The 50,732-nt window shown below is 45.8% G+C and overlaps 2 protein-coding genes across 3 annotated transcripts; one reads left to right on the top strand and one right to left on the bottom strand.

The window, feature by feature from the left end:
• Positions 1-11,415: 11,415 nt before the first annotated feature.
• Positions 11,416-30,087, top strand: DDX17 (DEAD-box helicase 17). Of its 2 annotated transcripts, none has more exons than XM_059936973.1 (13): positions 11,416-11,708; positions 15,549-15,699; positions 16,389-16,488; positions 17,107-17,240; positions 17,546-17,611; positions 19,046-19,187; positions 19,566-19,726; positions 19,828-20,000; positions 20,345-20,455; positions 20,588-20,649; positions 21,898-21,957; positions 25,942-26,178; positions 27,013-30,087. In XM_059936973.1, the coding sequence occupies exons 1-13, from the start codon at positions 11,659-11,661 to the stop codon at positions 27,516-27,518; spliced, it is 1,953 nt and encodes a 650-aa protein (XP_059792956.1). In that variant the 5' UTR covers positions 11,416-11,658; the 3' UTR covers positions 27,519-30,087. The 2 variants fall into 2 exon arrangements, with proteins under 2 accessions (XP_059792956.1, XP_059792955.1); XM_059936972.1 differs by having other exon boundaries at positions 25,942-26,184.
• Positions 30,085-41,537, bottom strand: KDELR3 (KDEL endoplasmic reticulum protein retention receptor 3). Its single transcript, XM_059936974.1, has 5 exons — positions 41,257-41,537; positions 36,289-36,389; positions 32,831-32,989; positions 31,736-31,988; positions 30,085-30,870 (listed from the first exon to the last, which is right to left on the bottom strand). Exons 1-5 carry the CDS (start codon positions 41,345-41,347, stop codon positions 30,830-30,832), a joined length of 645 nt encoding a protein of 214 aa, XP_059792957.1. The 5' UTR covers positions 41,348-41,537; the 3' UTR covers positions 30,085-30,829.
• Between the last annotated feature and the right edge of the window lie 9,195 nt (positions 41,538-50,732).

The raw sequence follows: 50,732 nt of genomic DNA, 5'->3' as shown, positions 1-50,732 counted from the left end.
AAATAAATAAATATTTTTTTAAGAAAAGAAAAGAACAGAGAACAAACAAGGACAGAAAGCCAGGAGATCAGAATAGGGTGGTCAAGCCAAAAATAGGGAATACAATAGACTTGACTCAGAGAAGGGATATCTTTCATGGAGAGGAGAGGGATTGGGACCTTAGACACCAAGTTGCAGCCAGTCAAGTCTCCTTCACCTGACTCAGGGTTGTTGGATGTTTATCATTTTTTTTGGTTGCACAATTTCCATTTATCCATCATAATAACACCCTGGTTTTCTTGTAAAGAGTCACCTCTCCCCAGTTCATGTAGTCTACCCTGAGACACTGGATACTGAGCGACAGTCACAAGGATGAGAGCATGGGTTAGAGGCCACTGATACATGCAATGACAGCAAGGGCAGTAGGGCCAGCAGCAGTGTTATTGACCTGAACAAGCTGTTCCTGCTGTTAGACGGCTGACTAAACCGTCTGACTCCTAAACCGCAGAGTTGCTTAGACTCCTGTCCATTCCTATAGTGGTTCTCCAGCCTCCTGCCTTCAATGACTCCTAATGTCCTTCTGATAAATTTCTCTTTGCTTCAGTAGCCAGAGTTGGATTCTATTACTTGCAATCTAGAACTCCACCCAAGGTGACACCCAAATGCTGCTTCAGGGGACCAGAAAAAAGGAAGCCAGGAAGGGCTTACTTAACAGTCAGGTGGATGATTCCTTATTATTCGTATACTTTTCTACACCAGTCTTCAATATTTTATTTATTTTTTTATGTTTGTTTGTTTATTTATTTATTTTTGGCCACACTGGGTCTCCACTGCTGCACGCGTACTTTCTCTAGTTGTGGCGAGCGGGGGCTACTCTTCGTTGCGGTGTGCAGCCTTCTCACTGTGGTGTCTTCTCTTGTTGCAGAGCACGGGCTATAGGGGCGTGGGCTTTAGTAGTTGTGGCACGTGGGCTCAGTAGTTGTGGCACGTGGGCTCAGTAGTTGTGGCTCGCGGGCTCTAGAGCTCAGGCTCAGTAGTAGTTGTGGCGCACGGGCTTAGTTGCTCCTCTGCATGTGGGATCTTCCCAGACTAGGGCTCGAACCCATGTCCTCTGCATTGGCAGGAGGATTCTTAAGCACTGCACCACCAGGGAAGTCCCTACCAGTCTTCAATATTTTAAAAGGAAAGTTGTGGAAGAGACTATTAGTCAGAATTTTTCTTGGCTGAACCCAAAGTAATAGTGTCTTAAAATCGAGGTTTGGGCTTCCCTGGTGGCGCAGTGGTTGAGAGTCTGCCTGCCAATGCAGGGGACGCAGGTTCGAGCCCTGGTCTGGGAGGATCCCACATGCCGCGGAGCAACTGGGCCCGTGAGCCACAATTGCTGAGCCTGCGCGTCTGGAGCCTGTGGTCCACAACAAGAGAGGCCGCGATAGTGAGAGGCCCGCGCATCGCGATGAAGAGTGGCCCCCGCTTGCCGCAACTGGAGAAAGCCCTCTCACAGAAACGAAGACCGAACACAGCCATAAATAAATAAATAAATAAATTTAAAAAAAAAAAATCGAGGTTTGTTTCTATCTCATAGACAAGAAATCTGAAGCCAGGCAGTCCAGAGCTATTACAGTGGCTCTACTTTGTCATCAGGACTCCAGGCTTTTGTCTTTCTGCTTCCATCCTGCTCTTGGCTTCCATTCTCAAGGTCAGCTCATGGCCTAAGATGTTACTGGAACTATGGTCAGAGAAATCAAGTTGGGCGAATGAAGGTGAAAGGCAGAAGGGCAGAAAAAGGTTCTTTCCAGCTGAGTCAGCTCCTATGAAGCGCCCCCCCCAACACACACACACACACACACACGCACACACACACACACACAACACTTCTGCTTACAACTCATTGGCCTGAACTCAGTCATATGGCCATATCTATATATAAAAAAGTAGGGAAATACTGTCTTTTGTTCTAGGCAGTGATATGCCCAGCTGAAATTCGTAGTTCTGTAATTAATGAGGAAAGGGAGATTGGCTGTTGGGTAAGCAACTAGCAGTTTCTACCACAAAATCTTCTTTTACTTTCTCAGCAATGACAAATTTCTTGAATGTCTATCACAGTAAGTCCCCTACATACAAACCTTGAAGTTGTGAACCTTCAAAGATGCGAACGTGCATTCGTATATCTAATCACGTAAGTTAGTTCACGTGTCTGGTGTACGTTGTCACATACGTGCATCCTCTACAAGTGGTTGTGCTTTTGTGTACTTTGTATAGAGTACAATAGTACAGTATCTTTATTTCAAGCCCAGGATGTCTGGAAGCAAGTGTATAAGCAGCGGTGAGGTAGCTGGTACTGCTAAGAAGTGCCAGGAATTGGAGGCCCAGAGAAAGGATGAAGAGAGACGAGAGGAAGAAGAAGTAGCTGCAGAACCAAAGAGAGTCACGATGCAGGAAATGGCAAGGGGATTTTCTTTATTTGAGGAGGTACTGTTAGTTTTTGAGGCACAGGACCTGAATGTAGAATGGTACATGAAGGTTGCAGCAGCTGTTCAGAATACAATCCAGTGCTACCGTGTCATCTATGACGAGAAAAGAAAGAGCTACTACCCAGACATCACTGGATCATTTTTTCAAGAGGGTAGATAGAACTGAATCCAGTAAAGAACCAGAACTTGTGCCATCAATGTCAGGCGTGAGTGAAATGGCAGCTTGCCCTCCATCTCCTATTGCTGACGATCCTTCAGCTCTACCATCTTTCACCTCCTCTCCCTCCTCCAGTCAGTAACTCTTCTTGCCTGTTCACTTGACGCCAGTCCCTGTATGCCAGCTGTTGTACTGTACTACTGTACTTTTCAAAGTACTGTACTGTAAGATTAAAACTTTTCTTTATTTTTTGTGTTTGTTTTTAATGTATTATTTGTGTGAAAAGTATTATAAACCTATTACAGTGCAGTACTATATAGTCGATTGTGTTAGTTGGGTACCTAGGCTAACTTTGTTGGACTTATAAACAAGTTGGACCTACGAACACTCTCTCGGAACTGAACTCATTCGTATGTAGGGGACTTACTGTATATACTATGCAGAGCATTTCAGGAGTTTTGTACTTGTACCAGCAAAGTTGGTTGAGGAGTATATCAGTTAGAATGCCCTCAGCTGCAAGTAACAGAAAACCCAACTCAAAGCAACCTAAACAATGAGGAAATATGCCATCTCATATAATAAAAAGTCCAGGGACTTCCCTGGTGGTCCAGTGGTTAAGAATCAACCCTCCAATGCAGGGGACGTGAGTTCGATCCCTGGTAGGGGAACTAAGATCCCATATGCCCCAGGGCAACTAAGCCTGTGCACTCTAGAGCCGGCACGCTACAACTAGAGAGAAGCCCGCGTGCCGTAACAGAGAGCCCGCGCACCACAGCGAAAGATTCCACACACCGCAACTAAGACCCAATGCAGCCAAAGTAAATAAATAAATTTTTTTTTAAATTAAAAAAGTCCATAAGTCAACCAACTCCTTAGTTAGTTAATTCAGCAACTCTATAATATTATCAAGGGCCCGGGTTCTTTCTTTTCTCTCCACTTTCCCATCATCGTCGTGCTGGTTTGGGTCTCTAAAAGCTCCCCTTATGGTCAAAAGATGACTATAGCAGTTCTACCTTCACATCCTAACTTGATCACATCTAGAAGAAGGACAAGGCATTCTTTTAGAAGCAAGGAAACGGCTCACTCATACAGCTGCATTCAGTTCATTGGTTGGCTGGAGGGTCTAAGATGGCCTCGCCCATATACCTAGGGTCTTGGTGGGGATGGTTGAAAGGGTGAGACTTCTCTCTGTCATCATTCAGTAGTCTAGCCTGAGCTTCTTTACATGGCAGCTGGGTTCCAATAGGGCAAGTGCTTATCAAGCCTCTACTTGCATTATGCTTGTTAGTGTCTCATTGGCCAAAGCAAGTCACACAAGAAACCCGGAGTCTTTGTGGGAGGGGACTACACCGGGGCTTGAATACCAGATGTGTTTTCTTGGAGGTCATCAGTATAACAGTTTTCTCCAAGGTACTGTGTTGCGCCCTTTGGGGTGGGGAGAGTTTGTCTTCAAGAGCTTACAATATGGTAAGGGACATGAGACACAAACTCTTGTAAAGTTAAATAGAAACACATGATTTAAATATTTAAATAACATTTTAAAGACTATGTAAGTTTGAAGGCAGGCACAGAGAGGGGTTTCAGCCTGGAAAAGCTAGTTGGATTTTTTTCCCAGGAGATTTCATATGGTGGTGAATGTTCCATGCCTCAGGGTCAGGTCTTCAATCTTCATCTTCAATATGTTAGTGCCCCAATACTGGTTAATTTCTAGAGAGATGTCTCAGTCTGACTAAGCACACAATCTGCCAGGGAGAGTATACCAGGATGCCAGTGACACCGAAGAATAGAATATAATGTCAAGCAGACCAGATGTGAAGATTGACCTGAACAACCAACCCATTGCCTCAGTGAGCAAGTTCATGTGAAGCTAAAGGTGCTTGATGAACACGGAATCAGAATAAGGCTGCTTGGATATAAAACTTGAATTATTCATGGGTTCTGGCGGCTCATTACATTCATCCTCATTCATTCATATGTGTATTTTAAATGTATTATGAAGTATTTAAGATAAAAAGGCATACAAAATAATACAATTAATATTCATAAAATAAAACATTATCAATACAATTAAAGACCCCTAAATATCCTATAGGATTGACTCTCTTTCCTCCCCCACAGAATTATTCACTTTTCTGAATTTGTTGTCAAATACTTTTATGCATTTCTTTATTCTTACCGTATATATATATATATATATATACGGTGTCTATATATATACCGTATACTGTATACCGTATATATATATATATACGTGTATATATATATATATATATATATATATATATATATATATATATCCCTAAGTAATAAAACATATTGCCTTTCATTCAACCAATATTGAGACACCAGTTAGGTGCCAAGTACAACAGATATAGTAATGATTAATCAAGACAGTCCCTGAAACGTGGAGTTACGGGGAAAATCACCCAAATAACTACAAACATGGTTAAGTGCTGCAAAGCAAAAGTGCAGGAAGCTGTGAAAGTACCCACTGAGGGAGCCGCCTTTTCTGGGGTTAACCTGACCTGGTATGGAGCAGGTACAAAGGCCTGTCCGGCACCTTGGACATTCACATTGTCTTGACAGGCAACCTCTACCTTGGGTAGCTCTTGAATGGCTGCATTGCCAACCTCCCCTCCACTCCCTTTCCCAAGTAGTTTCACCCCTTCTTGGCAGAGAGCAAAAGGCCTGTGCTGAACACGACAGTCCCAATTCAATTCACAAGTACTACCCAGGGAGTCAGTTCCCTCACTTCCCAATCTGAGAACTGGTCTTTGCAGCGATTCCAATGGGTAGAGGAGGTAAAGCCATGGGAATCTGCTTACACTGACTTATTTACTCTGAGCAGGAGCCATTTTGAGGGGAAACAACAGGTCTGCATCAACCCCATAAATTCTCAAACATACATGTCTAGAATCACATATGTATACAAAAGCAAAAGTCCCTTCTTTTGACTCCACCTGATTTCCATCCAGTACCTATAGAACCAACTCCAGATCAGGTAGGGGTGTGTGTGTGTGTGTGTGTGTGTGTGTTGTGTGTGTGTTATGGCTTGGTGTCCTTGTTGGCACAGTCCTTCATCAGAGATAACCCTAATGCTAGTTGGTTTTCCTACAAGTGTGTGCAAACAATAGTTTGCCTTTGTGATCAAAATTATGTAAATACCAGAGCTTCCCTTCTCATTATATAATATCTTAGAGATGCTAGTTGGTGTTTAACTAACCTATTGATGTTTTCACTGTCTTTGTCCTTATGTTCTAATTTTTGGTGCCAGTTTGTTTTTCTTCACATTATTAAGTCTACGTATTTCTAGAATACAATTGACTGTAACATAATTACATACTTTGGGGTCACCTCTCCTCCTTTCCATTTTATTTCTTAGCAGGATGTTGCCAACTTTCCTCTCTGACTCTCGACTCAGCTCCATATCAGATCAACACCTCTATATCTGCCTGGGGAACACAGAGGAACCTATTAAAAAACATGAACACAGCTAACTCTTGCTCAGCTACTAAGGAGTTTGGTCTCTATTTTAGCATATACCTACTCCCTCCCCTCCAGCCTATGAGAACTGACTTTTGGGGCTGCCCAGTGTACATTCTTCCATATCAAGGCACAAGATTTCCACTGAGGAACACCCTCACTTCAGGGTGGTCTTGGTGGGATGTGAACCAGGTGTCAGTCTCCCCAGAGAAGCTGACACCATGTCCTATACAGTGGGGGCAGGCACTGAACCCTCTTCCAGGCTGAGTCCCCGGAGTCTCCAGCTAACCTGTATAGCTTCTACCAGAGGCCCCATGCCCTAGGGTTTGTCTCCATGGCTTTCCAAAGCCCTTTCCAAACCAAGGAAATAAGTTCAGAGAGGCCCAGAGACCTACAGATGATGCACAGCCCCTGGGGAGCTCTGGGCACACAATAAACCTTTTCCCTGGTCACCCAGTAGGGAGGGAGAGAGGGCAGGACGTTCATTGCACACCCTCTGGGTCCTAAAATACAACCGGGCAAGTATTAGCCCTGCTCCTCCAGTGCTGTCTCCTGGGCCCTAAGGCTGTGGGTGAGTTTTAGTTAATGAGCTGGGCCAATTCCTTAATTCATACTAGGTAGTGGCTGACCCCTTCCTCCTGATGAGGACCACACACCCCCTCCCTCCCCTGTATCTCTCTGCCTCCTTCTCAAGAAACGGCACTGTCAGGACTTCCCTGGTGGTGCAGTGGTTAAGAATCTGCCTGCCAATGCAAGGGACAGGGGTTCGAGCCCTGATCCAGGAAGATCCCACATGCCACGGAGCAACTAAACCCGTGTGCCACAACTACTAAGCCTGTGCTCTAGAGTCCATGTGCCACAACTACTGAAGCCCGCACGCTTAGAGTCCGTGCTCCGCAACAAGAGAATGCACCGCGATGAGAAGCCCGCGCACCGCAAGGAAGAGTAGCCTCCGTTCGACGCAACTAGAGAAAGCCCGCACGCAGCAACGAAGACCCAACGCAGCCAAAAATAAATAAATTTATTTTTTTTAAAAAAATGAAACTGTCACATCACTCTTTGAAATGCATCCCAATGGAATTTAAATACCATTTGATACCAACATCATCCTTTAAAAAAACATGAATAAGGGACTTCCCTGGTGGTCCAGTGGTTAAGACTCCACTCTCCCACTTTGGGGGCATGGGTTCGATCCCTGGTTGAGGAACTGGGATCCCGCATGCCATGTGGCAAAAAAAAAAAACCCAAAAAACCATGAATAAGCTCTTCAAGAGTTGAACATTTTATATGGTTCCTTTTCCTCTTTGAACTCTTATTTTCTTTCCAGAATTTTAACTTATATTTTTACATCAAATGTCTTATTCATCACTTAATTTTATTTCTCTGTGTATTAAAATTTCTTCTGGATTAAGTTATTGCAATTATTAGAACAAAATTAAGCAAAGCAATTTAAATATATTACAACTCTTAATAACTATTAAACAGAAAGTAAAATTTTTAATGGAAATGCATATTTTAATAAGATAGAAAGAGACTAAGGGGGGGCTTCCATGGTGGCGCAGTGGCTAAGAATCCGCCTGCCAATGCAGGGGACGCGGGTTCGAGCCCTGGTCCAGGAAGATCCCACATGCTGCAGAGCAACTAAGCCCGTGCACTACAACTACTGAGCCTGCGCTCTAAAGCCCGCAAGCCACAACTACTGAGCCTGTGTGCCACAACTACTGAAGCCCACGCACCTAGAGCCCGTGCTCCACAGCAAGAGAAGTCACCGCAATGAGAAACCTGTGCATCACAACAAGGAGTAGCCCCCACTCGCCGCAACCAGAGAAGAGCCCGTGTGTAGCAACGAAGACCCAACGCAGCCAAAAAATAAATTAAATAATTTTTTAAAAAAATAGAGACTAAGAAAAAGCAAATCCTGTATCCATAGAAAAATATTACTTTTGGCAATTTTTTTCTCCCTTTCTATAGCCATTAAGTGCTGAGAAACTTTGATCACATAATTTAGTAGGTGGGAATGGAAAGAGTTTTGTTATGGTAATGTCCCTCAATTCTTTGATCTTCTTCCAAGTTATATGGCAAAAATCCAGTAATCTATCTTAAGAAGTTATTTTTAAGGATCTATCAGCTGAAAATTCCACGTGGTCCTCCTTCCATTTTGTTGAAAACTAAGAACCAGAATTCTCATGATTTGCAAAAGGATATGTTACCAAGTCGTTAGAATCATTTACTTTTTTCACATCAATATTAGCATTTCTAATTGTCCTTCTATTTGTCGCCTCTGAGATTTTTGCATCCATGGCAAAGTCCATAGTAAGATTTTGAGTAGAAGAGAAATATTCTTGTTGTTTGTAATGTGGGAGGGTGCAATTATGGACATATTTCTCAGTCATATCAATTTTCGAAAGGAATATATATGAAATTTCAATGTGGAAACAGACTTCCTGAAAACTCTGTTCCATTGTGTCCCTTTTATGTCATAGTTTGAAGGCAACTGCTTTAGGTGACCTTGTTGACTTAATGACCTCAATATTCTCAACCCCTTGTATCTAAAGTACAATTGACTCTTTTTTTTTTTTTTAATTTTTATTTATTATTTATTTATTATGTTTATTTTTGGCTGTGTTGGGTCTTCGTTTCTGTGTGAGGGCTTTCTCCAGTTGCGGCGAGTGGGGGCCACTCTTCATCGCGGTGCGCGGGCCTCTCACTATCGTGGCCTCTCTTGTTGCAGAGCAGAGGCTCCAGACGCTCAGGCTCAGTAGTTGTGGCTCACGGGCCCAGTTGCTCCGCGACATGTGGGATCTTCCCAGACCAGGGCTCGAACCCGTGTCCCCTGCATTGGCAGGCAGATTCTCAACCACTGCGCCACCAGGGAAGCCCACAATTGACTCTTGAACAACACAGGGGTTAGGGGTGTCCTACCTCCACGCAGTTGAAAAGAGGCCTATAATTTTACAGTTGCCCTTAAATCTGACATTCCACATCCATGTATTCAACCAACCTCAGATCTTATAGTACTTATTTAGTGAAAGACATCGTGGTATAAGTGGACCTGGGCATTTCAAACCCCCGTTCTTCAAGGGTCAACTGTACAATAAGCCAAACTATCAAAGAACCAACGTGGGTCATACCAAGATAGAAAGCAGAGGCATTATATTTCACATTTGGGTAAGTTTAATGACTATGCAATCACAGAGTTGTGAACCAGTCACAACAACTCCTTCAGGGCTTATACAGCCTAAAACATAGTAGGAATTTAATTGTTGGCCAATTCCTACAAAATTCATCCTTGACTCTTGTTTCTTTCATATCCCACTCATCAAGAAATCGTGGGCTAGATTTTCAATCAGACCATTTCTCCTTTACCCACTGCTATTAACCTCACCAAGCACTATCATTTCTTGCCTGGATTACTGCACTGGCTTCTTAATTAATCTGCCTGCTTCTGTCCTAGCTCACTCTAAATTTATTCTCTAGACTGCAGTGATAGGGGTCCTTTTATTATGTCACTCTGCTTAGAACCTTTCAGAGATTTCCATTTTACTGGAAGGAAAAGATAAAGTCCTTAAAGTGGCCTACAACTCCTTCAAACTCCGTAATCTTGCCCTCTCCTGTCTTTTCTCCTTGCTACTCCAGTTACATTCTGCCTCAGGGCCTTTGTACTTACTCTTTCCTCTGTGTTAGCAAGCCTAGCTCCCTCACTTTAGGTCTCTGCTCAAATGTCACTTGATCAGGAAGGTCTTCCTAGGACATCCTATGTAAAATACTATGTCACAAGTATACTACCTTCCCCAACAGGCACACATACACTATCCCTTTTCTATGCTTCTAATTTTTATTTAAGTTAGCAACTGCCTGACATTTATTGTCTATCTCCCCACTAGAGTGTAAAATCCACAGGCGCAGGGACTCAGTTGTTCACTGCTGTGCCGCAGTGCCCAGCACAGTGCTTGGACCATTAGGTCTTCAACACTTGTCCAATGAATCCATGATTGTCCATCTTGTCTATGGTCTAAGACATCTGCACGACCCGTCACGAAACTCCTTTCATTATGCTACTTTTCTAATAACTTGGGAAGCACTCAGAATAGAGATGGAGACATCACTCAGCCCCTACAATGAGGAACCTCAAATCTCCTCCCCCTTCACCCATCTGTAAAAATAAGAGACGATCAGCGAGCTGCTCTGCAAGGGCCCTAGCAGCTGACAATTCTGTGACGCTGCCTGGCCAAGCTTATGAGACTTTAAAGTGCAGCTAGAGAGAGAAGGAAGCAGGTAGAGAGAAGGAAGTCATCTTAGAAGGAATTGAGAGAGGAAGGCAGCCTAGCCTGGTTAAAAACATGTACTTATGCCTTCACCTTTTCAGGGTCTCAAGACCACCGCTTTTAAACCTTTTCGTCTCGGGAGGGCACTAGGGACCTGCCACAGGCCTCCTGAGGCAGCGCCATTTAATGGCGGCCAAGGGGCTTCAGCGTCTACCTTAAGAGGGTCTCCACCCACATTTCCGTTCTTTGTTAGCTAACTGTGCTCAGTCGGGGACAGTGTAAATATTATGTTCAGAAAATGCACTCCAGTGTGAACCAAGCATAGCAAAGAGTGATCTAACTCAGCTGGGACGTCGGCGCCTGACCAACTCCCCTAAGAACCGACAAGGGACATCCATCATGGCCGCCGGCGACAGAGCAGCGAGAGGCAACTGATAGGAAATGGCGCCGGGGCGCGCGGCAGACTCACAAGGCCCAGGGCGGCGGGGCCAGATGGCTGGCAAGACCATCTTGGACAGCCAGCCAGAGACCCTGAAGACACTCCTGGGCGTCTGGCACCTGGAGACCCTGAAACTTGACGCCTTCAATATGGAGGACAGTTATTGTCTCTGCAAAGCAACTTACACAAGCAGGCCCGGGTTCCGTCCCGTGTCGGAACCCGGCAAAATCCTCTATTCTCTAAACAGAATGCGTTACGCACACTGCGCATCTTCGCAATAGTGGGCCGGCTAACGACGCAAAGAATGTTACGTCGCTCTCCCCCTCCCCTCCCTACCCCTAGTTCTGGTTCAGGTGGTGCGAGAACTCTACGCCCGATCCGTACTTTGTTTTTCTGCTACCGACCGCAAAGTGCGCCCGCCTCCGCAACTGACGTAAAATGCTTCCAAGAATACCCGTAGTACTCCGCGAAGCCCGCGGGCTATTCCGAGACGCTGTTTACGTATCGTCTCCGGCGTACGTAGCGTTAAGCTGGAGCAGTCTCAGCGCCGACCGCCATTTTGTGCAGTCGCTGGGAAGGAAGGAGACGCCTAAACCGCGGCAGTGCCGGGTTTGAGCGTAGCCAAACCTACCCACTGTTTCTGTAACCCCGATTCTCTGTGTTTTGCTCCCGTCTCCGACGAGAGAGGCGGCGACGGTGGCGTCTGCGACGGGAGACAGCGCGTCGGAGCGAGAAAGCGCCGCGCCTGCCGCCGCCCCAACAGCGGAGGCGCCGCCGCCATCGGTCGTCACTAGACCGGAGCCGCAGGCCCTCCCGAGCCCGGCCATCCGTGCCCCGCTCCCAGATCTCTATCCATTTGGGACCATGCGCGGAGGCGGCTTTGGGGACCGGGACCGGGATCGTGACCGTGGAGGGTAAGGGGGGAGGAGGAGAGGAAAGGCCTTGTGTGCACGCGGGGCGGGGAGGAGGTTGCTTCCTGAGGAGACCGCAGTCTGCGGTCGGGCGGAAGACTTTAGAGCTGACTGCGAGCGTAGGAGCGACGCTCCCGACTGTGGGAGGCGAGGCGACCCGGGACGTAATACCGGTTTAGAGCGCGGGCCTCTGGGTGGGCCTGGGCCCCCGGGTCACTGGTGACCCGGCATGGGGGGCGGCGGCGGCTTGGCGACGCCCCAGCCCCTGCTTGCGGACGGTCGTCGTGGCGCGGCGCGGCGCGGCCCGGCCTCAGCCCCGCGGGGAGCAGGAGGGGAGGCCTGGCTGCCGCCGCCAACTCAGCCCGGGCCTCCTTCGTTTCCCGGTTTTCGAGCCCGGCCGATTTGAGCAAGTCATTTGATCTCTCCAGGCCTAGTGTTCATCCGTGAAACTCGGATGTTCTTGCTGAGAGAAGAGGATGAGGTCTCCGAGTTCAGCCTCGGAAAATCTTTTACGCGAAATGGCTTCCCTGTTCATGGAACTGGAAACCTGGCTTGAAACTAGAGACTAAGAGGCTGACTGGTAGTCTTTAAAATATTTAAAAATTACCTTTAGTCGTATTTTAAAATAATTCGATGGAAGCACATTGGAATGCAAAGCGATGGGATTACTTGCCCTTTAAATGGTCGTTTGGGGGGAGGGAGTTTTGGGTTTGGTTGTTATTATAGGGTTGTTTTTTTTTTTAATGTTTCAGTCTTTTTTTTCCCCTTTTTTCCTTTTCTAATTGGACTGAAGCATTAACTTCTCGGCCTAGCTTGAAAATTTTTGATGTTGTAATGCCACGGTTATTGGGTTGGAAGTTAACAGGATTAAACCTGGAGTCCTCCCAGATACTGAGATTCAAGTCTTAATGTGTCCCCGCCTACACCGTTAAAGGAAAAAGTTGCTTTAGAGATCCGTGTTGACTTATGCTGTTTACTTTTTTGTAATAAAAGTTTTATCTATGGATAAAAAGTTGATGTGACGCCACTTCTTAATATATATATATGAGTGTGTGTGACCTTGGGCAAGATCCTGAATCTTTGTGAGCCGATTTTCTCATCTGAAAATGGGGATAGTAATTGCCTTTGCATTGTTCTCCAGAATTGAGATACTGTGTATAATTGTCTCTCTGTTGTAGGCATTCTGTTAATGCTGTTTTCTCAAACATTTTTGTCTTGTGGTTCAGATACACAAGTACCAGACCTTCTAGTCACAAGCTCCTCAATTATCTCTTAATTTACTAACTAAAAAGGATTGCTTTGACTTATACCTTGTTATAAGGAAAATATTTGATTTTAGCATTAAATTCAGAGGGCTGTAAGTGGAATGTTTGCTTAGTGTTTCACAGTATAGCTAAATTTAGAAGTGAATTTCAGTGCAACCACTTAGGAAAAAGAACTTAATGTTACCTAGTAAAATGAAGATGACCCAGAATTCCTCTCTTAAGCTTTATACCCTAGACTCTTAGGCCTACAGAAACCCTGTACACATACCCCGGTATCCATGTTTATAACAGTGTTGTTCATGACAGTATTAGGAGCAGCTCAAACGTCTGGATAAATTCGTACAATAGACTGCAGTACAGCAGTGAAAAAGAAAAACTTGCATCAACATGGATGATTCACAAATATAATGTTAAGTAAAACAAGTTAAATGCTAGAAGAATAACATAAGGACACTAACAAATATGGCAAGACCAATAAACAACGCAGTGGTTAAAATTCGAGGTACTAGTTATGATGGGGATTGTAAACTTGAAGTAGGCACATGGAGGCTACCAAGGTACTGATAATGGTTGTTTTTTTTACCGTGGGTGTTTGGTTTAATATCTTACTGTATATATGCTTTAATAATAAAAGTTCCTTATTTGAAAAGAGGAAACAGTGAATTACTGATCCATTCTTAGTTTACCCCACCCATATTGACTCTTGAGTATCAGATGACATTAAAAAAAAGACTTTAGAAATAATTCATTTCAAACAAAGTGGCACTCTTTAATAAGGTCTATGCCCTAATTCTACCTTTACTATGAAATTTCCTGTGTTATTTGAATTGCTGCTGTTTGTTCTGAACTGAACAGCTGAAATGGATTATTGTTTTGAAAGGGGAATGAGTGAGGTAGTGTACATACACGGACAGTACAAATGTGCATTGTACATTTAAACTATCTTGATTTTGCATGTTAATGTACAAATCTTCGAAACTGGTATTTATTGCAAAGCCAAATTAAACTTAATACTCGGTAAAAACATTAAATGAGCAGCATGGTATGCAGGGGGTTAGGATATGTGCATCTTTAAATGGTGGCACAAATATACTCAAATTCTACAAGAGAAAAGGCTCAAGTTCTATTCTAGGTCATTATTTTAAGGTCTGGGTAGCACTGGAATGCAACAGCAGCAGCATTGAAATGGCATCTTCTAGGAATCACATAAATTTATATAATTAGGCAGCCAATCTCTGAAATTCGGTCTTGGGTCATTTTTATTCTTTGCAAGACTGACAATCTAATGACTTGGCTTTATTTGTAGAGTACCTTATTTAAAATTGTGTTAGTTGCTTCACTTGCAAGTGAGGGGGGAGGGGTCAATCCATGTAGTTTTAGGTCTGTTCAGTCTTAAGCCTGAGGGCATATTGAAGGTGTCATAGATACTGATCAACAGTAGTATAAATGGAATCAGCCAAGTTCTGCCCTTTGAATGTAAATATTTAATAGTCCCAGTAAAATTTCCAACCATCAATCTGTGTGTGTATTTAGAGAAATGTATAGCTGGGTCTTTAAGCCAAAGAATTTTAAGAGCACTTTGAATTCCAGGAAATTGAGGCCCTTTAGGATAGTTAGTACATGTTTAAGTGGAACCACTTGCAAGATGATATTAGGAATGAGAGTGGAAAAGAATTAAATTCAGTGTATTTTCAGGAGTAAGGAAATGGGATGAAAACATACTGTATATTATTTGTCCACCAGACAACGCCCTGCACTTTAATAGGTTGAAATACAGAAATGAAGACCATCTTAGTGTTGGGATACTTCTAGGAAAAGTAGAACGTATCACGTTCGGCTAATGGCCATATTTGTATTCCAGTTGAACTTGTCTGTTGTGAAAGACAGATAAAGCAAAAAGATTGATTTTTAAATAGAGATTTACAGACCTTAAATAAGCCTTATTAATGGTTCTTCTAGCAAATTTATAGTTAATAGTACTATTTGCCTGTGAACAGAAAGGAGAAAGAAGATAAAGGTGGAGATAAAGTGGAAGGAAAGATCATAAATTTTTGCCCTGGCTATTCATGAGCATAAACTAAAGGTGAAGACTAGCCTACCAGTCTTTTAGGGGTCCTAGTAGTTTTCCTTAGCAGATTAGCAGGCAAAAGGAGTGCTCATCACAGTATAAAGGGGTAAGGGGTTCAAGAAGCCGTTCCAAGTATGGAGCCACTTGAACTGTTTTTCTTCCTGTCCACAATTTTGCCCTAATTTAAACTTTTATGTCCTCACTTACCTACATGTCAGAATATTACATAAGAGTAGAGACTTCTATTCACTTTAGTATCTCTAGCACCACTTAAAACAGTACGTGGTACGTAGTTGGTACCCAGTAACTATTTGTTGAATGAATACAATTAGGCCAGCTTGTACTGAGTGTTTACTATGCCAGATACTGTTTTAAGCACTTTACATGTAAATATTTTTTTGGAGGGGGGCTGGTAGTATCTTAAGAGTCCCATCTTTTTACATGTTTTTATGGCACCTAAGGTATTTTGCTTTAAAAACACTAAAAAGCTAAAAATGTTGGTGTTTCTAGATTTGGAGCAAGAGGTGGTGGTGGCCTTCCCCCAAAGAAGTTTGGTAATCCTGGGGAACGTTTACGTAAAAAGAAGTGGGATTTGAGTGAGCTCCCCAAGTTTGAGAAGAATTTTTATGTTGAACATCCAGAAGTGGCAAGGCTGACTCCGGTAAGTTTGGGGGGTTTCATTTATTTACTTTTTTTTCATATACAGTAATGAAGCAAGTAGGTACGTTAGCCAGAGTATACTCATATACAGCCGTTGCTGTTATATGTTTTAGTCTAGTGTGGTGACACTTTCCTTGGTTCTTGTTAGGATTGCTGATACAAGAGAAACCAGTAATACCTAATGTATTACTTGGTTCTCATTTGTTGGTTATATTTTCCAACCAATTTGTTACGTGATTTTTAGCTGTATATGAGGTGTCATGTCTTTCCATCTATGAAGTAAATTAAAAATTTAAACATGGGCTTTTACTCCTGTTTGTATTTTTAACCTCATGATTATTTTGGACTCTACGCATGACATGGTAACTTGTTCAGAAGAAAGTGTAAGGAAAGAGCACTTGGTCCTAAGTTCCACATTTTCTCCCTCTTCCTACTTCTGGCCTTGGGCAATTTATTAATCTTTCTGAGTAACTGTTTTCTCATGTGGAAAATGAACGGTTGCTAACCTGCTTCATTGACTCAGAGTTGGATGAAGCTGAACACATATGAAAGCACTATAAGAAGTGTTATACATATTTTCCATTGTAATTGTGGATTTGATGATAATTGTTCTGCTGTATTGGAACATAAAGTTTTGCAAGTTTAGAATAACTTGTTTACTGATTTGTCTTACTTTGTTGTCTTACATAGTATGAGGTTGATGAACTACGCCGAAAGAAAGAGATTACAGTAAGAGGAGGCGATGTTTGTCCTAAACCTGTGTTTGCCTTCCATCATGCTAACTTCCCACGTAAGTGTTTTTCAATCCAGTATCTTAATTGTTAATTTAGCTTGAACGGTCAGTGTGGTCATAGGTTATTTAAAGGTTTTGACCCAGGCTCAGGATTTTGTTGAAAAGACAAGTAGAAACCTTTCACAAAGGTTTTTGGAGGTTTTTGTTTGTGTGTGTGTTTGTGGTTTTTGGTTTTTGTTTTATTCTTAATGCTCATGTGTTCTCTGCTTAGAACTTTTTAGGGTTTTTTGCTTTTTTTCCCCATCTTTCCCTGGGGTTTTGCCTCTACCTTTTAGAAAACAGCAAAATGAAATTGCTTTCTAGCTGGTTAAAATTTGAATTAGATAAACAATAAGTGACTACCATGTACCATGGTAGTCATTACCATGTTAAATACTTCAGAGCAGAGGTTTTCAAGTTTTCGAGGATAAGGGTAGATGGCTGTGGCAGTAGCCTTCTTGAGAAGTAGTAATTATAATTAGCAGATCAAAGATTCAGTACTGAAGAAAAAAACAATACTAGGAGAGATGTAAAGCTGGGTAAATCTTGCCTTCAGTGAGCTTAACAGTTTTTTAAATTTCTTTTGGCTGTGGGTCCTTAGTTTTCCTTAAAGTAGTAATATCGATTTTCATACAGAATACGTAATGGATGTGTTGATGGATCAGCACTTCACAGAACCAACTCCAATTCAGTGCCAGGGATTTCCCTTGGCTCTTAGTGGCCGGGATATGGTGGGCATTGCTCAGACTGGCTCTGGGAAGACATTGGCGGTATGTACCAGCAAGGGAAGATTTTTAATATTGTGGTAACTTATTTTGCTATTGTAAATACACCATATGTTCTCAATTCTTGAAATTCTAATTCAGATAGGGATAATATTTCAGCTTTTTTAGCTATCTGAAATATGTGGAAGTATTTTATGTTCAAATATACATTGCACATATGTGTAACAGTTGTGAGTTCTGTTTTCCCTTTCCTAGTTACTTAGGCATTATCAATTACTGTGATAATTTAGAACAATTAATATAATGGCTTAGTTTTGGTATAACACTGTCCTTCTTTCCCCCCACCCCAGTATTTGCTGCCTGCTATTGTTCATATTAACCACCAGCCTTACTTGGAAAGAGGAGATGGCCCAATTGTAAGTGTGTTTCAGTTTGTTTACACTTCTAAGAATGACTACAACTTAATGATTATTGTGTTTCAGGCACTGTGCTTTACATATGTTCTCAGATTTCATTCTCAACCCTACCTTCCATATCTGGAAGAGAGAGTATGTCTATCTGACTGATAAATTTTAGACACAATGCAATTAAATGACTTGCCCAGGGTCATATAGGAATTAAATGGCTGCGCTTGAATTTGAACCACTCTTACTTTTAACCATTATGCCCATTACCTTCAAATAGAGGCATTTACTCTGCATTAAATTCAAGTGCGATTCTTAATTGCTCATTGATGCTATGAGGGATAAAAAAGTATGAAGTGAGATCCTTGCCCTGTGTCTGAGTCGGGTTTGGGATGTGTATTCTTTATGGTTAAGTGATGCGTCTGTAAATGTTTATAGAGCAGCATGATTTTCTTCTTTGGTCATTTTCATTTATGCTATTTACTGTAAGATTTCAGTAGTGGTCTTCAAACATTTTGAATGTACATTCTTAACTTTTTTTTTAATAGAGCTTGCACTCACTGTATATGTTTATGAATCCGTTATTATAGTATGTCTCAGTGTATTCACAACAAGAAATAATTCATTACCTTTCATTAACGTAATATGTAATGTATTCCATATGGCTAATAGAGTTAGCTTTATTGTCATTAGTTAATGTCTAATGGATCAGTACACCGAGTGAGAGTCATTGTTAACGGTATATATGATACCTGTTTCAAAGTGTCTTAATTTTGTATTTTTTGGCCAACTTCTTTCACGTTGTGTATAAGTCATCCTTGTTTTTGCCTAATGTGCCTGGCTAAGAGCTTAAACTAGATGTCAGAAAAGTGTCAGCTTTGCTCATTTCCTGTTCATCTGTTTCTAATTTTTTTTTTCTTTAATTGGGATACAGTTGATTTACAATGCTGTGTTAGTTTCTACTGTACAGCAAAGTGGAGTTCCCTGTGCTATACAGCAGTTTCTCATTAGTTATCTATTTTATACATTTTAGTGTATATAAGTCAATCCCAATCTCCCAATTTGTTTCTAATATTTAATCCATGGTTTTGCAGGAATATTTTATAGCTACTTACTCATTTTGTGAGTTGTTTAGTTAAAACTAGGTAACAGTCTGTAAATCTACTTATTACATAGCACACATAACGGTAATGAATCATGTGTCAAAAGTCAACCATCATACCACATGCCTAGTATTAGTTCTCATAATTTTTGCCACACTCCAATGCACTGTCTTATACCCCCTGCCTTCCCAACTCCCCACCCCATCACATACTTTGAAAGTACCAAATTACACAATAGAGAATTGTGTTTCTCACAATAGAGAAATAACCTTTTTGTACTTTTTTTTTCCTCCTTAAACTTGGGATAGGTGTCTCAAGTGATTTGTTTGTTTGTTTGTTTTAGTGTCTAGTTCTGGCTCCTACCAGAGAGCTTGCCCAGCAGGTACAGCAGGTGGCTGATGACTATGGCAAATGTTCTAGATTGAAGAGCACTTGCATTTATGGAGGTGCTCCTAAAGGTCCCCAGATTCGAGACTTGGAGAGAGGTAATTTAAAAAATTAGTGTTTTAAGAATTACTAGTTTCTCTCATTTTTACCAATTTCTGTAAATGAAATTGAAGAAGAAAATAGTGGATTCTGGTGGGGGCGGAGATCAGTATTTTAGCAGCTTAGAAATTCTCAAATATGGTTAAAATGCTATTTTAGGGAAGTTCAGTGTGACTGGAGACTTAAACTTTGTCGAGGTTTGGATGATTATACATCAATTTTTGTTACATCATGCTTTTCCAGGCACTGTGTTAAAATTTAGTTCGTGCTCTGCAGCACTGAGTACAACCACCAGAGTTGGTGCTTCTTAGTTTGCTGAGGCTTGAACAGTGTATAAAGAATTCTTAGTTGGATAGATCTTTGGTTTTGTTTTACAGGTGTCGAGATCTGTATAGCTACTCCTGGACGCCTGATAGATTTCCTGGAGTCAGGAAAGACAAATCTTCGCCGATGTACTTACCTTGTACTGGATGAGGCTGACAGAATGCTTGATATGGGCTTTGAACCCCAGATTCGTAAAATTGTTGACCAAATCAGGGTGTGTAAAGCTGATAATTCGTTGTCTTATACCCTTTGCCTGTAGTAGTTACTTAATCTAAAAGAAAGCCTTTCCTTTCCTTTCCTTTCCTTTCCGGATAGCCTGATAGGCAGACATTAATGTGGAGTGCAACCTGGCCAAAAGAAGTAAGACAGCTTGCAGAGGATTTCCTTCGTGATTACACCCAGATTAACGTAGGCAATCTGGAGTTGAGTGCCAACCACAACATCCTCCAGATTGTGGACGTCTGCATGGAAAGTGAAAAAGACCACAAGTATGAAAGATTTCACTGTTTTGATGATGCTGATAAACCTTTCCTAATAATCCTCCAAAACTAAAGTGTTATAGAAGCCAGTATTTTTTAGGCTTGGAAACATTAAAAGCATTGCTAGCTTTCCAACAGTCCATTCTTTATATTATTCATCAGAGCTTGTGGTTAAAGGCAAGGATTCTGGATCCTTGGATTTGAATCCCAGTTCTGATAATTACCAGCTGTAGAGAAAGTAATTTGAAAAGAAAGTACTAAAGCTTTGGAGGGTTGATAATGCAAACATAGCTTCTGCGTGATGTGTAGGGGGGTCTTCTCTGGATGACTGAATTGTTTGGTCTTGTTCTCAGGTTGATCCAACTCATGGAGGAAATAATGGCTGAAAAGGAAAATAAGACAATAATATTTGTAGAGACGAAAAGACGCTGTGATGACCTCACTCGAAGGATGCGCAGAGATGGGTGAGTGCAGCACTGAGGTAATTAATTTGCCTCAGATTTTATAGTTCAGTAGGAATTTCTAAATTGGTGTTGTGAATGTTGTATAATACTTCAACAATGCCTAACATGTACTTTGCTCTTTTCTTCTGACAGTTGGCCAGCTATGTGTATCCATGGAGACAAGAGTCAACCAGAAAGAGATTGGGTACTTAATGGTGAGTTCAAAACTAAGCATTGTCCTTATACTCTGTTTCAGGGATTGGCAAACTTTCTGTAAAGAGCCAGGTAGTAAATATTTTCGGCTTTGCAGACTGTATAGTGCTTTGTGTCACAACTGTTCAACTCTGCTGTTGTAGCACAAAAATGGCCATAGATATTATGTAAAGAGACAGCCTGACTGTGTTCCAACAAAACTTTATTTGCAAAAATAGGCATTGTACCAGATTTGACCCAAAGACCAGTGTTTGCCTAGCTCTGCTCTAGTTAATTGAATACTGGGGGCATTTTTGTCATCTCCACCATACTTCAAGGTCATTAATTCTGGCTCTTTACACCACTTTTTCACCACTTAGACCACCCTTTCTTTATCTAATGAGTTCTTGTCTTTATAGATATGTACACCAGCCCGGAAGCTCCCCACATCCCATACTTGTGGGATTTTAATGGAGGCTTCATCACGTTAACTCAGTCTCCCTCTCCTCTCTCCTCTCCTCTCCTCTCCGGGAGTGGGGTTCAAAGTGCCAAGCTTCTCTGATCATGGCTTGGTCTTTCTGGTGAACAAGCTCCATCCAGGAGCTATTCTGGAGCCCATCAAGTGTCTTTTCACTAGAACAAAGATTCCTATCTTGTTCTTGTTCTTGTTGTTGTTCTTGTTTAGGAACTCTTGTTCAGGGACCAGGGTCAAAGACTTAAGTATTAGAATAAAAGATTCTCCTAGCATCCCTGTTTTACAAGGGTTTTAGGAGCTCTGTGCCAGGAACTGAGAGCAGAGACCAGTATATATATTCTGTTATTTCACAGGGCAAAGTTAATGGTTTCTCCTTTCATTCCACATCTTTTAAACTTCCTCCCTTTCCATACCCCCTCCCCCACTCCCACTTTTGGTTTTGTTTTATTTGGGAGACAACTTTGCTGTCATAATTTAAGGGAAGAAAATTTCCAGCTCATGTTAATTTTGTTACACATTGCCATACAATTTTAAAGGTACTTCATTATTAGAGGTAAATTTTTTGATCTGTTGCTCCTCTGCTATAAAGGTGAGTATAATAAATATTTTCAAAAGAATTACTATTATCTTTAAATTTAAAAGAGCTTGGCGTGTTCTTACACCATTACTTGAAGTTTTAATATGATAGGGTAAGAAGGCCAGATAGCTGGGAATGTTTATTTGGTCATTTTTTAAGATATATCACGATGTAACCTTAATTTTATAACTTGGCTTTCGTGGTATTCTTGTTTTTCAGAGTTCCGTTCTGGAAAGGCTCCCATTCTCATTGCCACAGATGTAGCCTCCCGTGGGCTAGGTTTGTATAGATAGGTGTCTCTGTCAATGGTATCTGTATCTTTTGGTTAAAAGATTTGCTTGTCTTTTCACATTAGAGTTGCATATACATGTGTTTAGTTAAATATTTAAAAGAGAAGAATTACATACAAAGTACGTGATTCCCCTCCCCCCCATGATTTTTTTTTTAACCTTGGTGGGTTTTTTTGTTTGTTTTTGGGGTTTTTTTTCCTTTTATTTTCAAAGTCTCTTCCTGCTCCTAACAAACAGGCTTTGGTCTGCAGCAAGGCCTAGGCATGACTATTTAAACCGTTAGAGGGAGAGGAGACATTCATTTGCACAGCTCAACTTCTTCCTGGTTTTATTCTATATTCTGGGTGAATAAAATGAGCCCAATTGAACCTAGCTATTAGAAGCTAGTTTCTTCAGTTATTTTTTTCCCTCTACCAATCTATCTGCGGATGTCCAGTTCCATAAATGCTAATATATTCTTGGGATTTAGTAAATCTATAGATATGATATCTTTCAGCAATTAAATCTGCGTTGCCCAATTTAATTTACTGAAGTAAAACTATCATGAGCACTCGGTTATCCCCTCCTCCCACCCATACTCATATCATCGATGCGCTGTCTTCCAATTTAAGAACTTAATTTGAAGCTGATGTTCTGGAGTTTTCAATCCATTACGAGTTAAGGTATACAGAGATATTTTGTGCCCATTATTCTGAGCAAAACAGGTGTAACTCAAAACTTATATTTTAAAAAATGATAGAGTATTTCTGTCACAAAGATATTTTTAAATTATTGACAGATAACTAATTTCTTGCCCAGGAAGGCGAGAAGCACCATATTCCCTTATGATATTCAACATAAAGAGAGCAAGTATTCAAACTGGAATACAAAAGTAATGAAGGCTTTTTAAACATTGCACTCATCATTCCCTCCTTCAGAGGTGGTGACTTGCAGCCATGACTGAAAAATTGTCTCTGCCCTCTGAGGTCATGTCTGGATCTGTGCGGTTAGAACTTGGACCTGTTGGGAGAAGAGGCTGAGGCCTGAAAGCAGTTTACATAAAAGCTTTCAGTGATGGTGGTTTTTAAACAGGCTTGCTATGTGCTGGTAGCTTCTTTGTGCATCTTGCCTAGACAATTTAAAATATTTGTTCCATGTCCCCCTGCATTTCTAAACCAAATCAATTGGCTGCCATTAGAATAACTTAGACTCTTCGTCCCACCCCCACTCATCCAAGAGAGGGGAGAGGGAAGGTATCTGAGTCTGTTTCTTGTTACTCAACATCAGTGCTTGTTTTGGGCCCCTTTGTTTGCTGCCTTGTAAAAATATCAAAAGGAAGGGGAAAACCCACCAAAATGGCAGAATGCTGACCAAGGTCCTACAAGATCCTGGAAAGTGAAGGCTTCTACCTCATTAGACAGGGGTGCAATTTTCAGCTGAGTCACCAGGCCTTTTTTCACTTCCTGTCGAGCGATGGCCTCTTAAATGTTCCCTTCAGGTAAGTTCTTCGATTCCCATAATTTTATAATAGTCATCCTCCGGAAACCACTATTTATTCCCTTTCCAGTGGGATATTTTTTATTTTTCCTTTTTTTGTTTAAACTACACACTGTTAAACTAAAAGTATTGAATTTATTTTGTTTTGTTTTTTAACAGAAGCTTTGATAGCAGCTGCAGATCACTCAGTACATGGCCGAGGCAAATCTACATTGGCCCGAAGCAGCTCTAGATGAGCCTATTGGCTAGTCTCAGCCCCTCCCAATTAGTGATTGGAGATTCAGGCCATGTCATAGGGCTTGTCAGACAAAAAGTTCTTACCCTGGGCAGCTGGCCAAAACATTAACTTTTTGATTTCTTACCCTGCAACAGCATCTTCTCTAAAGACACCAAGGTAATATTGTGACAGTGCACAAATAACATCAGGGCAGGCTAGACTAGACTGGAGAGAAACAAGTTCTGCGCTTGCTCTTATGTGCCCTCAGCCAGCTATATCTGTGCACACACAAGCCACCTTTCTAGTATGAAGAACTTGCACCACGTCTGCCCCCTATTGAACCCTTCCAGAAGTATTCCCAAGTGTTGATAGCTGAACTGTTGACTCCAGTCCCCAGTGCTTTCTGCTAGGAAAGCACACATCTGTGCATCCAGCGCAATGATTCAACCTGCTCTGCTGCCTGTGGTCATACACAGGGGGAGTGAGTAAGGAGCATTATCCTAGCCCTGAAGATGTGGTCATGGAGCATAATTCCCCATTCCCCCCGTCTCACATCCATCCTGGCCCTGTAAATTTTTGTTTTCCCTTTGTTACGTCAACGACCCTAGCCGGAGACTCACGCTGCCCCCTGTGATAAGTGCCTTCTCGTCTTTCTGGTGTGATTTCAGGACTTTAGGGGTCAGTAAAGACTGAGGAGCCTTTATTGTAATAAGAAACAGACATAATGCCCCTTTCTTCACAGGCCCTTTAACAACAGCTGAATTTTTTTTTTTTTTTTAAATCATCTCCCCTTTCCCCCTGAAATTAATCCAGTCTGGGCAATAGATGCAGTCTGACCCTTTGGATGTAACTTACATTTTTTTTTATTAATTATTTTTTTCTACAATCACCCCAATTATCCTTGGGGGAGGCGTTGGAGGACCTGAAATTTTTACCCGAACCCAGGTTCTCCGGCGCTTGGCAACCAAATGGGGCTACAGAGAAGCATCTAAGCCAGTTCACAGAGCGAGCGTGTGTGGGGACTTCTCACTGCCACGGACCCTTGATGCATGCTCCCCGCGCTCCAGTGGTCCCGTGTCAGAAGGCGGAGTTTTCGAAAGGAGGCCGCCAAAAATAAAAGGCAAAGAGACGGGATCGGCTGCAGCGGTTTCCCAAAGGAGGAGGGAGTGTGCATCGGTCTGGTAACAAACAGAGAATGTTTTTTAATTATTTATATCACAAAAATCTGTGTTTTATCTAGGATATTTTCTGAATATTCTTTGTAAAATGCAGATTTTTTCCACAAAACATTAGGATTCTTTGTTATATTCTTAAATTTGTTTGTTTAAGTAGGTAAAAATATACATTTAGCTGAAAGCATTACACTAACATTTACATACTTTAAGCTTTAGGAGGTTATTCAATCCAATTCCCAGCAGTGGACAGAACATTAAACTCGTGTCTCAAGGTTTCATGGTTTTTCCCACACTCTTTGGCTGTTTAATTTTCCAGGTTACATAGACAATCTTTGATAATTGAAGCAAGGACTGAGTTGAAGTAACCTTGAGTTGAGAAAAAAACCTCATTTGGCAGAGCTGGGCTTGGTAGTACAGTGAAATTTTAGTGTAATGTGCTCTTGTGGTAATTGAAAGAGGAAAGGTAATTTGGATATTTCTGCAAAGGAAAATAAGTGTGTATTTAACTTTGGCTCTGATCAGTTTTGTTTTTTATTTTAATATAAGCAAAAAAAATTTAACCTAAATATCTTAAGTCTCCATGAAAATGTAGTAATAAAGTATATGAAGTTTTTGTTTTTTTGTTTTTTTTTTTCTTTTCATTTTGCTCTGTGACTGGTTTAAAGGTAAGTTTGTTATATTACTGGTAGATTTTGCCAGGCTTCTCCCAACAGAGTAGAAGTGATTTGGCCTTGTAGCTTAAGGATGGTATCACCTTCTACATTTCCAGTTTTGAAAAGGATGGAACTGGAATTTGGTACAACTCCTGTCAGTATATTGGTTAAGATACAGAAGAGGCAGGAGCTTGGATGGTTGAATGAGATTTCCTTAGGATTTTACAGCTGATAGAGATGCCGCTTCCTCTGCATGTCCCAAGCATCATTAATCCTCTTTTACTCTGTTGGGATGAGTCTTTTTTTGTTCCTGTTCAGAGTGGTTACTAACTTAATCTTCTCTCCTCTTGCTGTCATCTGCATTCGTGCTTCCCACCTGTTGTTGGCATGTCCTTTACCTTCTCTTTCCCTGCCACATCAACCTACACACTGACTCATCGTTGGCTTTGAAGATGTGGAAGATGTCAAGTTTGTGATCAACTATGACTATCCAAACAGCTCAGAGGATTATGTGCACCGTATTGGCCGAACAGCCCGTAGCACCAACAAGGGCACCGCCTACACCTTCTTCACCCCAGGGAACCTAAAGCAGGCCAGAGAGTTGATCAAAGTGCTGGAAGAGGCTAATCAGGCTATCAATCCAAAACTGATGCAGCTGGTGGACCACAGAGGAGGCGGCGGAGGAGGGGGTAAGGGTAAGTCCTGGAGTTTTCCAGGTACTGCCAAGGTATCTTTTTTGTGTGTTCATTGTGCCTTGTTTTTTTAAGCCAGTGAAGGTTAATGTATGTTGCTTAATAATTTTTCATAATCTCTTCTAAGTAAGACAATATGAAGTTTGGGAGCCTGTCATAGCCTTAGTAGTATGTTAGGTTTTCGGTTTTCCATATGGAGAAATCAGTAATTTTATACCATTTCATGGTAGTAGAGACAGGCGTAGTTACTGGATCTGAATTTGACAGTTGCAAAATATAGTAGGATCTGGGTTTCCTGCCTACAAGTTTGATAGGATGTTTTCCCCCCACTTACTGTATGTTGGAGCTTTACATCAGAATTCCCTTCGAGGGTTTTAAAATGCAGTTTTTTTTTTTTAAGTGGGTTTGGAATTGAACTAGAAACCTGAACTTTTTCCCTAAAACTTGTGAGATGATTCTGATGCAGTTAGGTCTGCAAAGCAACATTTGAGAACCAGTGTGCACTGGTAGAGGATCCCTTCGTGGTCGTATGAACTTAGCTGCATGCCTTTTTTTGTTTTTTACACCTTCCTTACCATTTTTCTTACATTTTTAAGAGTGTGTTTCTTGGTAATCCTCAAATAAAGAAAGGGCCTAAGAGGTGAGAAGTTGAATATCCTTTAATAATGTTTACCGTTCTTTTGAGTATAAAGTGCTGATTTGGAAGCTGGCCTAGCGCTTAATTAAAGATCAAGAAAGAATATTGAATACTTTTGTACTGAGTAGCATTTTTACATGTGGTTATGTTTGGATCATATATGTAGCATTGAAAATTCCTTGTGTCCTCATCAGGAGGTCGTTCTCGATACCGGACTACTTCTTCAGCCAACAATCCCAATCTGATGTATCAGGATGAGTGTGACCGGAGGCTTCGAGGGGTCAAAGATGGTGGCCGGAGAGACTCTGCAAGCTATCGGGATCGTGGTGAAACCGATAGAGCCGGTTATGCTAACGGTAGTGGCTATGGAAGTCCAAATTCTGCCTTTGGAGCACAAGCAGGCCAATACACCTATGGTCAAGGCACCTATGGGGCAGCTGCTTATGGCACCAGTGGTTACACAGCCCAAGAATATGGTGCTGGCACTTACGGGGCCAGTAGCACCACCTCAACTGGGAGAAGTTCACAGAGCTCTAGCCAGCAGTTTAGTGGGATGGGCCGGTCTGGGCAGCAGCCACAGCCACTGATGTCACAACAGTTTGCACAGCCTCCGGGAGCTACCAATATGATAGGTTACATGGGGCAGACTGCGTACCAGTACCCACCCCCTCCTCCTCCCCCTCCTCCTTCACGTAAATGAAGCCACTCAGGTGGTAGTGACTCGTGCAGACTTAACTACATTTAAAGGAACGCTATCTTTTCCTTTTTTTCTTCTTCCCTTTTTCTTTCTTTTTCTTTTTTAATTTTTTTCCCCAACCATTGTGATTTGTCTTTCATGCAGATTAGTTAGAATTCACTGCCAGGTTTTTTCTGCCTGCCAAAATGATCCAGTCTGTAATAACAGATTTTGTAAAAGTATATATATATGTATAGCCGACTGGAAGAGATTTTTTTTCCCTCCAACTTCTTGCATGTTGAGGATGTTTGAGCTATTTTTCATCTTAAAAAGTAAGGTGTTAGGCCCTTTTGTGGGAGCCCATTTTTTGTTGTCCTGAGTTGGGGTAGGGGGGAGGGTAGAGGGTTGAATTCTGCAGAAGAAGACGGCATCTGTGCTTTAAATTGCTCTTGTTACTGGAATAGAAAACCAAGAGGGAGTTCCCTGCACATTTTCTGTAATGCTTTTTAATGTTTTTTCAAGCTGGAACAGGGTTCCTCAGGCCTGATGAGTTTTTAAGACAGTGCTTTGCCATTGTCATTTTGGCTGATTGCTTGTTAAGTGCATTTGACAGTATTTTTAAAAATTCCTAATTGGCTTTGTCTCCCTTACACTCTGCCTTCCCCCTTCCCAATTACTGAAAAATAACCATTTTAGTTGTCAGGTTAGAAATTAAATTGCTGAGTCTTGAGTTTTTTTAAGTGTATCCTTTAAATTAAAAACCCCAAATGTTTATTGTAATGGTTAAATGTAGCATCTCAGCATCTGGGTGGAAGCTGCCTATTTTTCTTCCCCATATTACCAGGGACCATCTGTGAAATTCATTTTCCAACCAGACAGCTGCTGTGAGCAGAATGAACATAAATGCTCACTGGAAATTTATGAACCAGTTAAATATGCATTCACCTGCAGAGTGAGAACCACGTTTAATTATAAACAGTATACTCCGTGGGCAGATTTTCTTTTTAAACTCAGTATTTGTAGAGCTAGAGTAAAAGCAACCCTTTGCCAGCTACTCAGCCCTTTTGGCCAAGTTATCTTGAAGGGTCTTAAGGGTTTATTAAGAACTCTTACTCTCTTCATACTCCCGTTCTCTGCAGTGCTTTGTAACAGCTTTTGGGTGCAGATTTTCCTCAGCATCCTTTTGCACTCAGCTTTTTACAGGTAGGTAGTGCTTAAGAAAAGTTACAGAGGACTAAAGTCCAAGTCCTTTTACTTTTCCTCCACCTGAAAGGTAGGTGAGATTGTCCCCTTCATAGTAATACCAACTGTTTTACTGAGACTTCATATAGCAGATGGGCCTGGAAAGAATTTTCTGCTCTTGTGTTCACTGTAACAGGACAGGGAGATCAGACAGCCTCAGAAATCTTTTCGTATCTAGTGTGGGACTTAATTTTTTAATACTGTTATCGATATTGTTCATTCACAGTGTAGTTAAAGGGGGGAGCCTCCACTGCATTCTTTGGCTTAGGCCTGAGAGTGCTTGCTGGTTTGTAAGATCAAAATATCTAAATACTTGAGGTTTTTGTTTTTGTTTTCCTCGTAAAATTCTTCAGGGAGAGAGAAGGGATTGTTTCTGAGGGGTACTGAAAGTGTGGTTGAATGTGCGACATACAGGTAGGTTGTCAGCATAAGCTGAAATGTATGCGTGTGAGAACTTTGACATCTCCCCCCACCCCCCCCACTTCCTTCTTTCTTAACTTCTTTTTCTCCTCTTTATAGAAGTTGAGGCTGAGGGAGGATGGTAGGCACAGGAAAAACATGGCAACACCACTCTGTGCTTTCAAACCAAAGTGTCTCCCCCCTCCAAAAAAGTTCGTCTAAGCACTGATTAGTCCATTGTAGGCATTTTTTTCTACACCAAAATTCTGATTTTTTTTTTTTTTTTTTTACACAAAGGTGCCACCACAGGGGGTGTCCTACTCTCTTGCAAGTCTTGAAAGCATCCCTTTGCGGGAAAGGTCTCTGGGCAAGCAAGCAGTATTTGGTCTGCTGCTTGCTTTCCTTTTTCCACCAGGGATGTTGTAATCATAAAGTCAAAATAACGGCATATCCCAAAACTCAAAAGCTGTTGTGACCTGAGCACAGCTGAAATCTAGTAGTTTTTCCTGTATAGCTCCAGAGTTAAGTCTTCTGCCTCTATGTCTGCCACTCATAATTCAGGTTCTGCCTTTGCTTCAGAACGTGAGCAGAAGAATCCTCATTTGATGCTAATTATTGTAGTCATGATTGAAACTCATTTAGGGAAAGGATTTCTATATTAAGCTGTGGGGCTGCTTCTCCCCAGTCCCTCCCTAACAATTCATTGTGTGGACTTCTCTCATCTAAAAGGTTGGTGGCTTTTGCTTGGGATCAGTGCTCTCTCTATTTATGTCCTTGCTGGTTTCTGAACACATTCCTGTTGCGTTAAGACTTGAAAGATTTGTAGATGTATGATGTTCAGGCACAGGATGCTAAGAGCTTAAGAGCTTATGTTACTATTCTTAGTTTGTAAATTGTCCTTTTGATACCATCTTGTTTCTTTTGTAGGTATAAATAAAACACTTGACAATAAGGTGTGAGATTTTTATTGCTTAAAAAATTCTGACTACAGGCCAATGACAGTCTCTTAAGAGTTTTATTTGCTTCAAGACCATGTTGGTTGACTAACACCTTAGTTAGCGCCTAAAAATGTGAAAGGGGGGGTGGGATTAATTGTTCTTAGTGCGAAAATTTGAGTCACGAAGCAACAAGACAGTACCTAGTAGGTAAAGCCTGGGGTATTTGTTTCCTCATAACATTTCCCACCTGTCATATCACCTTTGTATCTTGACTCCCTAAACTTGATGGTCTCCTACCTGGAAAGTGAAAATTAATCACAACAGTACACTCCTAATACTTGGGACTGTCTGTGATCTGCATTTGGGGCTTTTGCCTTATACACAGCAGGGTATATTTCCAGATTGGGATTGGCTGTTCCTTAGCATGAGTCTCACACTAGGGCCTTAGAGAGCAATAGTTGACTTGATCCATTCATGGGTTAAACACCTAAGGTTTTTATGATGGTCCAGTTGACACTGTGAGGATACCATACTTATGTAATTGGCCCAAGTTTTAATTACCTCTATAATTTAAGGGAGATACTGATGAGAAGGTCTTCTAGATAGAATGATCAGCGCTTTGCTGAATTCCACACTAAGCATTTTTCTGAATTCAGTTTTAACATTTGGTCTCAGTCATGTAAAAGTCACCCAGGAGAACACTTCAAATAGTTTGCTTCATGTCCATGTTAAGGTGTAGAACATCTCTGAGGACCTTCAAATTGGCATTGGAAGACTTAACTTCTTTCCTTTAAGGACTAGAAGAAAATGAAATTAGAATCTACCATGAAAGGACTCCTTTTTAACTTTGTGCATAATCTTAGTATCTAATGCCTATTTCACAGTATGTATTCAGATGTTAGAGCCAAGGGGAAACATCACTGCAGGTTAACTACAGGTTCACTGACCCCATGTTGGACCCTGATGCCACCACCCCCTCTTTTGGCAGGCCATGAATCTAGCAGTTGTCCTCAATTTATTTCACATCTCACACCCAGTGCATTGACAGTTCCTATCAACTCCACTCTCGAGAAATGTCCCCATCTCTTTCCACTGATGACCACCTCCTGGACAATTCCAACTGCTCCATAACCTCCCTGCTTTGGCTGATTTTTATCCTACGCAGCAGCTGGTGGATTGGTTTTCAGATGACCCCAATTGCTGCCGTTTGTGGTTAGAATGCAGTGTGAATGCCTTACCCTGACTTAACTGAGGCCCTAGGTGATTAATCTTGGTTGACCTGCCATATCTAGGTTTACAGTTGACTGTACTAGCCTTTTTGTCCTTTATCATACCAAGCTGGTTCCTGCCTTGGGGCTTACACTTAAGCTGTTCTCTCTGGAATGTATTTGTCCTATATTTTCCTAACCCAAGTATTTTGTCAAATGTTATCTCATAGCTGTCTTCCCTGTACACTACTTAGTACCTAAAATATCCTACTGGTCTGTATTATTTTTTCATGGCACTTAACAGAGTTTCCTGAAGACATTTGTCTTCCCATGTTAGAATGTAAGCACCATGAGGGGCGCACAGACCTGCCTCTGTTCACTTCCGTAGCCCCTCAAACACTGACTCGATTGGTAACTGAGGCAGTGCCAGCAACACGGTTCTCACAGCACCTACCTTTGGTCACATACAAGTAGAAGAAGTCACAGTAGAAGATGGTTTGTACTACCCCAGACACCACTGCAATTTGGTCATAGAAATTCTCAGTCTGGTACCGCCTGATCCAGTTAGCCAAGTAGAGGGCCCGGTATAGCCCAAGAAAGAACAGGTAATGAGTAGTAATGGTCTCAGCCTCTCCAGTCTTGCTGATCATGAAGAGCTGGGGCAGGATGGCCACTGATTCCAGGTAGATAGAGAAAGTCCAGAGGATCTGAGCCAAAGAGATAAGTAGCCAGAGGAGGCTGATCAAGAAGGGGCCATCTTTAGAATTTAGTTACTAAAATAATGTTTATTGGAGAGAATACAGTGAAGCAAAAGAGAATTTTTTTTAAGATGAACTAGTTCACCATTTATTCAGGTCTTATTTATTTGCCGCTCCGCGTGGCTTGCAGAACCTCAGTTCCCCAACCAGGGATTGCACCCGGGCCACGGCAGTGAAAGCCCAAATCCTAACCATTAGTCCACCAGGGAACTCCCAGAATCATGTTCTTGAAATTTTTAAATATGTTCATCAGTGTATCATTCCACCCCTTTCTTTGTACATAAAAAATATTTTTAAGAGATTCAAGCGTACTGCTTTTTTCACAAGCATGAACGTTGCTATAGAACAATTTTTAATTGTTGCAGAATTCTGTCATACAAACTTGCTTTAATTGAGGCTGTGGTTTCTCAAAATGGAATCGATGAACACCAGCATCAGAATCTCAGATGCTTGTTGCCCCAAAGATTCTTGGGTCAGAGGCCAGACCTGAGCTGAAATCTGGGTCTGGACTGTGCTCTAATATCCACTAATCACCAGTTGGACAGAGGGTCTTAGTCTTAAGTGGTGCTGTGATGCCTGCTTTGTTTATGAACACGACTATTTAGATGTGCCCATTTTCAAGAGGAGCACTGTCAAGAGCTTATTGGCAATTTCTAAACTTATAACAATACAAGAGTAATGGCCATGGTTGTGGCAGAAAGGTAGCCCAGACGTTACCAAGGGTCCAGAGGTAAGGACTTCAGGGAGTGTGTTTACCTTTGGGAATTAGTACTCTGGGTCCCTTCCCTTACCTCCAGAGGAGTGAAACTGTAGTTTTCAAGGAAGGAGAGGCCAATGACTGGGACCAGAAGAAACTCCAGGCGGAATGTGTCATTCTCACTGTCAAATGTTTTCCGGAATTTCCCATAGATCATGTACACTGTGACATAGGCACAGAGGAGAAAAACCACCTAAAAAGGGAGAGAGACACATGGGAATCGATAAAGTCATTTCCCAACCTATTTGCTGGGCTTCAAAGCCACCCTGAGTTGGGACCTACCAAACCCAAGGGCTAGTGTTCTGCCTTAAGGTGGAAAAGGTGAAGTGTGCTTGCACATTTCTCTTGGGCCAATGAACCTAGAATCTGAAGCTAATGACCTTTTTGTTAAGTAACTCCATGCTTCTAACTGGGACTGATAGTGCTACCATGAAGACTCAAAGGTGCCCAGGCGTCCTCTCACTGTGGAATGTTAGGCAAAAAAACCTAGAATTGGTCTTTGTCGGGGGACTTAGTGGCATTCCATGGCTCTTTTATTATTTTTTTAATTTATTTTATTTATTTTTGGCTGCGTTGGGTCTTCGTTGCTGCGCGCGGGCTTTCTCTAGTTGTGGCGAGTGGGGGCTACCTCTCGTTGCAGTGGCTTCTCTTGTTGCGGAGCACAGGCTCTAGGTGTGCAGGCTTCAGGAGTTGTGGTTCGAGGGCTCTAGATCGCAGGCTCAGTAGTTGTGGTGCACCGGCTTAGTTGCTCCACGGCATGTGGGATCTTCCCGGACCAGGGCTCGAACCCGTGTCCCCTGCATTGGCAGGCAGATTCTTAACCACTGCGCCACCAGGGAAGCCCCCAGGGCTCTTTTAAAGCCTCAACTTCCTGGATCTGCATCAGTGACTTGAGAGCATTCTTCCACAAAGACTTGAATCAGTTGACCATCAATCCTTCAGAAAAGTGCTCTTTTTCTAACTACAGTAGCTGTCCTCCAGCATATAATAGTCTTATGATCTGGCCTCTAACGCAGGCCAGAGGCTCTCAAACTTGAATGTGCATCAAAATCATATAGATGGCTGCCCCTTCCCCTGCCCCCAGAGTTTCTGACTTAGTAGGTTTGAGCGAGCCTGAGAATTTTGCGTTTCTAGCAAGTTTGTATGTGATACTGCTCTGCTGGTCCAGGACACTAGCCTAGAAAACTAATGTTTGCACTTCAAAGCTCAGGTTATTTCCTCAGTCTTTTCTCACCAGAACGAGGCACACATGCTCTGTGTCACCATACCCCCATGTAAAAATACTCATTGCTGCTTGTGAGCACATGTTCTGCAAATGTCTGTGCACCAGTCTGTCTCCCCTGGGAGAGGAGAGTCCATAAGCAGGTCCAAGCCCTGTCCACCTCTGAATCTAACTCAGGGCCCAGCACAAAACAAATGCTGGAATGAGTGAATGAATCAATGAAATGGAGATCACTTCTTCATTTCACAAATTTGGAAACTGGCCTCTTTGAGGATCCGAGACCTCATTCAGCCATGGCAAGGGCTGGGTTTACAGTCCCTGCCAGGACTGCCCAAGTCAGACCCTTGGGCAGAGAAATAAACTAAGCAGCTGGTGTTTGCTACTTCTGTGTTGGATTTAAGGAGACAGCGATTTCAGGACCTCAGACTTAAGTTCACACTGAGTTCAACACCGCACAAGTAACAGCATCCTCCATTCCACCAATCCCAGAAACAATATGCCCAGAATCCCAAAGGGACATCCCTGATATGGAGAAAGAGAACTCACTTTCGGTTAAATATCTTCTGGGTGCTAGGTACATTACACAGATTATCTCGTGTCATCTTCACAATAGCCCTGCAAGATAGGTAGGATTCCTCCCATGTAGCTTTTTTTCCTTAAAAACAGGACTCCTATTAGACAATGTGCCCAACTAAAAACTAATTTCCCAGGCTCTCTGCAGATAAGGATGGTCAGTGACATGTAGATGGAAGTCACTGGAAAGCTCTTTAAAAAGGGCTTACCCAGCTGACAGGCAACCTATTGCTCTTTCTCCCCTTCCTCCTCCTTCCCGTCCTGAATGTGATGTGATGGTAGGAGCTCTAGCACCTATTTTGTGACCCTGAGGCAAACCTGAGGCTAGATATCACATTCAGGACTAGCTATATCATTTGCAGGGCTTCTTGTTAAAAAATAAGTATTTCAAAATGGCAACAGCAAAGCATTAAACCAAGCATAGGGCCCATCTGAGCAACTGCACAGGTAACAAACCCAAGTGCTGGTTACACTAAAGCTGGCAGAGCAGAAAGTTAAAAGGAGATGCCATCCCAGCCCTAGACTATGCACTTCCAGATTTTGTGTTATGAATGAGATAAAAATAAATCCTTACCTTATTAAAATAACTCAAGTCTCTGTTACCAGCATCCAAACCATTACATCCCACTTTATTGACTCTGAAACCTGGGCTCCTTCCACTAAACTGTGTTGGATGGTTGGTTAAAATCTCAGAAAATGTCTCATCCCAACCAAACCTCACAGCTATGGCCCAGGGCTGAGAGATGCTCAGTTTCTCCGTCTATAAAACAGGACCAAGCTTCAAAGCAACAGCTTCCCATGGCAAAACCGAATCCAAACTGTTCACCTGGATCATCTGCCCTCACCCAGCCCTCTATCGGCACCCCTGCCACCAACAGGTAGCCCTCGCCTGCTGAGCTCCCACCGTGCCTGCCTTCTGTCTGTCCTTTGAATACACCAAGCTTGTTCCTGTCTTGGGGGTCTTTGCATCAGCTATTCCATCTGCTTAGAATGCTCTTCCTCTGAGCTTCATTCCTTGTGTCACTCAGATCTCAGCTTACACGTCACCTCTTTGGAGAGGCCCTTCCTGATGACACTCCCTAAATAGCTCCCTAGTCGTTCTCTATCACGTAACCCTGTTTTTAAAACTTCTTTCGTTATAATTGAAGGAAACATCGTCCTATTTTACTTATTTGCATAGCCTTATCCCTAACCAGTTTTTCTTACTTGTTTTATTATCTGTCTCCCCGGTTAGAATGTAGGTTCTGTGAGTATAGGCGCCTCGTATATCTCCTTCAGGTACCTAGCTCACAGTAGGTGCTCAATAAATAATTGTCAGATAAATGGACGAATAAGTTCTCTGAAAGCTCAGGGTACCGTGTTTGATTTTTTGCTTATTTTTTAACCATTGTAATAGCTAACCTTTACTGAGTTTTTAATATATGACAGCTATTGTGTATTTACATTTATTACCTCGTTTAACTTTCACAACAAAATCCTCTGAGGTAAGTACACCTATTCTTCATTTGGTAGAGGAGGAAACCAAGGTGTACAGAGGTCAGAAGACTTGCCCAAGCCCAGGTGCCACAGCTGCTAACAGCAAAGCCAGGATTCAAATCCAGGTCTGCCTGGTTCCACAGCCCAAGTCCCCAAGTATACTGTCTCACCGTCTGGGGGGTGCTTGGCAGCCCCCCACCATGGCTGCCCATCCCCCTTACCTTCATTACTGTGTTGTAGATGGAGATGAAGTTGGTGAACAGGTCCAGGTACCTGGTGGTGAAGACGAGAGCGAAAAGGATCTGGCTCTTCCCAGAGATGCCTGTAGCCGGATGGGGACAGGAGACAATAAGAACACAGACGGCCAGGCTCACACACACTCGAGAAGCCCAGAGCCTGAGTTGGAAAGGCCTCCAGAGTGTCCACTTCATAATGACACCCTGTCCAAGACACTATCACCCTCAGAGGGCCAGGAAACACCCCTTCCCATTGGGTCACTTGAGTCTATTCCTCTCTTTAGGCTGTAATCTGTCACCCAGTCTCCAAATCAAGACATGAACACTGAGTTCCCAGGGCCCCTGTGCGTGCCTGCCTTGGTTCCTGCTCTGGGGAGGGCGTGGGGATGGGGGGAGTCAGGCTTGCAGGGGGTAGTGTCAAGGCTCCTCTTTGCTCTACCCCCAGGGTTCCACTGACAATCCCCAGAGCTCCATCTTTTGGAGAACAACTCACCGACTCTACAAGGTGCTGATTCACCAGGGAGACCACAGCAGGTGGAGGAAGGCACAGGGCCAGGGGAGCATTCTATTTTATTTTTCCAAATTTTAAAGATTAAAAAAGCTTTTTTTTCTAGTTATAAAAGTTATGACTATTTTTACTCATTGTAAAACAAAAACCAGATAATACATAGAGATGTAAATTAAAAAGTAACAATCGGGCTTCCCTGGTGGCGCAGTGGTTGAGAGTCTGCCTGCCAATGCAGGGAACACGGGTTCGAGCCCTGGTCTGGGAAGATCCCACGTGCCGCGGAGCAGCTGGGCCCGTGAGCCACAATTACTGAGCCTGCGCGTCTGGAGCCTGTGCTCCGCAACAAGAGAGGCCGCGATAGTGAGAGGCCCGCGCACCGCGATGAAGAGTGGTCCCCGCTTGCCACAACTAGAGAAAGCCCTCGCAAAGAAACAAAGACCCAACACAGCCATAAATAAATAAATAAACAAATACTTTAAAAAAAAAAAAAAGTAACAATCACCTGAATCCCAAAATCTGAGTGTGCGATCTTCCAGATCTTTGTTGGTCTTCCAGATCTTTGCACACATACACACGACACATATGTGCACACATATGACATATATGGACGCATCAAGTTGACAAAACTGGGTTCGTACTTTCCATGCTATTTCCTCATCTGCTTTGGTCTCTTTAAACTTTTTATTTTGAAACAATTTTAGATTTCCAGAAGAGTTGTAAAGACAGTACAGAGAGTCCTACCCTTCACCCAGCTTCCCCTAATGGTAACACCGTGCATAATCACGGAACATTTGCCAAAACTAAGAAACTGACATTGGTATAGCACTATTGACTGAACTCCAGACTTTATTCAGGTTTCACGTTTTCCCACTGATGCCCTTTTTCTGTTCCAGGATCTAATCCAGGAATCAAGGCTACATTTAGCCATCATGCTCCTTAGTCAACTTTTGCCCACTTTTGATACATCGTGGAGGTGGTTCCTGGGTAAAAGCAAGCAGCTGCCCTGCCTCCCATTTCTCTTGCCCCATTAAGCCCACAGCAGTCTGGATACTTCACCAAACCACTCCCATGGTCCCTGATGCCCACGTTTCTGCATCCAAACGTCAACTCTATCTCACCCACCCAACTCCTCAAGAGCCAGCTGAGCACTCCGTCTATCCCAACCACACCTTTCTCCAGGTTTCTGTGACTGTCCACACTGCCGGCTTCTCACCTCCTCTGGCCACTCCTGTCCTTCTCAACACCTAATCCTCAGAGGGCTACCTCTCTTCTCCCTCTGTCCCTTTGCCATCCCATCCCACACACAAGGGACCCTCTGGCTCCAGACTCTCCTTGGATCTCTGACCTATATATTCCTGCCTGACTAAATCCACCGTCTCCCCTTGAACCCCCTCCTTCTCCTGTCTTCTGTCCTTCTTCTGCCACCATCATCCCCTTTGTGCTCAAGGTAGAAAACCAAGAGCCATCCTTGAGCCTCTCTCACCTTTGTCCCCTCACCCCTGGATTTTATTCTAACTATGATGGATCTACTGGGGAGTTTGACACCAAGAAGTGACATTACCGGATTCAGGGTTTGATTCCTTTGTACGCCTGATCTGTGCCTTTTCTAATTATTCCTCTGGTGAGGGACATTTTGGGGAGAGGGGACAATTCTAATGACTGAGGATGAACACCGCTGAAGCCCCTAATATTCTGGAGAGGGCTGGGTCCACTTGCCAGCTTTCCTACCAGCATGGCAACCCTGAGCCTCATACTCCTCATCTGTAAAATGGGGCAGGACTGGGGCTTCCCTGGTGGCGCAGTGGTTGAGAATCTGCCTGCCAATGCAGGGGACACAGGTTCGAGCCCTGGTCTGGGAAGATCCCACATGCCGCGGAGCAACTAAGCCCGTGCGCCACAACTACTGAGCCTGCACGTCTGGAGCCTGTGCCCCGCAACAAGAGAGGCCGTGACAGTGAAAGGCCCGCGCACCGCGATGAAGAGTGATCCTCGCCTGCCGCAACTGGAGAAAGCCCTCGCACAGAAACAAAGACCCAACACAGCCAAAAATAAATAAATAAATTTAAAAATTAAAAAATAATAAAATGGGGCAGGACTGATGTGAGAACTAAATAGGATTCAATGAGAACCCGAGTGCCTCCCTGGGGGTCTGACAGTGGGGCTGGCTGTGGGTGAAGGAGCCCCCTGGGGGAGGGGGTCGGAGTCCAGGAGGCAATACTGGTCCAGCTCGGAGCTATGCCTTTCGTTATGCCATATCCCTGAGCCCTCACTGAGGTCTGGCCAGGGGGGTCCTCAGCCCCATTCAGCAGGGTCCAGGAGGTGGCTCTAGTGGGGGATGCTTGGCTACCCCCTCACTCGGCCTTTCCCCACTTCTCCCCTCTTTCCATCCCCAGCCTGCCAGGCCCCTGGGCTTCACTCACATTTTCCTTAGCTCTTTGGGAGCCCTGGAGGTCTTGAGCACAATGTTTTTTTCACACTGTTTTGAAAGCAGTGAATAATTTCCACCAAAGCAAGCTGCGCATGGAGACCCCAGGACACAGAGGAGACCAGGAGCCAGTACCTGGCCAGAGTCCCTCAGGGGACCCACTGGCCAGGTACAGACCTCCTGCCATTTGACAGATGGGAAAACTGAGGCCCAAGGTTACACAGTGAGTCTGTGGCAGAGCAAGAATGAAGCTCCAGTCTCCTGCCTTCGGGGCTGGGTCACAGGGGTGTCACACCAGGCCCTGCTCCTCGGGGCTGACGGGCTGGCATCCAGGAACCTCACCCCCTCCGTTCTCAACCAGGCCTGTGCTGATTCCTCTCTGCACACACACAGGCCCCACTGCTCACCTGCCCTTTCCTTTTCCCATAGCACTTCGCTTCCCTGACAAACCGTATCATTTACTCGGTTGCTACCACTGTAGCTGGTTGGCGGTCTCCCACTGATAGAGTCAGCTCCACCAGGCCAGGATCTCTGCCTGTTGCCCGGTTATATCCCAGGTGCCTGGTACAATGCCTGGCAGAGTGGGATGGGGAACAGAGCCCCCTCCTGGTCACGGCTGCTCACCCCGTCCAGGGCCCTCCGTGGCAGGGACAGGTCCAACCTAGATTCTTCTTCTCACTGGAGCCCCTCTCAGGGCTCCTGGCCCACTTCCCCCGAGTGGGAACCTGAGGGCCCGTGAGTGCCTATTTCCCTGGAGACCCCAAACCCGAATGGCCTCCAGTTCTGGAATCACTCCCTCCGCAATGACCCTCACACCAGCACCCACCTCTCACCCCCACCAAGCCCCATGGGCTGGCAGCCTCCACGATGCTCTCTCTGCTTCCTCTCTCAGCCTCTCCACACAGCTTCCAGAGTCCCCTTCCGAGCCCCCTCCCCTGCTCCCGAACTTTCCTTGGCTCCCAGTCCCAACTCCCTACTTGACAGACAAGGCCCTTTCACATATGACCACCCGCCCCCCTGGACTCATCTCCCTCCCGGACCACCCCGAAATTGGGCTGCTCACCATTCCCAGGACATGCCCTGCCCTCTGTGACACGACACACCCTTCCTGGGTGACACCCTGCCTGTCTTCCAGGACCCAGCACAGAGCTGCTCCCTCCATGAAGCCTTCAGGGGTCCACTCTGCCTCCTTGGCGCCCACAAGGAGCCTGGGCACCTCTCTGTATCCCCTCACCCCAGTGCCAAGCACAGGGCAGGCGCCTCCAGGACACCAGTGGACAAAGATGGCTGCAGGCAGCTCGGGCAGCCTCTTAATACACTGGGTCTGTTTGGCCACCACCAGTCCAGCCCTGAAACTTCTCCAACCCCCGAGCAGGGCGGCCAGACTGCTGGGCAAAAGGGGGACCCTGGGCTTCTGCTCATGGGCAGCTCCATGCCCACCTGGGCCTGGCTGGTGCCCCTCCTGCCACATCATAGCCGCCTGAGGCACAGGATGGGGAGGAAAGAAGGCCCAGCTTGGGGGGAGGGGGGAAGCCTGGGAGGGGGAGGGGAGAGTGGTGGGGGCAGGAAAAGAGAAGACCTTGAGGGTCTGGAGCCGCTTCCTGTGTGTGCACCTCCTTCTCCCCGGCGCCCCCGTCCCCACCCTGGGCCTGAGTGAGGGCAGAGAGAACAATGGGCCCCAAGGGATGCTGCTCCTGGGCAGCAAAGGGGGTGTCACCTCCTCCTTATCCCCCTCCTCTTCCAACTAGCAGTGGCAACGCCAAGCAGGGGAGAGAGGGGGGTCAATGGAGGCGCAAGCCCATCCCACCTCCGTAACTTCCGCGGGTCCTTTTTCTGTGATATGGTACAATTTTAAGTTTTCTTTGGAAGCTGAGCTGCGCAAAAACAATTTCAAGCACCCCCAAGCCGAAGTCCCCACCCTCAACAGACATTCAGGAGGCTCCCCGTAAGCCCTGCAGCAGGGGCGTGGGGCTGGCCCTCCGCCCCCGGGGCCCCACCTCCCGCCCGGAGCGCCCCTCACCCGTGCAGCACTTGGAGCGCCAGATCTTCCCCAGGAGCAAGATCATGGCCAGGAGGTGGCTCAGGTCGCCCAGGATACGAAACACGTTCATGGTCCGGCCCGCTCTCAGCCAACTCCTGGGAAACTTTCTGGCGGGCGAGGTGACTGCCACGTCCCCGGCCCCGGCCTCTGGGTCCCGCGCCCCCGAGCTCCGCGCTCCCGCCCGAGCGTCGCAGCTCCGCCAGCGCGCTCTTGGCGGGGCGGTGACGTGGCCGAGCCTGCCGCCGCGCCAGGGAGCCAGGAAGCGCCGCCGCCCGAGATCCCGAGATCCCGCCTCCCGGCCCAGCCCAGCGCCGCGGCTCCCGGGGCGGGGCGGCCCCGCGGGCTGGGGGGCTTCCGGCCTGGGCCCGCCACCCGCGGCCCGGGCCGCTCTGTGTCTGCGACGTGCCCGCCACGTCCCGCCCGCCCCCGCGATGCCCAGAGAAGGGTCCGCCGGGAGTCCGGGACTCTGCCTCCGCTGCTCGGAACCCGGGGTCCTACCGCACGTGACCGTGGGCAAGCCACTGGGCCCCTCTCTCTGCCTCGGTTCCCTCATCTGTACACAGGGCTAAGAAGACCCGTGCTGGGGTGAAGTGGGGTCCTGCGTGCCACTGCTTGGCATGAGCTTAGCAGGTTGGAAGCCCCCCATAAACGGTGACCCACTGCTATTGTCATCATCAGCCTGGGGTTGGAACTCCTCCCTCCTCGGGTGGGGAGAAGAGCTGGAGCTGGGTTTCCCACCCTCTCACCTGTTAATTTGAAGAGCCACCTTGTCCTGACCTGACCTGTTGGACAATGGTAACCAAAGACTCTGGTTGGGAGTCAGGCTGACCTTGGTTCCAGCCTGGGTGCTGAGAGACTTCCCCTCTCTTGGCCTCAGTTTTTTCATCTGTAAAACAGGGTCACTGTGATCATGGAAGAGGTCAGGTCTCTCAGGGAGATCCAGGGTCCTCCCTAGTGTCTCCCTCTTCTTGGTGTGACAAGATGTTAAACAGGAGCACAGGCCAGAAGAGACTCCAGAGGGCTGGGGAATGGTGGCCAGCAAGTTGGGAGGGGTGAAGGGTGAAGGACCAACTGTGGGCAGGAGTCCTGTCAGTGCTGTGTGACCTGAGCAGGTCAGACACCCTCTCTGGGCCTTGGTCTCTGCATCTGTAGTAGTGGATCGCATGTGCTAAGGGCCCTTATCACCGCCTCCCTTTTGACCCCTGTAGCCCCTTCTCCCACTCAGGACCTTCATCTCTCCCTAAATTACTGGCTTCCTTCCTGTGCCCCCCCTCCCCATCACAGACAGCCAGAGAGGCTTTGCCATGATGAAGTCTGTCACTCCTCTACTTGTGACCTTTCCATGGCCCCCTCACCATGACTCCCAGGGCAAGGCAGTCTTTTGAGACTCAAAATGTGGTCCAAGGACCAGCAGCATCTGTATTGCCTGCTGGGAATGCGGAATCTCGGGCCCCACCCCAGACCAATTGAATCAGAATCTGTGGTTAAACAAGATCCCTGAGTGATTTGTGTGCACACGAAAGTTTGAGCAGCACTGATCTAAGCAAAACTAAGAGGGAGGTACTGTTATTATCCCCATTCTACCCTGGGGAAACTGAGGCACAGAGAGCTTAAGTAATTTGCTTAAGGTCACACAGACACTAAATAGTGGAGCCTGGATTCCACCACACAGTCTGACTTCAGGGTTCATGCAATTAAATCATGACATTACACTGTGGGTTGTCATGGGAGGTGATGAGCTCCCTGTCATGAGAGGCAGGTGAGCAGGGGGGTGGGTGCCATTTGTCACAGATGCTGCAGTGGGGACTCCTGCCCTGGCCGGGATAGCCATCAAGTATTGGGCATCTACTGGGTGCCAGGCATGAGTCAGGCACGTTAGCCAGGTTCTCTCCGTTCAGCCTCAACAGTCACCCTCAGAAGCAGGCTTTAAATCCTCACTTTGCAGGAGAAGCTTATCGAGGCTCAGGGAAGTGAGGTGCGTGGTCACAGTTCTTCCGGGAGGAAAAGCCAGGCACTCATCCAGGGCTGTGACAGGTTCTGAATGGGCTGCTATGTTCCCTGCTCCCCCCACCGGCCCTGCCCAGATACCTCCCCTCCAGTCAGTGCCCAGAGAAGGCGGTGGCTATTTAAATCCCTCAGGTGTGGCTACAGTTCTCTCTGCCCAACCAGCTGGCATCTCCTTCTCAGCGCCCACCTCCTCCCCAAGCCAGGGAAAAGCACGTGCATTTGCCATTTGGTAAAACATCTGTCCTCTTGAGAAGCAGCTCCAACTGCCAGCAGGGGATGGAACAAGGCTAGAATCCTCCTCTTCCCTCTGTTTCTCCAGGGGGACCACAGGGGAACTGGCCCAGGCCAGGGGAGGTCTGAGGAGTGACCACCATGGTGGTGGAGGGGGAAGAACTCAAGATCTTGTCCTGGGCCTGCCACAGTGGCCTTGAGCCTGCCTTGTCTCCTCCTTGGGCCTCAGCTTTCCCGTCTGTTGATGGGGATAATGAAGAGAGAAGTATCGCTGACTTGTTACTCAGTCCTCCTTACATCTAGTCTTCCCAGTCTCCCTATGAAACTGATACTCCCTATGTCTCAGGACAGAAAACTCATCACCCCAATTTTGCAGATAAGCAAACTGAGGCTCAAACTTGTCTCTTGCACCCACAGGTCGCATAGACCTCCTTCTCCCCAAGGTTCTACCACTCTGTCCTTAGTAATCAGCCCTGCCTTTTTCACACCTACTCCATCTTCAAGGTGGAGCATTTTTCAAAGCTCCCAACAAACAGCAGGGAAAAATCCCCTACTCATTTTACTCCCCCGGCTCTAGCGCAGGCTGGCACTCCAGCCACCTGCACTGTCGGACCTATCTTTCCCAGATGCTGGGTGGTTCCAGGCAAGTCCCTCACTGCTCAGCCTCAGTTTCCTGACAGTCGAAATTTGTCTGCTGTAGGAATGCAATTGAGGGGAGGCTAAGGGGGAAATTTCCTTCAGTTCAAAGGGCAAGGATTCTTTTTCCCTCATTAAAAAAGCAAACTGGGGGCTTCCCTCGTGGCGCAGTGGTTGAGAGTCTGCCTGCCAATGCAGGGAACACGGGTTCGAGCCCTGGTCTGGGATGATCCCACATGCCGCGGAGCGGCTGGGCCCGTGAGCCACAATTACTGAGCCTGCGCGTCTGGAGCCTGTGCTCCGCAACAAGAGAGGCCACGATAATGAGAGGCCCGCGCACCGCAATGAAGAGTGGCCCCCGCTTGCCGCAACTAGAGAAAGCCCTCGCACAGAAACGAAGACCCAACACAGTCATAAATAAATAAATAAATAAACCCAAAAGTTTAAAAAAAAAAAGAAAGCAAACTGTTTGTTCAAAGTCAGATTTATGGGAGAGTGAACGGGGGAGTTGCTCAATTATAGGAAGAAAAAATATATGTATAGTCTTTTTTTCCTTCCTGGTCCTAGCCCTTTGTTATATTTCACCGCTCTTTTGAATATCCTGCTAACTGCCTCAAGTTCTGTGGTGAAGGGAAGTGTGGATGTAAAGTGAAAATCACGATCCTGAGGACACCCCACCACTTAATCAAATGCCTCTGGCCGGGCAGGGCCCTGGAAGGAGGTGGGAGCTATTGGCCCGGGCTCCCGGGACTCCCTTCGGGTTCCTGGGGGCCGCTTTGGCTTTTTCTGGTCTCGGCAGCAAGTGGACGCTCCCCTCGTGGAAGGAATGAACTCTTCCCAGGCAGCCCCGAGACCGAGGTCCCACCGCCCGCCCCCCCCACTCCGCCCCGCCCCCGAGGCGTGGACGAGTCTATTCCCTAATAGAATGGGGGTGGGCTGAGGGCAACCTTCCTGTGGTTCCGCCTCAGGTGTTCTGGAAGCTTCCCCCTCCCCACTCCCGCTCAATACGTTTTGAGTGACACACGGTAGGGCCTAGTATGCGCCCCATTTTTACCCGGCGGGAAACCAAGGTTCCAAAACCTCTCTTCCACTTTCAGTCCCAAGCACATTTATTGAAGACCAGCTGTGTGCCAGGCGCCTTGCAGGTTGATTGTAGGTGCACACTTAAGAAGCCCTTGGGGCACCGTGGGAGGCGGGTGCCTGTGCATGCATTGGATATGGCGCAGAGGAGAGAGTAATTACCCTGGGCTGGGGGGAGTCACGAGGGAGAACTGCAGTTAGGAAGGCTTCAGAGGATGCCAGAGCCGGGCACTGAAGGATGAGTAGGAGCTTGTCTCAAGGACAGAGCCTGGGGGAAGAGAGTAGAGTCCCAAGCAGAAGCAACTACATGCGCAAAGGTGCAGAGATATGTGTGATACCACTCCCTGGTCGGGGCCTCCCAGCGCTGCGCAGCCAAAAAAAGAAAGGAAAAAAAAAAAGGAGAGGGGAGAAGGATGAACATCAAGGTTAGAGAGACATTTGTTCGAGGCTCAAGCTCCACTACGTACGAGCTGTCCGAATTCGGGCAATTTATTTAACCTCTCCAAGTCCTAGTGTTCTCATCGGTAACTTGAGGGTAAACCAAGTACTGACTTCAGCGGGTAGCTATCAGGGTCAAAGTTTGCTAGGTTTCTAAAGCGCTTTGCAAGGAGTAAACCACGCAACAAATGCCAGTCCCTTGCTCCCCTTTACAGGACACTGAGGCCCAACGAGGCAAAGCAGAGCCGGGAGAAAACACGGAAATTCCGTGTCCTCAGAAGGCAATCACTCCCTCGCCGGTTTATTCCCGGAGAAGCGCAGAAGAGAATTATTTGTAACCTCTCGGTCCGAGGAAGCCTTCTTGGGCGCTGGAAGTGTTCTGTATCTGGATCCGAGTAGTGATTACATGAGTTTTATACATACGTAAAAACTCACTGAGCTGTACTCTTAAGGTGTATTACTGTTTGTTAGTTACACCTCAATTAAAAGAAAAAAACAAACAAACCCTTGCCGCGATGCCCTGGCGACACCTCGCCACTGGCGACAGCTGTCTTTCTGAGACTCCAAAGTCCAATCTCCCAGCGTCCGGCGCAGGCACAGCGCCCTGCGCGGAGAATCGCGCACCTCGCGCAAGGACCGGGGCGAGGTTCCCAAGGCAACCGCAAGCCGCTCGCCGAGTCTCCGGAATGCCGAGGCGCCACCGAAGACCCGGAGCCCGGATTCCTGAACCGGAGCCACGGAGCGAGGCTGGAGTGAGACGGCGGCTGGCCAAGTGCGGAGGGGAGCGACTCCGCGCCCTTTGTCCTTGCGCTGGCATTCCGAGGGCATCTGGGAAACTCCACTCCCAGCCCTGACTGTGGCCATAAACTGCTGTTTGAATACAACTCTAGGGATTCACTCTCGGCTTTCCAGGTGGGGAGATGGAGGGCTTGGCTACTCCCCAGTACCGTAGGGCAAATCAGGGGCAAAGCCAAGCTCCGCACCCTGGTGGCCTGCTTTCCAGTTTGTGTCTCGCACGCAGTCAAGTGGGAGGCACATAGGACTGTGTGCTGGCATCTCCTTGGGGTCTGGTTCCAGCTCTGCTAGTGCTCTGTGGTCTTCAAGTCCCCTCTCCTGTCTGGGTCTCAGGGATGGGGACAATACCACCAATATCTCAGAGTAGTTGTTACCAAGTATGTGAAACAACGAGTGTAAACGTGGCTTATAAACTGTAAAGGCCTTTTTACGTGTCAGGGACCACCACCATCGCTAACCTACTGCCTTCTGGTCCTCATCATAACCCCAGCCCCAAATGCATCCTCGGTGACAACCAGCTGCACAGTGAACCTGGGGCTCCGGGCTCTCCATGCCGGGAGGTTTCCAGTCGGTAGGTGAGAGTTCCCTGCCCCCATTTTCTGCTTCCTAAGGAATGGGCTCAGGGCAGGTCTCCCACAGGCACCAGGGACCCTTTGGTCCCCAGACCACCCAGTTAGAGGGGTTCACAGATACATCACACTCCACCCATCCTCCTAATTTTCCACCCTCTGGCTGGATCATAGAAGGTCCCAGAACACGTTCCCTGGACAGAGCCCAGGACTAACGCTACTCAGTGCCCTTTGAATGCCACATGCTGGGCATGTTTGGACAGTTGTGTATTCATGTGCTGTGAGGCTATATCTCCACTGGTGTCTGTGTGTGTATGTGTGTGTGTGTGTACACATGTGCCCGGCATGCATATGTTGGGGTGTGTGTGTGTGTACTTGGGATGTGTATTTGAGTGTGTGTATGTAAAAGTGTGTATTTTTGGCTGTGTGGTATGTGCTTGCAGGTGTATGTTGTATATTTGTGGCATATGTGTTTACCCATGCATCTATTTGTGTCTTTGATGCTGTATATGCATATTTAGGTGGACATTTGTGAGTTTGTACTTGTGTGCACAAGTGGGTGTATAAAACTGTGAGGTCTGTGATTGTGCATGTGTGGGAGTGTGCTGGGGGTCCTGGGTGCAGGAACTCTTTTCTCTCCCATCTCCCCTCATCTGGGTGACCTTCCCCTAGCTAAGGACTGTGGCCTCGGCCACAGACATGCTTCAGGTCACTCTTGCCCCCTCTGCAGACCTGTGGCTGCCCAGGTCTTTAGCTTGCCTGGGTCTTTGGCCAGTGTGGGCACCAGGGGCAAGGGTGGGTGGGTGAACCTGGGGCCAGGGCTCGTGTGCCACCCCTTCTCCGCCTGGCCTCTTCCCCTCCCCACAGCAGGAGCAGCAGCGGGAAAGGTTGGCGGAGGGGGGCTATTTTGGGAGCGTCTCCTTAGCAACAGCTGCCACGGCCGTCTGTGGTGGTTTTTCTATAGGTGCTAAAATATTCCACCCTGGTGACTACTGAGCGCTGGGGGGTAGGCGAGGGTGGGAGTGGAGGGCGGGAGAGACCCCTACAGTCCTCTGTCCCCAGGGCTCAGCTTGCTAAGATGGGTCCTCTGGACCCCCAGTTCCCCTTTCCCCACCTCCGGTCCTCACCCCTCAGGGCTGCTGGGACTTTAGAGCTCTGAGGCAGGCCAGCTGTGTCCTGGTGTGATTTCTAATCTAAGCAGCTGGGCTGTCTCAGTTTGCCTCATCTGTAGAATGGGTTTGTCTGACTTTAAGGAGCTCTCTGGGCCAATAACCTCTGGACTCTGTGGCTCTGGCATTTTGTTTTGTTTTGTTTTGTTTTTTAATTTTCATTTTAATTTATTTTTTTAATATCTTTATTGGAGTATTATTGCTTTACAATGGTGTGTTAGTTTCTGCTGTATAACAAAGTGAATCAGCTATATGTATCATATATCCCCGTATCCCCTCCCTCTTGCATCTCCCTCTCACCCTCCCTATCCCACCCCTCTAGGTGGTCACAAAGCACCGAGCTGATCTCCCTGTGCTATGCGGCTGCTTCCCACTAGCTATTTTACATTTGGTAGTGTATACATGTCCATGTCACTCTCTCACTTGGTCCCAGCTTACCCTTCCCCCTCCCCATGTCCTCAAGTCCATTCTCTACTTTATTCCTGTCCTGCCCCTAGGTTCTTCAGAACCATTTTTTTTTTTAGATTCCATATATATGTGTTAGCATACGGTATTTGTTTTTCTCTTTCGGCTCTGGCATTTTGAGGTGGACTTTTCCCTCCCCTCCCCAGCTGTCCCACCTGCCTGGCCCAAGTCCCCTTCCCCTCCAGCCCTCCCAGCCCTCTGCACAAGCTCTCTGGGTCCCTGTGGGACCAGGGAGGCCTGGCTGGGCTGCCAGAGTGAGCCAGTTAGCGGGTGCTCTGCTGGCCTGGGATGACCTTTCCCCAGAAACTAGGAGCAGGTTCAAATCATGGCTCAGATACTTGCCTAGTCCCTCAGTGACCCCAGGAAAGCGTCTTCCTCTCTCCAGGTTTCTTTTTTTTTTTTTCCTCCAGGTTTCTTACCTGTGAAACTCAGCGAGTTGTTATGAGGGTCAAATGGGAGAATGGAGAATGGGCAGGAAGCTTTGGCAAAATGCACAGATGGACGAAGGTTTCTACTGTCATTTCCCATCAAACTTCAGAGCAAGTCTCACCCTTGCAGAGAGTTGTTCCTGGCCATCCGGGCCATGCCACATGCCTCAGTTTCCCCGTCGGTAACAAGTGCAGTGTCATAGAGCTCTTGTGAGGATTAAATGAGACAATGCTCGTGAAGGTCTAGAGCAGTGCTGGCTGATGACAGTCACTCAAGAGATGCTTGTTCTCTGCCCTCCATCCGGGGGGGGCTTCTGCGTTAGATGATGACAAAGTCTATTTGCCCTTTGGGGCCCCAGTCCAGACTGTCCCATTACAGATGAGGCCTCTGAGGTCCAGTGAGGACAAGCAACTTGCCCAGGGTCACCCAGGTTCTGACTCCCAAGCCTACCGCCCACACCCGTGCAGCCTCTGCACACCTGTCTCCCCTGCCTCCCCGCCCCCCTCCCCACCCCTGCCCTGCACATGGCTAGAAGCTACTTAAACAAAATTCTTCCTTTAGTCTTTAATCATCCTCAGAACATCCCCTTAAAGTGGATATTGTCCTCCCCACTTTACATATGAGGAAACCGAGGCCCAAAGAGGACAGGTGAGCTGCCCAGAGTCACACAGGGGTGGATAGTAGAGAAGAGACTCTTTTTTCGGGGGTCCACGAAGCTCTCCCTGCCTGGAGCTGTCCTTTCTGCCTCTCCCCACTTCCTTCCGGCCCACCCTCAGCCTCCAGAGGACTCTCCTTACAGGAGATGAGCAATGAGGGCTGCAGGCTGCAGCCCCAGGCCTAGCAAGGGGACCATCACCAGATGCTTCCTCTCAACCCCTGTGACGTCACAGCCACCAGGCCTCCTCCTCCTCTTTCCCTGAACTCACTGCTCCTGAGCCCCCATTCTTTCCTTAAACTGGTGCCCAGGGACGTAACATTGGGTTTGATCCCACGGGAACAGATGCTCTAGGTCTAAAGACACACTTGTCTCCATCTCCCCCTTCTTCCTGCCCCTCCTCCTTCCTCTGTACCCCACACTCCCAGGGCAGCCACCAGGCCAGGCCTCTGGCCAGGTGAAGAGACCACAGGCCATTTGCCTCACCTGCATCCTCCCACTTTCAATTCATGGAAAGGTATGATAAGTACCAGGCACACATGGCCACTGACCCAGCGTTCAGATTGCTTGAGCTCCCCCACCCATTCACACACCAAAGACTCATCCCATGGAACATGAGTCCTGGTTGCCGCCCCGTGAGGGCACAGCAGGGTAATGAGGAAGCGGGGCATGGAATGGGATACGTGCTGTGCGGCTCTGCACAGCGTTGAAGGGAGGACCAAGAAGGGATGGTCACATTTATCGAGCACCGACTATGAGCTGTGCATTTCTTGTGCATCCACCTCACTTGATCTGCACCTGTGAGGGGAGGGACAGTGAGGGTCCTCATTTTATAGACAGGTTAAATAGAAAATTTGCTCAAGGTCATGAAGCTCCATGTGCTGTTGAGCCCAGGTTGGCCTGACTCCCAAGCCTACTTAACAAGAACCAAACTTGTGCCCGGTGCTGGATGAGTGAATGAGTAGGTGAGGGCAGCAGGAG

This window comes from Balaenoptera ricei, chromosome 10 (assembly GCF_028023285.1).
Source record: "Balaenoptera ricei isolate mBalRic1 chromosome 10, mBalRic1.hap2, whole genome shotgun sequence".
Classification (NCBI taxonomy): Eukaryota; Metazoa; Chordata; class Mammalia; order Artiodactyla; family Balaenopteridae; genus Balaenoptera; species Balaenoptera ricei.
Note: the sequence above shows the minus strand (reverse complement) of the source record. Positions and strands in the feature narration are given on the sequence as shown.

Bases quoted from the DNA above. Each gene is read 5' to 3' on its own strand.
- DDX17 (XM_059936972.1), top strand. From the start codon at position 11,659: ATGCGCGGAGGCGGCTTTGGGGACCGGGACCGGGATCGTGACCGTGGA. The intron at 15,700-16,388 runs GTAAGTTTGGGG...TGTCTTACATAG, and splicing joins AAGTGGCAAGGCTGACTCCG to TATGAGGTTGATGAACTACG. The intron at 19,188-19,565 runs GTAATTTAAAAA...TTTGTTTTACAG, and splicing joins GATTCGAGACTTGGAGAGAG to GTGTCGAGATCTGTATAGCT.
- KDELR3 (XM_059936974.1), bottom strand. From the start codon at position 41,347: ATGAACGTGTTTCGTATCCTGGGCGACCTGAGCCACCTCCTGGCCATG. The intron at 31,989-32,830 runs GTAAGGGAAGGG...TCTTTGGCTCAG, and splicing joins ACAGTTTCACTCCTCTGGAG to ATCCTCTGGACTTTCTCTAT. The intron at 30,871-31,735 runs GTAGGTGCTGTG...ATTTTCTTCTAG, and splicing joins CTACTTGTATGTGACCAAAG to TCCTTAAAGGAAAGAAGTTA.